General features: G+C 42.0%; 2 protein-coding genes across 2 annotated transcripts; both read left to right on the plus strand.

Moving 5' to 3' along the window:
- Positions 1 to 6,773: 6,773 nt before the first annotated feature.
- On the plus strand, positions 6,774 to 22,949 carry LOC149454683 (serine protease 27-like). The gene is made up of 5 exons (XM_089687237.1): positions 6,774 to 6,895; positions 13,344 to 13,545; positions 19,648 to 19,919; positions 21,259 to 21,416; positions 22,496 to 22,949. The coding sequence occupies exons 1-5, from the start codon at positions 6,859 to 6,861 to the stop codon at positions 22,790 to 22,792; spliced, it is 966 nt and encodes a 321-aa protein (XP_089543363.1). The 5' UTR covers positions 6,774 to 6,858; the 3' UTR covers positions 22,793 to 22,949.
- A 7,324-nt stretch (positions 22,950 to 30,273) lies between these two features.
- On the plus strand, positions 30,274 to 49,493 carry LOC149454684 (serine protease 27-like). The gene is made up of 5 exons (XM_089687234.1): positions 30,274 to 30,446; positions 36,296 to 36,500; positions 39,896 to 40,167; positions 42,863 to 43,020; positions 45,172 to 49,493. The coding sequence occupies exons 1-5, from the start codon at positions 30,386 to 30,388 to the stop codon at positions 45,499 to 45,501; spliced, it is 1,026 nt and encodes a 341-aa protein (XP_089543360.1). The 5' UTR covers positions 30,274 to 30,385; the 3' UTR covers positions 45,502 to 49,493.
- Positions 49,494 to 57,245: the final 7,752 nt, after the last annotated feature.

The following is a 57,245-nucleotide window of genomic DNA, read 5'->3' on the forward strand; positions in this document are numbered from 1 at the left end:
CCCAAATTTTTACATTTTCCATCTTACCATCGTGCCTAAACCCAACTTTTTGATTTTGCAGAAGCTGATATTTAGGTGGATTTCTGAATCAACATTGGTTTTCCTTCAATTGTTTGGCAGATTAGATCTGCTGAAGCTCTGATTGGTTCAGCTGACAGCGTCACTGGCTACATTCACAAGAAGAATTGCATTAGAGTCGTGCTGATTTCATCATTCAGGTCAGCCAATGGGATTTTAATTATGTTAACAACAAATTCATTTTGCTTATGATTGTTAATAACTGTCCTGTATCCCGGGTGTGTGTTTTTTTTTTTCATCACGTGTGTTTTAAAATCTTTAATTCCAAAGGAAATAGAATTGTGTGTTTTGTTCATAGAACCGTTACCTACTAGTGGGGTGGGGGGGTTATTGAGAGAGCCGCACAAGTCATGCAGACATTTTCTGAGTACAGATGGATAACATGATAACAATGGTAATAGGTTCTGGAAATGTTCTCAGGGGGACTACAGGAATATGTAAAGAATTCCAGCCTGCCTTTCCAGGAACAACCCTCAGCAGAGGATTTATTGTAAGTTGGAGAACAGGTTCACGTATCAGGTGTGCAAACAACCTTTTTATTTTGAAAATACAATGACAGCTGAGAACATTGCTATGTGCTTGAAAAGAGATTCATTTTACACCTGCAGAAAATATTTCATATTGTCCCCCGTATCTTATACTGTATGTTGTCCTGCAAATACTACATACTCATATATCCTCCGCACTCCTCCTGCATTTATTGCCCAAGTCATATCCTCCGCGCTCCTCCTGTATACATACTACCCAATGTCATATCCTCCGCGCTCCTCCTGTATACATACTACCCAATGTCATATCCTCCGCACTCCTCCTGTATACATACCACCCAATGTCATATCCTCCGCGCTCCTCCTGTATACATACCACCCAATGTCATATCCTACGCGCTCCTCCTGTATACATACCACCCAATGTCATATCCTCCGCACTCCTCCTGTATACATACCACCCAATGTCATTTCCTCCGCACTCCTCCTGTATACATACCACCCAATGTCATATCCTCCGCGCTCCTCCTGTATACATACCACCCAATGTCATATCCTCCGCACTCCTCCTGTATACATACCACCCAATGTCATATCCTCCGCACTCCTCCTGTATACATATGACCCAATGTCATATCCTCCGCACTCCTCTTGTATACATACTACCCAATGTCATATCCTCCGCACTCCTCTTGTATACATACTACCCAATGTCATATCCTCCGCACTCCTCTCCTGCATTTATTTATTGCCCAAGTCATATCCTCCGTGCTCCTCCTGTATACATACTACCCAATGTCATATCCTCCGCACTCCTCCTGTAGACATACCACCCAATGTTATATCCTCCGCACTCCTCCTGTATACATACTACCCAATGTCATATCCTCCGCACTCCTCCTGTATACATACCACCCAATGTCATCCTCCGCACTCCTCCTGTATACATACCACCCAATGTCATATCCTCCGCACTCCTCTTGTATACATACTACCCAATGTCATATCCTCCGCACTCCTCCTGTATACATACTACCCAATGTCATCCTCCGCACTCCTCCTGTATACATACTACCCAATGTCATCCTCCGCACTCCTCCTGTATACATACTACCCAATGTCATATCCTCCGCACTCCTCCTGTATACATACTACCCAATGTCATATCCTCCGCACTCCTCCTGTATACATACCACCCAATGTCATATCCTCCGCACTCCTCCTGTATACATACCACCCAATGTCATATCCTCCGCACTCCTCCTGTATACATACCACCCAATGTCATATCCTCCGCACTCCTCCTGTATACATACCACCCAATGTCATATCCTCCGCACTCCTCTTGTATACATACCACCCAATGTCATATCCTCCGCACTCCTCCTGTATACATACCACCCAATGTCATATCCTCCACACTCCTCTTGTATACATACTACCCAATGTCATATCCTCCGCACTCCTCCTGTATACATACCACCCAATGTCATATCCTCCGCACTCCTCCTGTATACATACTACCCAATGTCATATCCTCCGCACTCCTCCTGTATACATACCACCCAATGTCATCCTCCGCACTCCTCTTGTATACATACCACCCAATGTCATATCCTCCACACTCCTCTTGTATACATACTACCCAATGTCATATCCTCCACACTCCTCCTGTATACATACTACCCAATGTCATCCTCCGCACTCCTCCTGTATACATACTACCCAATGTCATATCCTCCGCGCTCCTCCTGTATACATACTACCCAATGTCATATCCTCCGCGCTCCTCCTGTATACATACTACCCAATGTCATATCCTCCGCACTCCTCCTGTATACATACTACCCAATGTCATATCCTCCGCACTCCTCTTGTATACATACCACCCAATGTCATATCCTCCACACTCCTCCTGTATACATACTACCCAATGTCATATCCTCCGCACTCCTCTTGTATACATACTGACCAATGTCATATCCTCCGCACTCCTCCTGTATACATACTACCCAATGTTATATCCTCCACACTCCTCCTGTATACATACTACCCAATGTCATATCCTCCGCACTCCTCCTGTATACATACCACCCAATGTCATCCTCCGCACTCCTCCTGTATACATACCACCCAATGTCATATCCTCCACACTCCTCCTGTATACATACTACCCAATGTCATATCCTCCGCACTCCTCCTGTATACATACCACCCAATGTCATCCTCCGCACTCCTCCTGTATACATACTACCCAATGTCATCCTCTGCACTCCTCTTGTATACATACCACCCAATGTCATATCCTCCGCACTCCTCCTGTATACATACTACCCAATGTCATATCCTCCGCACTCCTCTTGTATACATACCACCCAATGTCATATCCTCCGCACTCCTCCTGTATACATACTGCCCAATGTCATATCCTCCGCACTCCTCCTGTATACATACTACCCAATGTCATATCCTCCGCACTCCTCCTGTATACATACTACCCAATGTCATATCCTCCGCACTCCTCCTGTATACATACTACCCAATGTCATATCCTCCGCACTCCTCCTGTATACATACTACCCAATGTCATCCTCCGCACTCCTCTTGTAGACATACTACCCAATGTCATATCCTCCGCACTCCTCCTGTATACATACTACCCAATGTCATATCCTCCGCACTCCTCCTGTATACATACTACCCAATGTCATATCCTCCGCACTCCTCTTGTATACATACCACCCAATGTCATATCCTCCGCACTCCTCCTGTATACATACTACCCAATGTCATATCCTCCGCACTCCTCTTGTATACATACTACCCAATGTCATATCCTCCGCACTCCTCCTGTATACATACTACCCAATGTCATCCTCCGCACTCCTCCTGTATACATACCACCCAATGTCATATCCTCCGCACTCCTCCCCTGCATTTACTGATTGCTGTCTTATCCTCTAGACTCCTCTACTATATATACTATCCACTATCACCTCCTCTTATGCTCACTTCAGGACTTCTCTCAAGCTTCTCCCATCCTATGTTCCCAATGAAAGGTACCAGGGGCACATCATGGGGCCCCCTATTGACCCCGGGCCCTCAGGCAGCGCCCGAGTGCTCGAATGGTAAGTCCGCCCCTGCCCACGCCCCATTAGCAATAAAGGGTCCCCAAATAAAACAACTTTATTTTCTTTAGATACAAGATTTGACAACAGAATGATTTATAAAAACACTCTGAACAGTAATCAGTAATCTTGAAGGATAAGTTCACCTTTCATAACATGGTACTTGTTACACCCGTATTCAGAGTGTAACATGTAAGATGTTATAAATGGACCGGCCCCCGCTCCCCCACTCTGACAGCTAGCGGGGGATCTTCTCTCCCCTCTAGCTTTCAAATTTTTAAAAAAATGCAGCCGTGTGGGGCTCCGCCCACCTGACCACATTACCCATTACAACCCTCTGTGAATGAGAAAACCACATGTCCTGACAGCCTTAGCTGTTGGCTTGTAGTTCTCAATGAACTACCACGGTGCTGTGAAGCTCTATAGTAGTTCATTCATTCTTCTTTTCAGTATATTTGCTTGCCCGTAAACACCGTATATCGTACATCCCATACGGACAAGCAGATTCACTGACAGATCTGCAGGAGACCTGCATGGCACCAATGGTCTGCTAATGCTTTACAGGCTCCAAAACAAAAACTATCACATGCATTTTTTTTTTTGCAAAAAGATGTGCATTTACTATCTTTTGTCAAAAGGTGAACTTATCCTTTAAAATTCCATCATCATTAAAACAGTTAAATTCCAATTGGCTAACCTGAGCGGTGAAATAAGCGTAACTTGAAGACAGCTGAATCGCTTCTATGCTTCCCAGAAGCCCTGGAACATTTGTTCTACCTAAATGTAGGAAAAATAAGGGGAAAAATGACATTTGGGACTTTGGAGACACATCATCTTACATAAAATTCTTTAATAATAACATTTATAAAACAATATACATTTCATTATGATATCCATAAATATGTAAAGTATCACAATACAAGTTTTAAGATCCAAAGTTGATCAGACTAGTACATTCATAATATAAGATGTTGATTCCATGTAGCCCGACGCGTTTCATGGACATTATCCTCTTCTTCAGGAGTAGCGATATATAGTACTATTCACAAAAACATCTAAACAGAAACATAAAAACAAGAAGTATACAATATAATATAAAGAGCTTTAACTTCCTGAACATTTTGGCAAATGCCATCTTTTTTTTTCTTTCTTTCTTTATCAATATAATCAGCTGAACGTACCTAAAGTGAAGGATGAAGTTTGGTTTTCTCTTAGTATTGAGAGTGACCAGGAAATCAGGAAAAGGTCTGTATGAAGACACATATACATTATTCTACAATGTAAAAGCCAAAATAAATATTGTCCCTTGGGCTCAAGAGTGGTATAATAGGATGGAACTGTCACGTACCTGGTTGGGAGCCTGACATGGAGAGGAGGCGTCCTCTTACTACTCCCGCTCGGAGCCGCTGATAGTGGGAACAGAGGGCACAGAGCCAGGAGTGGCATGAGTGCCGGGAAGGTCTGGAGCTGGCGGCAGGTAGGTGAAGACCCAGGAGATCTGGATGCAGGCCAGGTGCGGATGCAGGAACGTAGTTGCAGCAGCAGGCAGGTATTGCGGCAATCAGGATGCAGACTGGGACTGGACACAGGAGCGTGGATGTGGCAGCAGCAGGTAAGTATGGCAGTGACCAGGATGCAGGCCAGGTGCAGGACCGTGGGTGCAGCAGCAGGTAAGTATGGCAGTGACCAGGATGCAGGCCAGGTGAAGGACCATGGGTGCAGCAGCAGGTAAGTATGGCAGTGACCAGGATGCAAGCCAGGTGCAGGACCGTGGGTGCAGCAGCAGGTAAGTATGGCAGCCGTCAGGATGCAAGCCAGGAGCAGATACAGGTAAGTAGGTGCAGCACAGTCAGACAAGCCGGGTTAGGATCAAATGAGCAAATCAAGTACAAGGGAGCAGGCAAGCTGATGGTCAGGGATAGCCGGGGTCCTTGTAGGAGGAGTTCTTTGTTAGTCAGGTCAGATAAGGATACAGGCAACAGAATCAGGTAATAGAGTGCAGGGATGTTATAGACCATCTATCCCCTCTATCGGATCCTAGGTAAGTGGTCCTTCTCCTCCTTGAGGAGGAGCTACACCATGCCGTGATGTCATGCCGCCGGAGCAACGTGGAGCTCCGGCGGCCATCTTTGTTTACCAGCTGCCCGCAGACCCACTTCAAGAACAGATCGCTACTCACCACCCAGGCCACCTGTAGTGACAGCACCCACTAGGACCACATAAGGGGACCTCTAGAGGAGAAGGACCACTTACCTAGGATCCGATAGAGGGGAGACCGCCCACCACCTGGCAGCAGGATAATTATACTCAATGCGTATTTAATATGCGCGTCCGGTGAGTGCGCATTTCATTACCACCTCTACACGGATATAAAAGTCACCTCAACTATTTATGTTTATCCACGGGACTACCCAATATATATTTTTCTGATTTACCAGGGACTTTTACATATAAATTGTTGCTTACTAGCGCTGCACTTTTCATATATATATATATTGTCTATTCCCTAGGTCATTGGTACCTATCTTGTGCATAGCAGCTTGTTGTTTTTTACTAAGGCTCTTTTTACCATTTCATGTACACCATCTTCATTATTGGCATCCAGTGATGTAAACCCTCACCAATCAAGACCCATTGCACCCCCTCATTAACTGACAGATCCCAGCACTAGGCCAGGGATCCTTGATGATGTCATGACCATATTTGGTCAAAGTCATCTACCAGGATCCCTAGCTGCTTGTTTACATGTCATCAGCTGAGAATACAGACATTTTGAAAAACGTTTTTAGAATCGGTAAACCATTTGTCAACAACCACCTATGATATTCAGGGCCAACTCACTTCACTCAAACAGGAGCTTGAGCAATGTGTCAGATAGCACAGAAATAGCTTGCAGGTGGAATGCCAGACCAAGGCAAGACTGCAAAGTCATTGTCACCGCAAGGCCAGAGGCACAGCCACTCCCACTGATGTGTGGAAATCTAAAATGGAACGTACAATGACGTTGAAGGCCTTATTGTCTTAAATAAAACCATCAATCTTTTGTCCAAGTATTATTATAAAGAATGAGGAAGCCGAAAAAAGTTTAAATTCACAAACACAAAATTGTACTCTTCATAGTTCAGTTGGAGAGAGATCTGCTGAATATCTTTCTCCTTGCCAGGATGAGAACATTGACGGTACTCATTCTAATAGCCACAGGTAAGTAGCTCAACTAAATGTCTGCACTGACCTAATGTCTCAAACAAAAAGTTAAACAAAGAAAATTGGGGCCACAGAGAGCCGCCCCTAGGAACTCTCTTTCTAAACTTTTTTGCTGACTTGAAGATTCCTGAAGATGAGATGCCGTGATTTTAGACAAATTAATTTTGCTGCAAAACTACTGATTCTGTTCTTTATGAGATTTTGCCAAAGTTGTCCTTTGTCTAATTGGTAGAAGATAATACATTGTACTCCTTTCTTTTATTGATTTAGAAGATTTGACGATTTCTGAGATCATTGTGAACAAAATGTTTTTGCTAAATTGAATTACTGTAGAATTACCAATTTCGCTTGTGATACTTTACCAAAATGGAAACTCCCAATTTCGTCTCTTGAGCTGCTTGATTGCTAGAAATTAAGATAATCTACTCTTTCTTTTTATTTAATTTAGACTCTTTTTTTGGAGGGGGGTGTTTTTAAAGTAGTTTAGATTTAGTTTTTCATTGTTGTTTTGTATTTGTTTTTTCCTCTTTTTTTTGTTTTGTTGTAGGAGTTATTTGTATCTGGATCAGGGGCGGACTGACCATTCGAGCACTCGGGCACTGGCTGAGGGCCCGGGGTCAGTAGGGGGCCCCATGAGATGCCCCTGATACCTTTTATTGGCTTTTTTATAGGTTTTTTTGGGTGTGGGCGAGGACACAGGGGCCACATGATCCCCTATTGCCTGGGGGCCCCATGAGTTGTCAGTCCGCCCCTGATCTGGACCCTCCACTTTTAAAATCTTTTTTTGGCACAAGCACAGGTGCTGGATAAATACATTTCACATTTTAAATTGACTCCAATGTGTTGTGCTAGAGTGAAAATTTCAGGGAAACAAATCATTCTCACTGGTCCCTAAATGTGACACAATCAAAGGCTGCGGGGGGGGGGGGGGGTGGGGTAATATAAAATAGGAGGAATGCATTATAAACTTGACTCTGCATAAGGCTTTATCATTTTTTTAGGATTTGTTGGAAATGTCTTTCTGAGTAAAGATTGGAGAGAGTGGTGTCAATGGCAAAGACCCGATCCAACTGCATGAAGGATCAGCTATCCTGCCTCTCAGTACGATCAGTGAGCTGGAAATTCCCTTCTCTGTCCTTGGGTTCAGTCTAATCCAGCCTAAAGCCTACTGGATCAGCACTCCATTCTCACACATGTCCTGCATCTCTCTCTCAGTCTTCTCCTCTTCCTCCAGGGTTCCCGGGCTTTTCCCTTTTATATGCTCCCACCCCTTTACTCACTCACTTGGGATCTGAAGGTCTATGTCAGCTAAACTGAATGAAGAAATCCTGCTTGCAGCATACAAGTCCCAGCATTCTCAGCATTGCCATCTTGTGGCCATTTAACAATCTGAAATCAGTAACAATACAGTGTGTTACAGCTGTTTGCTATGTGTTGGCATCACCTGTGTCTGCAGTCTGTTTCAGAGTCTCCCAGTGTATTTCTAGTCTGTTTCAGAGTCTCCCAGTGTATTTCTAGTCTGTTTCCTGCTCAGTATCTCCCAGTGTACTTCTAGTCTGTTTCTTGCTCAGTATCTCCCAGTGTATTTCTAGTCTGTTTCTTGCTCAGTATCTCTTACTGTGATTCAAGTCCTTGATTTCTGCACATCAGTGCTGCAAGGGATTCTTATTTGTTTATCAGTCCTTAGTTCCCTGTAGCTGCTCGGGTGAGTCAGAGAGCTGCAACCTGGGATCATCTGAAGCGCAACTAATTTTCATCTTCAGGAACTTTGGAGAAGACCAGATAGTTCCTTCAATGCTGCTTCTCGGACCCTTCAAAGGGTCATCAAATTTGTTGTATGTGTGAACATGCTGTTTTTAAGCCAGTACCAATAGGTGCCCTTCCTGTCCTAGACTCCTCATGTACCTCAACTGTATCCTGTGTACCTGCATTCCCTGGGACCCTAGTGCTCCTTAGTGCTCCTCATACGTATTGTTACGTCTCTGTTGCTGCAAGCTCAGCATCCCACTGCTGCTATGATACTCCTGTACTTCTGTACTTCTGCCTGCCTGTAAGACCAGCACCCCAGCAGTACATTGTGCTCCTGTCATTCTTGTAATCCATGCTTTCCACGATCCTCATCTCTGTGCTTCCTGGTATCACATCAGCTATAGCCTGCATAGATGTGTTTTCTGAGCCCAACGCTACCCAGTGTGCGAGCTGCATGGAGGGCCATTATCCCAACCATACAGGGCAGCTCCCCTTCATGCATCATAGTATAGAATGGGCCTAGAAGTCTTGTAGCAGGTTTAGTGGTTTAGAGGACAGGTATAGAATACTATCTCCTCCAATTTGAATGAACTTCCACAGCAACTTGGTTCTTTTCCAGAGATTAGTGGTTAGTGGATCTCAGAACAGATGACCAAATCCAACAGAGTACTTGGAATATATACAATAATTAGAAGCCTTTAGAGTCCCATTCAAAATAGTCAATTTTTTTCTTTCGTAGCAAACATATGGATACTTCACCCATCCAGAACATATGCCCGATCTATAACATGCACTAACATGCATGCAATAAAGTATAATACTGTATATATCAGGGGCGGACTGACCATTTGGAAACTCGGCCACTGCCCGAGGGCCCAGGGTCAGTAGGGGGCCCCATGAGATGCTCCTGGTACCTTTTTCATAGGTTTTTTTGAGTTTGGGCAAGGACACAGGGGCCCCATGATCCCCTATTGCCCGGGGGCCCCATGAGTTGTCAGTTCGCCCCTAGTATATATAGATCATTCCTACTTAAAACTTCGCTCACAATCAAAATTTTGATATACAGTTTCTTTCCTCATTTACTAAGCTGTAAAGGCAGCTGATTGGTTGATGAAACACAATGAAAGGAACCTGCTTTCAGCTACTGAAAATGACAATTAAGGCCAGCTGTAGTGTTTACAACTTTTGTTTCTTAAGACAATAAACAAATAATTATTACCCTGTTCCCAACCACCGGCAAACACTGTCCCAAGCTTATGACTAGGACTGTCTTGTGCTGTAAAGCATGGTCGTGGCACAGTCCTGGTTTTGGTGTTCTGCAGGCCTTTGAAAGGCAGAGTCATTGCAAGCAACTATGTACAAATTTTGGCTGACCATGGGCACCCCATGGTGCAGACATTGTTCCCCTAACACAGCGCCATTTACCAAGATGATAGTGTTCTGATTCACACAGCTGATGTTGTGAAATTGTGGTTTGACGAGCATGCAGACAGAGTCTTGCTCCTTCCAAAGTCAGCTGACCTAAAAGTGGAGTTCCACTCGACTTATCAAAAAATAAAAGTCAGCAGCTTCAAAAACTGTAGCTGCTGACTTTTAAAAAACAGCCACTTACCTGCCCCTCGGTCCCGTGGTGTGCCCCCCACAGCTCATTTCACCGGCCGTCCTGTATTCCAGGAGGCCGGCATCTTCAGTGTGGGCACCCGGCTGTGACAGCTTGGGTGCCCACTGCGCATGCGTAAGAAGTACTGCGCTTTGTGAATGGTCCTGTAGTCTTCTGGGACCTGTCATGTGTTCCAAAAGACTACAGGGAGGGAAGGAGGACAGCTTCCGTTTCTGATCGCCACGACGATGTGGGAGCGAATACCTGTCAAATTCAGGTACCCGCTCCCCAAAGGTGCCAATCCTTAATGTTGAGCGGGGGAGCAGTCCTTCACATAGAACTTCCCCTTTTGGGTGGAGCTCTGCTTTAATATCCTAGAGCCACAATGGTCAGTTTTGGAGAACAAGGTTTGGGCTTGTTGTCCACCTCTGGCATCTCTATGAGAACTGGAGTGATTTTTGCATGAAGAGTGGTGTCAGATGTCATTATCCACCATCGTATTTGTGAAATGATGAGTAGGGAGAAGATGAAGACAAGGGAGAGAGTTGAAGGGGGATGGGTGGGGGATGGGGGGCAAGGAAAGAAGAGGGAAGACTGGAGAGTTCTTCCTAGGAGGGTAATGAGCACAAAGGAGATTACCCCATCTGTGAGAGGGTGTTAAGGCATCGGCATATACAAAGAATTGCAAGGGTCTCCAAGTCTCCTTGAAAACTTCCTCAATGTTATAAAAGGTGGCCGTGAGGTCCTCCATGTCTCATATTTTGTTAACCTTGGCAAACCATGAGGATTTTGGGGGGGGGGTGGGGCAAGTTTTTTTCCACAGAAGTGGTATACAGGCCTTCGCCACATTCAAGAGATGGATTGTTTAAGACAGTTTACACCCTAAGATGGGCTTCTCCGATATGTGCAATAGGCACACCACAGGGTTGTCACCTACTTCTACGGATGTGAGTTGCTTGATAGTATCCGCTACCTCCTACAAAAATGGATGGATTTTGGGGCATTGGCAGAACACAGGGTACATGGTACATTGATTGTAATTTATTAATGTAAATAGACTCAACTGAAAATAACTGTCACTTTTTATAATAAATAAGTATTCTTTTCCTGGTGTTTTAGCTTTGTGATCTGAGCCTTACACATAATGTTTTCAGAAACCTTAGCTAGCATTGATACAATTATTTCCATTGGTCAGATCATATCTATGTACAGTAGCTTCAAAAAGATGACAGATTCTCTTGAATATATATTTTACATGGTGGTTATTTCTGACACAATTTTGCATAAAAGGTTGAAGATAATCAACTGCAATGATGATAATTTTTAAGTCCAACTTCAAGCTCCAGGCTTCCTCTTTGAATAGACCTCCTTTGCCCTTGGAGTTCACTCCCCGCAGTATTTTATATTTTTCTTTTTTTTAAACTTAGCTTGTTTTAGGTGTATTCTGGCTGATCACATGATGCATAGGGGTTTATTTACTAAAGCTGGAGAGTCCAAAATCAGACTCACTTCTGCATAGAAACCAATCAGCTTCCAGGTTTCATTGCCAAAGCTTCATTGAACAAGCTGAGGTTAGAAGCTGATTGGTTTCTATGCAGAAGGGAGTCTGATTTTGGACTCTCCAGCTTTAGTAAATAAACCCCATAGTGTCTTCTTCCTCTTCAGATCTTCTCCAGCTAGTGGATTGTTCTCAATGATGCAGACATGGTGATGTCAGCAGTGCTCCATACATCGCTACATTGTGAATTAAGGGTGCTGTGGTGACATACTTCATTCACTAGATCATCTCTGTCTTCCACACAGAATGACCCATAAGACTAAGGAAATCTTGTGACAAAAAAATTTAAATTTCTGCGCTTGATGTTGAATATACACTCACCGGCCACTTTATTAGGTCCACCTTGCTAGTGCCAAAAAAATCTCCCCCACACCATGACACCACCAGCCTGAACCATTCATACAAGGCAGGATGGATCCCCCACACCATGACACCACCACCACTAGCCTGAACCGTTGATACAAGGCAGGATGAATCCTCCACACCATGACACCACCACCACCACCAGCCTGAACCATTGATACAAGCAGGATGGATCCCCCACACCATGACACCACCACCACTAGCCTGAACTGTTGATACAAGGCAGGATGGATCCCCCACACCATGACACCACCACCACCAGCCTGAACCATTGATACAAGGCAGGATGGATCCCCCACACCATGACACCACCACCACCAGCCTGAACCATTGATACAAGGCAGGATGGATCCCCCATGCCATGACACCATCACCACCAGCCTGAACCATTGATACAAGGCAAGATGGATCCCCCACACCATGACACCACCACCACCAGCCTGAACCATTGATACAAGGCAGGATGGATCCCCCACACCATGACACCACCACCACCAGCCTGAACCATTGATACAAGGCAGGATGGATCCCCCACACCATGACACCACCACCACCAGCCTGAACCATTGATACAAGGCAGGACGGATCCATGCTTTCATGTTGTTTACACCAAAGTCTGACCCTACCATCTGAATGTTGCAGCAATCAGTCTGTCCATTCTCCTCTGACCTCTGACATCAGCAAGGCATTTTCATCCACACATCTGTCACTCACTGGATATTTTCTCTGTAAACTCTAGAGATGGTTGTGTGTGAAAATCTCAGTAGATCAGCAGTTTCTGAAACACTCAGACCATCCGGTCTGGCACCAACAACCATGCCACATTCAAAGTCACCTAAATCCCCTTTCTTCCCCATTTTAATTCTCAGTGTGAACTTCATCTTCACCACGTCTGCATGCCTAACTGCATTGAGTTGCTGCCATGTGATTGGCTGATTAGCAATTTGTGTTACCGAGCAATTAAACAGGTGGACCTAATAAAGAGGCCAGTGAGTGGATGTGGCTGAAAATGTTATCATCACATTTGTGTCATCAGAATCAATCCTGAGGATTTTATAACCTTTATGGAAACATACCAAAAATAAGTTTTCATTTTTTGTGTGTATTGTTTATGTATATATTTTATTGTGGAAGCTGTATTCACTTAAACTAATTTTTTTTTTTGCTTGTGTCAGCCGGCAATGTTCTCGGTGCTGCAGATTCAGTGTGCGGTTCCCCCTTGGTGTCCAGTCGGATAGTTGGTGGTACAGATGCTTTGGAGGGGCAGTGGCCCTGGCAGGTCAAAATTACAGATACAGAAGCAGATGCAGAATATCTATGTGGAGGCTCCCTGATCTCACCAGAGTGGGTTCTGACTGCAGCGCATTGCATTAAGAAGTGAGTTTATTACCTTTATAAACCATCAGGCACCAATCATTCTGGGTTTTTTTTTAAATGTTTCCAATAATTGTTTATGGGCATGTATACTGATCCAGTGTTCATCTTTTATAAAGCATCCACTTTAAAACTGTTTGGTGTGAAACACTGATCGTCATTGATTGGTTTATGTCACCAAGAAGCCCCTGTATGAGTGCTAATATTGGACCCCTCATTCAGCTATTGAGTTCACAGGCGCATTCACTGGGGATAGATTAGATAGAAAGATAGATAGATAATAGATAGATAGATAGATAGATAGATAGATAAATAGATAGATAAATAGATAGATAGATAGATAGATAGATAGATAGATAGATAGATAGATAATAGATAGGTAGATAGATAGATAGATAGATAGATAATAGATAGGTAGATAGATAGATAGATAGATAATAGATAGATAGATAGATAGATAGATAGATAGATAGATAGATAGATTATAGATAGATCCTAGATTGTAAGCTCGAAAGAGCAGGGCCCTCGATCCCCTCATGTTTTGCATTGTATTGGTATTGTTCTGTCACATGTTCTGTCCCCCTTTGTAATGTACAGCGCTGAGCGAACTATTGGCGCTTTATAAATACTGTATAATAATAATAATTATAATAATAGATAGATAGATAGATAGATAGATAGATAGATAATAGATAGACAGATAGATAATAGATAGATAGAGAGATAGATAGATAGATAGATAGATAGATAGATAGATAGATAGATAATAGATAGATAGAGAGATAGATAGATAGATAGATAGATAGATAGATAGATAGATAGATAATAGATAGATAGATAGATAATAGATAGATAGAGAGATAGATAGATAGATAGATAGATAGATAGATAGATAATAGATAGATAGATAGATAGATAGATAGATAGATAGATAGATAGATAATAGATAGATAGATAGATAGATAGATAGATAGATAGATAGATAATAGATAGATAATAGATAGATAGATAGATAGATAGATAGATAATAGATAGATAGATAGAGAGATAGATAGATAGATAGATAGATAGATAATAGATAGATAGATAGATAGATAGATAGATAGATAGATAGATAATAGATAGATAATAGATAGATAGATAGATAGATAGATAGATAGATAGATAATAGATAGATAATAGATAGATAGATAGATAGATAGATAATAGATAGATAATAGATAGATAGATAGATAGATAGATAGATAGATAATAGATAGATAGATAGATAGAGAGATAGATACAGTCATGGCCGAAATTGTTGGCACCCTTGATATTTTTCCTGAAAATCAAGTATTTCACACAAAAAAGGTATTGCATTAACACATGTTTTGCTATACACATGTTTATTCCCTTTGTATGTATTGGAACAAATATAAAACAGAGGCAGAAAAGCAAATATGACATAATGTCACACAAAACCCCAAAAATGGGCTGGACAAAAGTATTGGCACCCTTAACTTAATATTTGGTTGCACACCCTTTGGAAAACATAACTGAAATCAGTCGCTTCCTATAACCATCAATAAGCTTCTGACACCTCTCACCCGGAATTTTGGACCACTCTTCCTTTGCAAACAGCTCCAGGTCTCTCTTATTGGAAGGACACCTTTTCCCAACAGCAATTTTAAGATCTCTCCACAGGTGTTCAATGGGATTTAGATCTGGGCTCATTGCTGGCCACTTCAGAACTCTCCAGCGCTTCTTTGCCATCCATTTCTGAGTGCTTTTTGACGTATGTTTGGGGTCATTGTCCTGCTGGAAGACCCAGGATCTTGGACGCAAACCCAGCTTTCTGACACTGGGCCCTACAGTGCGACCCAAAATCCTTTGGTAATCCTCAGATTTCATGATGCCTTGCACACAGTCAAGGCACCCAGTGCCAGAGGCAGCAAAACAACCCCAAAACATCATTGAACCTCCACCATATTTTACCGTAGGTACTGTGTTTTGTTCTTTGTAGGCCTCATTCCGTTTTCGGTAAACAGTAGAATGATGTGCTTTACCGAAAAGCTCTATCTTGGTCTCATCTGTCCACAAGACGTTTTCCCAGAAGGCTTTTGGCTTACTCAAGTACATTTTGGCAAACTGTAGTCTTGCTTTTTTATGTCTCTGTGTCAGCAGTGGGGTCCTCCTGGGTCTCCTGCCATAGCGTTTCATTTCATTTAAATGTCGACGGATAGTTCGCGCTGACACTGATGCTCCCTGAGCCTGCAGGACAGCTTGAATGTCTTTGGAACATGTTTGGGGCTGCTTATCCACCATCCGGACTATTCTGCGTTGCAATCTTTCATCAATTTTCCTCATCCGTCCACGACCAGGGAGATTAGCTACAGTGCCATGGGTTGCAAACTTCTTGATAATGTTGCGCACTGTGGACAAAGGCAAATCTAGTTCTCTGGAGATGGACTTGTAACCTTGAGATTGTTGATATTTTGCCACAATTTTGGTTCTCAGGTCCTCAGACAGTTCTCGTCTCCTCTTTCTGTTGTCCATGCTTAGTGTGGCACAGACAGACACACAATGCAAAGGTTAAGTGAACGTCTCTCCTTTTTATCTGCTTTCAGGTGTGATTTCTATATTGCCCACACCTGTTACTTGCCCCAGGTGAGTTTACAGGAGCATCACATGCTTGTAACATTCTTATTTATCCGCAGTTGTGAAAGGGTGCCAATACTTTTGTCCAGCCCATTTTTGGAGGTTTGTGTGACATTATGTCGAATTTGCTTTCTTTCCTCCCTTTTTTTGTTTTGTCCCAATACACACAAAGGGAATAAACATGTGTATAGCAAAACATGTGTTAATGCAATACGTTTCGTGAGAAATACATGATTTCCTGGAGAAATATCAAGGGTGCCAACAATTTCGGCCATGACTGTAGATAGATAGATAGATAGATAGATAGATAGATAGATAGATAATAGATAGATAGATAGATAATAGATAGATAGATAGATAGATAGATAATAGATAGATAGATAGATAATAGATAGATAGATAATAGATAGATGATAGATAGATAGATAGATAGATAGATAGATAGATAGATAGATAGATAGATAATAGATAGATAATAGATAGATAGATAGATAGATAGATAGATAGATAGATAATAGATAGATAGATAGATAGATAGATAGATAGATAGATAATAGATAATAGATAGATAGATAATAGATAGATAATAGATAGATAGATAATAGATAGATAATAGATAGATAATAGATAGATAGATAGATAGATAGATAGATAGATAGATAGATAGATAGATAGATAGGAGAGAGAGAGAGAGAGACTCTGAGCTCATAGTTCCCCGTATGGAAGAAAAATATATTTGAAATCTATTTTAAAATATTCTTCCCATATATATTTTCATATATGTGAAATGCTACAATTTTGGTCATATTCAATATATTTCAAAATATATTTCAATAAATATATATATATATACTGCATGTTGAAATGTGTTTTTATTACAAAATATATGAAAAATATTTTTAAAAATACATTACAAATATACTGTATGTCTTTAAAAATACAAATCTACTTTTGTGGAATGCATTTACAAATATATGTTAAAATTACTTTTTTATATGTGTAAAATAAATCTGAAGTATACATTTTAAAAATATACACTTTTAAAAATATGTATATATATTAATATGCTCTTATGATTTTATTTTAACAAAAATGCGTTTCAACATGCAATATATATATATATATATTTTTTTTTTAATATATTGAATATGACAAAAATTGTAGCATTTCAAATATATGGCAGTATATTTGGGAAGAATATTTTTAAAATATATTTCAAATATATTTTTCTTCCATGTGGGTCAGCACTTGTATATTACAAACCAGGAGAAATTTTGAGGCATCATGAAGGGTGCTTTTAACCTCTCTTTGCCTTGAGTTTGAGTTTTTGTGATGGTGAACCATTAAGCTGGGGTCACACTAGCACGCAGCAGGGGCGGACTGACCATTTGGAAACTTGGGCACTGCCCGAGGGCCCTGGGTCAGTAGAGGGTCTCATGAGATGCCTTTTTCATAGGCTTTTTTTAGTTTGGGCAAGGACACAGGGCCCCATGATCCCCTATTGCCCGGAGGCCCCATGAGCTGTCAGTCCGCCCCTGGCCCGCAGGATGCATGCTGGTTGTGGGTGCAGGAATCGCCGAATCACGCTGCTCTTACAAGATAAGAGGGGCTGCCATTCATTCTGAATGGCACCCCACATATATCTTAGTCCACAGTGTGACTGTAGGTTTGGAAATTACAGGGAAATCACATGGTCAAAAAGACAATGTGGTATCCCTGCAGTCACATTTTTAAAAAGGTGTGGTACATGCGGCACAACAAGCCATTCAAATGAATAGGCTGCCATGTCTGAGCAAACACAGGCTGTATGGTCCGCACTAATGTTAACCAGGCATGAGTCTGAGCCACAGACTCCTTTTTTTCACAGTGTGACTCTGCAAGCCTCTGCAAAAAAGGACCGATGTAGGAACCATATAACTAATATATTCCTATGCCTGCCCCTCATCAAGAGAGAATGCAAGACTGGAGCCTAGTACACAGGATCAGAAAATCGGATGAAAATGACCGCTTTTGAAATGATTGTATGAGAATCTGATCTTTAGTACATGGCATTCATCTGAAGTTATTCGAAGGGACAAACAAGTACATTTTTTTTTTTGCACGATACCAGATTGTACGAGTTTCATTTAGTATTAGTCTGAAAAAAAACCAGAAGAGCAAGTCCATGCATGCTGAGAAACAAGAGAACAGATTACAATACTTAGCACCAGGGAGGGACTGATAATTCGAGCACTCGGGCACTGCCTGAGGGCCCAGGGTCAGTAGGGGGCCCCATGAAATGCCCCTGGTACCTTTTATAGGCTTTTTTGGGTGTGCTTTGAGTGTGGGCAAGGACAGAGGGGCCCCATGATCCCCTATTGCCCAGGGACCCATGAGTTGTCAGTCCGCCCCTGCTTAGCACCACAGCAAACTCTGATGATCCTACCTAAGTTCATACCATTGGGCTTGTGTAGACACAGACCATTCATAGAGAACACATTCTGAACAACTTGTATTTCATTTATTACATTCTGAAGGTCATTGATAATAATGATATTGCAAATGGCGTCTGCAGTAGATGGGTCCTCAGTTATACAAGTCAGGGCCTGGACTGAGTGAAGCTAAATGGGAGGGCCAGCATGACTGGGGCTTGCAGACGAGGCGGAGAATGGATTGGGGTGGGAGTATATTCAGGAGGTAGGGGTGGTTACTCACCTGATTGGAGTAAGCGAGCTTGAGGGTGGTCTTGCCGGGATGAGGAGAGGGGTTGGGACTTATCGGAGGTCAGTTGGAGATTGTGTCTGCATGGGTGTGGTTTCTCCTGCCCTCCCTTCCTGGAGCTGTTGTGTTTTGTGTTTGCTTTGGTTATTGGTTTTGTCATTTTGTGTTTGTCCTGTTGTTTGTTTTGTGTGGGTTCCTTGATTTTCTTTTCTTTTCTTGATCAACATGTGGTGTCCTGTGGTGTATGTCTGGTTTTCTGTTTTGTCATGGCAGCCAGCAGGGGTCCCTGGGTATTTGATGGCGGTGCTGGAGCTACAATTTGGTGGATTATGGGTTGGGCCCATCCTAGGTATGGGTGTTCCTTCCCAATTATAAGGTAACGTTGGTAACGTGAGAGTTCATTGGCTGTATCTGGGACTACGTAACTGTAGAATTGTCCCTGAGGCGGTGTAGTAGCGTCTGGGGGCCTTTTTCATTGGGTGTCAGATACAGCCGAGTTATTGATGTGAGTAACAGTGCCTTCAAAGACCTTGGACCCGGTTGGGATCATTACTGGCAGTTATTATTGGATTGTACTGTAAGAAGTGTTATGTTAGAGTTATGTTAAATAAATGGCTGCTATGGCCGGTTTTATACCAATGGAGAGTCGCGTGTTTATTTAGGTGGGGGAGGTTGAAGGGGTGGTTGTTTTATGGATTAGGTGGTAAGTATTTGCCTCGATATTCTGCATGTCCATCAGTCATGTTCTGTACTGTTTTCTTTCTGCAGTCCTATCCAGCTATCGAATTATAAAGTATATTTGGGCATGTTCAAGTATGATTTGATTAGCCCTCATACAGTTATTGCCAATGTAACAAAAATCATCGTCAATAGTAATTATACGGGAATGTCGAGCCCTGGGGACATTGCCCTGCTGCAGTTGGACACGTCTGTCAACTATACTAAGTACATCATGCCGATCTGTCTGCCATCTTCCAACACCACCTTCCCCTGTGGTATGGAGTGCTGGGTGACCGGATGGGGTACAAGATCTTCTGGAGGTGAGTCCATGAAATGATTTCACTAATTTTCCATACAAAGAGGTCAGGCCTGTCACTTGCCCCCAATGGGGGAGATTTACAAAAACTGGAGCACTCAGAATCTGGTGCAGCTGTGCATGGGGAGCCAATCAGCTTCTACAGTTGTGCTCAAAAGTTTGCATCCCTTGTCAGAAATGGTGAAATTTTGGCATTGATAGTGAATATATAATTGCTCATGCCAAAAAACTGTCTTTTATTTAAGGATGATGATCATATGAAGCCATTTATTATCACATAGTTGTTTTGCTCCTTTTTACATCATAATGATAACGGAAATCACCCAAATGGTCCAGATCAAATGTTTCTCTCCCCTGGAATGTTTGGCCTTGGTACAGACACACAAGGTGACACATACAGGTTACAATGGCCATTAAAGGTTAATTTCAAACATCTGTGACATTATAAATTGCAATTACTGTCTGTGTATAAGTAGTCGATGAGTTTGTTAGTTCTCACGAGAATGCACTGAGCAGGCTAAATACTGAGCCATGGGGAGCAGAAAAGGACTGTCAGAAGATCTGCATAACAAGGTAATGGAACTTTGTAAAGATGGAAAAGGATATAAAAAGATATCCAAAGCCTTGAATATGCCCATCAGTACTGTTCAATCACTTATTAAGAAGTGGAAAATTCAGGGATCTCTTGATACCAAGCCAAGGTCAGGTAGACAAAGAAACACTGCATCCACAACTGCTGGAAACATTTTTTCTAATACAAAGAAAACCCCCACAGGTAACCTCAGGAGAAATACAGGCTGCTCTGGAAAAAGACAATGTGGTTTTCTTTAAGGAGAATAATACAATGATACTTTAACAAAAATGAGCTGCATGATTGAGTTGCCAGAAAGAACATTTTACTGCACCAATGTCGCAGAAAAGTTACAACATGCCTGACAACACTTTTGCATGCCTCACCTGGCTTTTTTTGTGGCATTAGAGCAGTAAAGGCTTCTTTCTGGCAACTTGACCATACAGCTCATTTTTGTTTTAAGTATCATCGTATTGTGATCCTTGAAACAACCACACCATCTTTTTCCAGAGCAGCCTGAATTTCTCCTCAGGTTACCTGTGGGATTTTCTTTGTACCTTGAACAATTCTTCTGGCAGTTGTGGCTGCAATCTTTCTTGGTCTACCTGACTTTTTGAGTTCAGCTTTAAAGGTGATCTATGTACAACGTATGTATAACTTTTCTAAGAATGACCTTGTTGTGAAGGACCATCTCCTTGTCTATGTTTCATCACCAGGGAGCATAATTGAAAATGGGACCTTGTAATCATCTTCTTGTCTGTTTCATCAACAGGGAGTTTAGTTTCATTAGGGGCCCTCCAGGAGGTCATGGTTCCCCTGATAGACCGTAATACATGTCAAGTAATGTATCACAATGGGGGAAGTACTAGCAACATCCAGTATGATCAGATTTGTGCCGGCTACAAGGATGGGTATAAGGACTCCTGCCAGGTGGGTAACACCAAAAGTATTCCAGCATGGTTCACTGTTAGGCTTGGATTGTCTTCACAGAAAGCAGAAGCAATGCATGGCATCAGCTATTTCCTAGATCTGATCAAAATATTATTTTTTACTTAGCATAGATTGGATCGTTTAGATGTTCTGTCATATTTTTAATTGCTGTCTTTGCCCTCAATGGAGAAATTTCTCCTTGCTTTCTGCCCTTATATTGAATTTCATCTTAAGTGTATTGTCTCCCTTTTTTTAAAGTGCTGAACAAATCATCACAGGAGGAAATAGGAAATCATTAAAATAATTTACTAGAAGTACGGGGGAAGGTGAAAACTTCTCAGTGTCATCATTGTTGTCAGTTACCTTACCCCCTTTTACGGATTCCTAGTCCTGATGTCATTTGGACCACTGGAAACTAAAGCTAATCTTTTTCCCAGAGGAGACACATACAGTGAGGAATAGAAGTATTTGAACCCCCTGCGATTTTGCAAGTTCTCCCACTTAGAAATCATGGAGGGGTCTGACATTCACATTGTAGGTGCATTCCCACTCTGAGAGACAGAATTTTAAAAAAGAAAATTCAGGAAATCCCATTGTATGATTTGTAAAGAATGTATTTGTCTCGCACTGCTGAATAGAAGTATTTGAACACCTGAGAAGATCCGTGTTAATATTTGGTACAGAAGCCTTTATTTGCAATTACAGAGGTCAGACGTTTCCTGTAGTTCCTGACCAGGTTTGCACTGCAACAGGGATTTTGGCCCCCTCCTCCACACAGATCTCCTCTAGATCTGTCAGGTTTTGGGGCTGTCAAATATTTCTGTTCCTCACTGTAGAAGTCTCCAAATTGCCACATTTCCACCATCGCAAGCCTGTGCATGCTCCTGATCCTTCTTCCATTTAGTAGAGTGAGATTCCTTTTTTGTCCTTTGCCTTTGATTCAAGCAAGTGCCTGAGGAGGAAACAGATGAACCCACAGATGAATCAGATGATTTTCCTTTTTCCTCCATATTGTGTTTTTCAATATCAGATCTCATAGCTGATGATGATGGTAACTGATGGTTGTTGCTGTCTTCCAGGGTGACTCAGGAGGACCTCTGGTGTGTAAGGTATGGGGAGTCTGGTACCAGGCCGGAGTCGTAAGCTGGGGATATGGCTGCGCAAAACGATATTACCCTGGGGTGTACACCCTGCTGACTACATACGAAAGCTGGATCAGCAGCCATCTGGATTTAACCATCAGTAATGTCCTAAACATCACCCCACCAATACTGGAATGTGGAGGAGACTTCAATATCTATGGAGGAAGCATCCATCTCTTACCTTTTCACTGGACCATCTTAGTTATAGCTGCTCTTCTGTCCTTTTTTCTATAACCAGTTACTGTGAACCTATAGGGTTTAATGGACCACAGAGTTCATATCCAAACTTCCCACAAGACTAAGAGGAATAAACACAGCTTGATATTAGTAGGGGGTGTTCTTTTTTAGCAATTTTTGATGTGTATAAATAAAATGGACTGTTCTATGGAAACTGGCTGAGGGATGGATAATACCTTTAATAAGGGATTTTTTTTCTGAGAATAGGTGCAGGAACTCTCCCTTTCCATATCACTCATTGTTCTGCCCCTTACCCCCCTCCGAGCACTGTTCCTTGGTTAAACCACCTGCCCACCTTCCAGTACCGCCATTTTAGAGAGTACAGAACCAATTATTATTTTTTGGTGATCAGTCATTTGTATATAATTTGTTAATGATAACAAGAAATACAGTAAAATAGATCCCCTGTAGGCAGTAACAATAGATCCCCAGCAGCAGCAGCCCCCCCCCCCCCCCCAGCAACAATAAATCTCCCCTTCCAAAATAAATCCCCCAGCAATAATAACCCCCCCCCCAGAAACAATAGATTACCCCCAGCAAAAATAGACTCCACAACAACAATAGACCACTAGCAACAATAGACCCTCCAGCAACATAAGACCCAAACCAGCAACAATAGATCCTCCACCAGCAACAACAGACCTTCTCAGTACAATAGACACCCCACAAAAATAGGTCCCCTCCAGCAAAAATAGATCCCCAGCAGTCAGTATCAACAGACTCCCCAGCACAACCCTGCATCCTTTGCCATTACATACATTCAGTGCTGGAGGTGCTAGAACTGCATTCCCCCATGTCCCTGCTTTTAATAATAATACATCGCAGCAATTTTGCAATAAAAGTAGCAACAGCCAAAAAGTTAAACTGTGTTTGTTTGACTTTAACCGTTTCAATACCGTGTGATTTTACACCTTCCTGCCCAGGCCATTTTTCAGGTTTCAGCGCTCTCACACTTTGAATGACAATTGCGCGGTCATACAACATTGTACCCAAACTAAAATTTTATCATTTTCTTCACACAACTAGAGCTTTCTTTTGGTGGTATTTAATCACCGCTGGGGTTTTTATTTTTTGCTAAATTAACAAAAAAAGACCAAAAATTTTGAAAAAAAACCACATTTTTCTTTGTTTCTGTTATAAAAGTTTACAAATAAATAATTGTTCTTCATAAATTTAGGCCGAGATGTATTCTGCTACATGTCTTTGGTGAAAATAACCCAAATTAGGATGTATTTTTTAGTTTGTAGGAAAGTTATAGAGTTCACAAACTATGGTATAGATCTGAATATTGATCAATCCTGAAGTACGGACAGCCAATCTAATTTCTTGAGGTCCAAGAATGTCAGAATAGTACAGATATCCCACAAATGACCCCTTTTTGCAGAGTAGACAGTCCGACGTACTTCATAAGAGGAATGGCGAGTTTTTTGAAGTTGTATTTTTTTGTCATAATTTTTCGGAAAATGAAAAAATTAAAAAAATTATTTTCACTATTTTTTTTTTTTACATACTGTCACCAGTGCAGTACAGCGTCATCATATAACTGGCATGGCGGTGAACAGGGACACTGACTGGTGACAGTATGAAAAAAAAATATATATATATATATATATTTTTTTTTTTATTATATTTAATTTTTTATTACTTTTTTTAAAGATTTTTTTTCATATTTTACTATGACCAAAGTAGTACAATGTTATCATAGTAACATTGTACTACTTTGGGGGAGTGATCAGTATTTTTTTTTTTTTTTATACACAGTTTGCTTATAGCAAAGAATTACTTTGCTATAAGCAAGCATTTAGCTGAATGAAATCGATTCATTCAGCTTTTTTTTTTTTTTTTTTTTTTTGTGCTTAGCTGTGATTTGGTCACAGCTAATCACATGACATGTGCATGTGACCTGCTGTGACCATTCACAGCTAGGCACTAGTATACAATGGATGGCATCATGAATGAAGCCATCCATTGTATACAACTATCATGTGACCTGCTGTGATTGGTCACAGCAGGTCACATGGTACCAGCTACGGGAGCCGGTACTCGGATCTGTCATCGGCCGTGTCCGAGGTGCACGGCCCGTGACAGATCCCGCTGCTGCGCCGCTCTGCTGTGCCGCAAACTGCGCATGTGCGGGAGCACGCCAAATGGCGTGCACCCGGAATACAGGAGCGCATTTCAAGCCGCCAAACGGCCATTGGCCGGGCGGCTAATGGTTAATAGTGGATATCATTTATGTACCTTTGTGTTTTATACTTGTTTTCTTTTTTTGTTTTCTGATAAACCTTTTAATCACTTTCTCTCCAGGGCATTATATTCTAGAAACTTACCTACAAACATTATATTTTCCAAAAGCACAGGGCAAGAAGGATAAAATGGTGACCATTGCAAATTTTTATGCCATGCAATTTTTGTGCAGCCATTTATCAAACATATTTTCAGGAAGAATACATTAAAATACTTTTTAGTGCACACAATCACCATATATTAACATTTTTTGTAAAATATAAAAGACGGGGTTGCATTGAGTAAATAGACACAAACATTTTTGGTGGCATTTTACGGGTTATCAGTTTAGAGTTAACTGTGAATTATGGCTCTAGAATTATTGCTCTCACTCTGACTTTCACATTGATACCTCACATGCAACTGCTGTTTACACATGTGTGGGGTCTATGCCACTCTTGCATTTGCATGTGTATGCTAGGGGGATGTGGTTGAGATGGTGGTGGGGGGGGGGGCAGATGTGCTTTTACATTTTTACTATTATTTTTATTTTATTAAAATTGTTATTTTTTTAACATTATTTATTTTTTTCATTTGATTTATTGTTCCTGCAAGGGGTCTAACAAGCCTGTGATAACATGAGCAGGTGACGGGTACTCTTTGTGGAGACATCAGGGGGTTTATTTACTAAAGCTGGAGAGTCCAAAATCAGACTCACTTCTGCATAGAAACCAATCAACTTCCAGGTTTCATTGCCAAAGCTTCATTGAACAAGCTGAGGTTAGAAGCTGATTGGTTTCTATGCAGAAGGGAGTCTGATTTTGGACTCTCCAGCTTTAGTAAATAAACCCCCAGGTGTCTATTAGACCCCCAATGTCTCCCCTGTACTACAATGCAGCTAATAAAGCACAGATCATGCTTGATTAGCTAAATTCTTGGCTAGAGATGCTGAAGAATGACAACTCTGAAACCGGAAGTGACAATATCATTGTGGCTTACAGGCTCATTAGTCATAAAGGAGATTGAGGAACTGATGTTCTCAGTCTCCTCTGTATCTAACTTTTCTGGCTCTTTATCATGGTCCCAGGCCCCTGGAGAAACAGGATAGCCCAGGAACAACTGTAGGCAGTGGCAGGTTGTGGGGCATGGCCCTGATCACTTTTATTGAACAGCTGATCCCCGGTGAAAAATGTTGCCAAGCGTTGAACTACTTTATCTCCAGGACATTTTAAAACTTCCTAAGAATGTGACGTGGTTAATGTTTCTGGTGTGGGGATTTAAATGTCTTCCAGGTTAACTTGGGAGGACATTTGGTGTGTAAGGTCTAGTGGTACCCGTTTGGAATTGCAAATTGGGCCTACCTCTGCACCGAACCGTATTACCCCAGGGTTTACACCCTGGTGATGGCCTACCAAAATTCAGTCAGCGCCTACCAGCACTCAACATTCAATAACATGTTGGAAATCGGAAATGTGGAGAAGACTTCACCAGTTTTGATTACACAGACAACGGAGGAAGCATTCAGCACCTCGCAATCCTCTCAGCCTGTCTGGAAAAGAAAACCTGCCATTGCCAACACTTCTAAAAGAAACTTCTAAAAGATCTGTAGGCTTTGACACACACACACACACACACACACACACACACATACACACACACACACACACACACATATATATATCCTTTCCACCGATAGTGGTGACCATCCTAATAATTTTATCAGTGTGAGTTAAGGCTAAGCTCCTGGCAGACAGCTATATACACAATTTAAATTTGGATATGTGAACTGTCTTGCCTATGAAATGCTTTGTGATCTGTTCAACCAGCTCTGTGATCCAGATACACCTTCCAGGGAACACAGCCAGTTCACTGACCTTACTTTTCTCCACTGCAGTAAAGTAGAGCATCTTGGCCAAAGCCACCCCCCCATACACTAGAGTCTAATGGCTTCCATTGTCTTATCTCCAAATCTGAATGGTACAAGGGATTACAAGGGGGTAATAGCAAGACAAATTGTAGGTACTTCTAGTTGGGTGTATTTAAATAACCTGGCCTCTTGAACAAAAATTACAAGAACTATCATGAGGGAAATTCTCTGTTTCATAATTCTAAATCTCTTGACTATGGAACCAAAAACACTCCAGAAAGGAATGCACTGTGCGCTTAAAAGTACTCACCTAGATGACTACATCTATCCCCCATTGTCTCTACACAGAGAACTGAGTGATCAAAAACTGCTGAAATCTTCTTCGGAAATCCATTATGAAACTGAAACTTACAAAGGTATCTATCCCCTGGGGCACCAGAAGTCCTCACTGTTCCCTTCCTCTGACCTCCACCCACTACAAGACACAGTAAGGAACACAGTAATGATGTGAAGGTAAATCATGCAAAGCATGTCTTAAACATTGCAAGTATAGGCAGCTATGAAAAACATTTTTTTGTTGCAATAACAATTCCTTATTACAGCTGTTGGTGTCCCTTGGATGACTGAGATGGCATTAAAAGGCTGGCAAGGTAACTCAAGATAACCTAAGTTGGTGAGAATTTTTGGAATGCAGCCTGAGCAGTAGGGTTGAGGTTGATGTTCCTGGCCATGTAGAATTCGATCAGAACTTTACATTTTCAGAGTTTGCGGAGTGGGTAAACTAAATAGTAAGGCCAAACCTTCAGGTAATGCAGCCAGAAGTGATTCATGTAATGTTGGTATCACTACTAATTGACAATTCCAGCCTATTGTTGGGGATGGTGGTGGCCATGTGTCCTAGCAACCAATGACACTGTTCAGGCTGCAAATCCATGTCCTAGCAACCACTGATGCTGTGAAAAGAAAGACAATGTTGGGTCCCCCAAAATCCATATCAGAGCTTAATCCTAACTAGAGGTCTGGTATTGACTTTAAGGGGGAACCTTACGTAAAACAAAAATGTGTTTTTTCTCTAAAAATCTATACCAGGCCCTTGGTTTAAATTTTAAAGAAAGCCCCATACAAATGAAAAAAAAGTAAAGAAAACGGCGTAAGGTTCCCCAAAATCCATACCAGATGCTTGGTAAGGCTGGCCTGGGAAGAGGGAGCGAGTGCCTCTTCCCCACATCATTGGCCTAGTGGATGTGGGATTCTGCAGAGGGGAAAAGGGGGGGGGGGAATCTTGAAGCTGCCTTTAAATGTAAAGGAAACAACTATTTTTCCATGGAGTAAATCTAATATCAATCACCTCGTTCAGCCATGTAGATCCAATATCAGACAAAATGAGCTATGCCCTGCCTGTGGACACATTGACCCGTGGCATGATGATCCTAGTCTGCTTATATCCCCACTGCAAATGACAGTTCTACAGTCAACGAACCAGCCTTTGAGGCAATAGATATTTTTGTGTCAGACAGAATGACTACAAAGTATATATATATACACATTTCCAGGCTGTCTTTCCAGGAAAAAACCCTCAGCAGAGGATTTATTGTAAGTTGGAGAACAGGTTTAAGAAAGTATCAGCTGTGCAAATGTTTTTACATTTTTATGTTTGAAAACACAATGGCAACTTGAAAACATTGGTTTGCCCTTGAAAAAAAGCTTTACTTTGATCTATACCTAGTGCAAGTCTTAAAGACTCACCCAGAAAATCTATCATTTCATCGCTCGTGTCTTCCATGTTATCCTCCACAGTCCACTGTCATACCCACTGCTCTCCTCTCATGCACATACTGCTCACTGTCATACCCGCTGCTCTCCTCTCATGCACATACTGCTCACTGTCACAACCTCTGCACTCCTCTCCTGCATAGAATGTCCCTTGCTAAACCCTCCACATTCCTCTCCTGCACATACTACAGACTATCATATCCTCTGCAGTTCTCTTCTGCATACACTGTACTCCCCTATGTCATGTCCTCTGCACTCCTCTCCTACACATATCACCCCGTCATGTCCTCTGCACTCCTCTCCTACACATATCACCCGTCATGTCCTCTGCACTCCTCTCCTACACATATCACCCCGTCATGTCCTCTGCACTCCTCTCCTGCACATACCACCCTATCATATCCTCTGCACTCCTCTCCTACACATACCACCCCGTCATGCCTTCTGCACTCCTCTCCTACACATATCACCCGTCATGCCCTCTGCACTCCTCTCCTACACATACCACCCGGTCATGTCCTCTGCACTCCTCTCCTACACATACTGCCCTGTCATATCCTCTGCACTCCTCTCCTACAGATACCACCCCGTCATGCCCTCTGCACTCCTCTCCTACACATACCACCCCGTCATATCCTCTGCACTCCTCTCCTACACATATCACCCCGTCATGCCCTCTGCACTCCTCTCCTACACATACCACCCCGTCATATCCTCTGCACTCCTCTCCTACACATACCGCCCCGTCATGCCCTCTGCACTCCTCTCCTGCACATATCACCCCGTCATGCCCTCTGCACTCCTCTCCTACACATACCACCACGTCATGCCCTCTGCACTCCTCTCCTACACATATCACCCCGTCATATCCTCTGCACTCCTCTCCTACACATACCACCCCGTCATGTCCTCTGCACTCCTCTCCTACACATACCACCCCGTCATGCCCTCTGCACTCCTCTCCTACACATACCACCCCATCATGTCCTCTGCATTCCTCTCCTACACATATCACCCCGTCATATCCTCTGTATTCCTCTCCTACACATATCACCCCGTCATACCCTCTGCACTCCTCTCCTGCACATACTGCCCTGTCATGCCCTCTGCACTCCTCTCCTGCACATACTGCCCTGTCATACCCTCTGCACTCCTCTCCTGCACATACTGCCCTGTCATACCCTCTGCACTCCTCTCCTGCACATACTGCCCTGTCATGCCCTCTGCACTCCTCTCCTACACATACTGCCCTGTCATGCCCTCTGCACTCCTCTCTTACACATACCGCCCCGTCATGCCCTCTGCACTCCTCTCCTACACATACCGCCCCGTCATATCCTCTGCACTCCTCTCCTACACATTCTGCCCCGTCATGCCCTCTGCACTCCTCTCCTGCACATATCACCCCGTCATGCCCTCTGCACTCCTCTCCTACACATATCACCCCGTCATGCCCTCTGCACTCCTCTCCTACACATACCGCCCCGTCATGCCCTCTGCACTTCTAACTGATAGGGTTGATTAAATACATCAGTCCATCCAGTTCAACCTGTGTGGGTGTGTGCAGTCATTCATATCTCTACCAATTCCCATAATCAGGTGGAATGCCAGACCAAACCAACACTACCTAAACTACATTGTTATGAAGAACGAGGAAGCTGAAAAAGGTTTAAATTCATGAACAAAAAATAACGTTCTGAACAGAACAGTGAGAGAGAGATCTGATGAATATCCTCTGCTCTGCCGGGATGGGAACGCTGACTGTACTCATTCTAATAGCCACAGGTAAGTAACTCACCTAAAAAAATCTGCACTGACCCAAAGCCTCATGAAGGGCTGTCAAGCAAAAAAGCTGAAAAAAAAAAAAAGTGGGGCCACAATGTTCTGCCCATCATCATATCTGTTCTTTTCATTGTAGCAAGCTAGGGGTGGAATGATTTCAGATACAATTATTTTTCTGCAAAATGACTGATTCTGCTCTTGGTGAAATTGTGACGAAATGGGAATTTCACCTTTTAGGCTGCTTAGGCAGAAATTGCTAGAAAATAACACAATCTACTTTTTATTTATTTATTTGTTTTATTTTATTTAGAAGATTTGAGTTTCCTGAGATTATTGTAACTGGGGATGAACAAAGTGATTTTAGTTACAATGAATTATTGCTGAATTACCTATTTAGCCCTATATTTTTCCAAAGTGGGAACTGTCAATTTTGTCCCCTGAACTGCTTAGGTAAAACTTGCCGATATAAAAAAACAATCTACTCTTCCATTTTATTTATTTAGAACCTGACTTTTTTTCTTTTTGGGATGGATGGTATTTAAATTAGTTTAGTTTGTTATTGCTTTTTATATTAGTTTTTTTTTTCTCTTTTTTTGAGTGTGTTTGTTTTTGTTCCTCTTTTTGTGAGTGTATTTTATCAATATTTGTATACTGTCCCTTCTTGTTTTTCAATCTTTTTTTATTTTGGCTCAAGCACAGATGCAGGAAAATTGAGATTGGACCTTTCCTATTGATTTTTAATGCATTTGGCTGGAATAGAAATTTCAGGGAAACAGATCAGTTTTGCTCATCCCTATATGCAGCATCTTCAGGGGCTACATGGGAAGATGTTAATACAATAGGAGAAAATCTGTTGATCTTGTAAAGCATTAAATTATTTTTTTAAGAATTTCATGGACAACACCTTTACAGTGAAGCGATTCGGCATTTGCATCCTGCTCCAGAATATGGCATACAATTTTCAGAACCAGAGGGCAGGGAGGGTTTAGAAGTTTTGGAGAGGGTTTAGTGACAAGCAACTAAATTTAAGGGATAACTATATACAACCCAATCTAGTTAAAAACGGTGCCACATCTCAAAAATTAAGTCAATAAAGGAGTAGCAAAATTGGGGATTTTAAAGGCATCACGAAAAATCAGACAAAATCCAAAAAGGAACAAACATATGAGCACACATACATGTTTGTTCCTTTTTTGATGGGGGCATGTTATGCCTATTCATTTGTGTATTTTGGTAGCCACCCAACATTTAGTTCCTTTTATATGTGGGGGGGGAGTCTTCTCCCAGGAAATATGATGACTTTGCAACCGTTGGTCCTACCGTTACCCACTGTGATACATTTGCCTGATGAGGATTTGTATCAAGAATTGAAATGTGTCACAGTTTGTTACATACTTTAATGTGTGTCATTGTGGTTTGTTCATATGATTATGGACCAGTCTTTAATATCCTTTTTTTATATGCACAGTGTTTTTGTGTTTTTTAAAATAACAATAATATATGTTTAAATTTTGTAAATTTTGCCTGATTTTTCTTAGTTCCCTTTAAAAAAAAGCTTAATTGAACAAGCTGAAGTTAGATGCTGTTTGGCTCCCATGCACAGCTGCACCAGATTTTGCACTCTTCAGTTTTGGTAAATCTTCCCCATTGTGTGTGTACCCCCCCATCCACACTGCTGCCATAAATACATGTCAATGGCAGCAAAAGGGTTAATGATCATTTCACCCTTAATATCCACAATCCAGCCTTATTTTGCCTTCTTCATCAATGCCAAATCTCACGATTTTCAAAAACATTAAATAAAAACTCAGTTTTGCAGTACTATGGTGTCCGTTTATGAACCAGCGGTAATAGATCGCTGCTCAGTTCTCCGGCATTCTCGGAGAACACAGTTCTGTGAATGCAGTTTATGAAGCAGTTCTCCGAACGAAGGGAGAACGGTCTACAAACTCTGGAAAATGGCTCATTTTACTATAATCTCGCGAGATTACAGTAAACGATCAGTTTACTAAGCAGAGGTAAATTATCTCTGCTTAGTTTGCGGTCCCTCTGATTCTCCAGCTCTGGGCTGGAGAATCTGGAGGGAGAACACAGATCTCCAGAGAAGGGCTGACATGATCTCCTGAGTGTCATAAACTGTGAATGACCAGAGAATAGCTGAGTTCCGTTGAATCGCAGCTATTCTCTGTGTCATAAACGGACACCTAAATAGGAAGAAAAAAAATGTAATTTGCAGATATAGCTGTCCATTAATAAAACCTACAAATGTGTAGATGGTTCCTAGCAGGTGTTGTAAATGATTGTTGGCTTTGTACATACAGTATCTCCAAGGATCGGGTATACGTGTAAAGATGAAAACAGAAATGGAGCTCATATAGGTGTCCTTTTATGAAACAGAGATCAGCGGCGATCCTGAGGATCGTTGCTGATCTCCGATCATTAGTGGTTTAGAGATGATCGGTGGAGAACATATTCTCCGCTGATCATCTCAGCACACAGATGGACAGTATATGAAGGAGCGATGTCAGCCCTTCACTGGAGATCTGTGTTCTCCCTCCAGATTCTCCAGCCCAAGTTGGAGAATTGGGGGAACCGCAAACGAAGCAGCGATAATTTACCTCTGCTTAGTAAACGGTGTTTGACTGATCTCTTACTGTAATCTCGCAAGATTATAGTAAAAGCAGCCAGTTTCCAGCGTTTGCAGATCGTTCTCCCTTCACTTGGAGAACTGATCTACACCGCTTCATAAAAAGGCATCACAGGAGAACTGAGCAGCGGTCATTTACCACGGCTTGATAAAAGGACACCACAGGCTGGCTGAGATTTCAAGCTTTTCTTGGAGTCAGATTTAACTATTGATCTGTCAAATTGTCAACAGCTCCATGATAGCTAACAGCTGATAATGGTGAGCAAACAAAGAGTGATGTGATGGAGCCAGATAACGTTTCTTCAGCTACCTAGAAGCTGGTGACACTTATAAGTGAAAGCTGAGTGCTGTGTAAGGACAACAAAGGGAAGCGGGGAAATCTTCACTCCCAATACCGGTTGCTATAAAACAACATTTCTGTGATATCTGTTGACCATTTGACAGTTCAATGTCCACTCCTGGCTTGGTGACAAGCTTGACAGCTTAGAAAGCTAACTCAGTCCTTCTGCCTCATTCTGCGGACTCCCTCAGCCCAGTTCTTTGTTTCTGCCCAACACATTTGGGTGCCATTTTTCTATTCCATTTTAACTCAAATAAAAACTCACGGTACCTCTCCTTTCCACCCTGATGAAGGGCCATAGACCCTGAAACATGTTAGTTTAGTGGTTGCGCTACACACAGAGTCAATTCCCACTTCATGTTCCAGATTGGGACATTTCTGCAGTCTCTATCCTCATGGTCTCCCCAATGTCCACCATGGACTTTCAAATGTGATTGCTGTCTCTCCCACTGCCAGCTTCTTCATGAGAATACAACTGAATCTGTTGATGGAATATGGCATTCCTCCGGGTGAGCTGTTTTTTGGTGGTGCTCATTGGTCACATCAATTTGAATTTATCGCTAATAAAGTGATCTTATTTGCACTACCCAATGTGCTCTGTATCTGCTTTCATCAATGTATCCGCCCATATATGTACTCAGGGCTGCTGTTAGAAACCATGGGGCCCCTTACAGCCAACCTGGCAGCCCCCCCCAAAAAAAAAAAAAACCACAGGGCCACATACAGCCAACCTAAACTTCCCCATCCCCACAAAAAAACTGTTTACTATGCTTCAGTTATAAATGAATACAGTGAGTAATCGGTACCGATCATGCAATGTGTTCGTTCAGGAAAGGAAGGGTCTGGTAATTTACTGGAACTAGTCCCCTGTATGTCTCATCTGCAGCTGAAAGCCAGCGGGGGGGGGGAAGAAGAAGTCAGCTGCTGCAGAGACAGCCACACAGGGGATTTATTCCAGTAACTGCCCTGCTTACCCTTCCTGCCCCCCTGCTGGCCTGGGCCCTGTACAGGAGGAGTGGTGGTACCCCTTATCCATGGCCCTGTACAGGAGGAGTGGTGGTACCCCTTATCCGTGGCCCTGTAGCATTACATAGTATAGCCTTGATTCACACAGCTTTAGCACAAGGATAAGTAATTTTATGTGACTGCAAATTTCAAAGCTCAATAGACTCTGAAATGAAAATAACAGACACTTTTTTGGAAAATAAGTATCCTTCCTTTTCCTGGTGAGTCAGTTTTGTGAACTGGGCCTCACACATAATGATACATTAGCTTACATTGGTATGAGTATTCCCATTAATCAGATCACGTCCATGTAGCTTCAAAACAATGATAGATTCTTTTCCTTTTCTATATATTTTAGTTGAGGTCTATTTAGATGCAATTTTGCATAGAAGGTTGAGGATAATCAACTTTAATGATTCTAACCTTGAAATCCAACTCCAAGCTTGCTGTCATGGTCAGGGGTCAGGCTTGGAGCAATAGCTATAGCATTAGAGAGGCTCCCACCGACCAGAAGGATTGGTATACAAGCAGATCACCCTGGTGGTTGTCATGGGCTCACCTGCGGTGAGGGGTCTAAGCACTAACTGGTGTTCACCAGAGCTCCTGATGGTGGAGATGGGTTTTTCTGCTTATTATTACTGGGTTGCAGTCCTCAGGATCACCCCACCAGGAGGTAAGAAAGCTGGGGTACCGTAGCAAACATAGCAGGTATGGATTAAACAGAAGCATGGTCAGCAAACAAGCCAAAGGTTGGTAACAAGTGATTGCAGGTTGGGATCAAGCAGAGCATAGTCAAAGAGCAAGCCAAAGGTCGGTAACAAGTGATTGCAGGTAGGGATCAATCAGATGCATAGTTGAAGAACAAGCCAAAGATCAGTAACAATTGGTTGCAGGTAGGGATCAAGCAGAAGAGTAGTCGAGGAACAAGCCAAGGGTTGGTAACAATTGGTTGCAGGTAGGGATTAAGCAAAAGCGTAGTTAGTTGAGGAACAAGCGAAAGGTCGGTAACAATTGGTTGCAGGTAGGGATCAAGCAGAAGAGTAGTCAAGGAACAAGCCATAGGTCAGTAAGGAGTAGTGGAGACAAGGACAGCTGTTGGTACACAAAGCAGCAAGATATCAGCTGGAAAGAAAAAATAATCTGGCAAACAGTAGGTGCAAAGATATAACCTAAAGTGGAGTTCCACCTGGAAAAAAAAAGTCAGCAGCTACAAAAAACTGTAACTGCTGACTTTTAAAATACAGTCACTTACCTGTCCCTCATTCCAGGGGTGTCCTCACCACGGCTGGTTTCACTGGCCATCTTTTCTCCCAGGTGCTGGCATCTTCAGCGTGGGCACCTGCCTAGGACAGCTTGCGGCTTCACAGCCGGGTGTCCACTGCGCATGCGAGAGAAGCGCTGCGCTTTGTGAACCTGTCACATGTCCCAGAAGACTACGGGGAGGTAGGGGGGAGGACAACTTCCACTTTCGATCGCCTAGGTCTTTCTTGGATACACAGAATATAACTGGATATAACATTTATAGGGAAAGTTGATCCAGGGAATATCCAATTGCCTCTCCTGCAGGAGCAAATTGGATCGTGCTTTGCTGTTTTTTTTGCCTTCCTCTGGATCAACTGTGGGTATAGGATTATAATTTTCTTTTTTTAATGGTTGAACTGGATGGACTTTTGTCTTTGTCTTGTTTTTTTTCAGCCAGACTAACTATGTAACATGTCTTTCGTCAAAATTAATTATTAAGATTTTTATCCCCTGAAAGGTAGCATACCCATAAATATGGCTTTATTTTTGTGTGCATTATTTATGTATATATTTTATTACGGAAGCTAAGCCAATTCAATTTTTTTTTGCTTGTGTCAGCCGGCAATGTTCTCGGTGCTGCAGATTATTCAGTGTGCGGTTCCCCCTTGGTGTCTAGTCGGATAGTTGGCGGTACAGATTCATTGGACGGGCGGTGGCCCTGGCAGGTCGGTGTTGTAAGGGAAGAATTAGATAAAGTAAATTTATGTGGGGGCTCCCTGATCTCATCACAGTGGGTCATGACCGCAGCGCATTGCATCCACAAGTGAGTATAACGTGTTACCTTTATAAGTCAGTGCTAACTTCAGGCACCAATCATTCTGCTTTTGAAAAAAATGTTTCCACAAATCAGTCACGTACATACAGTATTTCTTGATACATTGTTCATCTTTTAAAAAGTGTCCACTTTAAAACTGTTATGAGTGCATCATTGATCATCATTGGTTGGTGTCACCAAAGAGGTCCTGTATGAGTGCTAATTGTGTAGAAATTCTATATGCTATATTTTTTTTTTCATTTGCTATTTTTTTTCCATGAAAGTGTAGTTACCCTTTAAAGGCTTTGTTCTGCATGCAGAAGTTTGCCAGCCGATATTGCTTTTATGTGTTTGGACTGTGTAGCTGTAACCCGAGTGCCAGTTACTGCACTCTGTCCATCTGCATTTGCTTGGCTCTTTGTTTCATTGTGACCATGACCCTCAGCATGGTTCTACCTGTTGGTCCTGTACTGCCACCTTCCTTAGTAACCCAGATGTAGGTCAAGCCTTAGTGTATTAATATCATCATCAAAACTTTCTTTTCTATTTGCTAACCTCGGCTCAATTTGGGTTTTATTTATTTATTTATTGCTATTGAATAAAAACCCACAAATATCAACCAATTGCACACACAGAAGCATGCAATGGACTAAAAAGGGTTTTTTTTAATAAAATTTTTTAAGACTTTTTATACACAAGATCACAAATATCAACTAATTACACACAAAATGTGAAAATATAATACCAAAAAGGACAACAGATATTTAGATTTTACTTATCTCTTTTAAAATACTCTGCTGAATAAACACTCTCAAATATTATCCATTTACTCATACTGTACGCAAAATATGCAATGAAGATAGGAAAAAACAACTAACTCCTTTTGGTTACTTAGAATTTTTTTAATACCTTATTAAAAAACACCTATCAACCAATTACGAACCATGCAAAGAAAATAAGAAAAGGGGAAAAAACTTTTTTGGGCTATTTAGATTGTATTTATGTATGTATGAATTTATTTATGCAAATATGTTTTAAATAAAAAAAAACCTCAACTGTCAACTAAATATACACATTCACATTCAAGGCAATCAAAGAAAATAAGAAAAAGGAGAAAGAACTTTTCTGGGGGGCTATTTAGATTGTATTTATTTATATATGTCTTTATTTATTTATTTAAATACATTTTAAATAAAAAAAAAAACATCAACTAATTATACTCACTCAAGGCAAGCAAAAAAAAAAAAAAAATACTCTTTTTGGCTATTTAGATTTTTTTGTTCATAATCACATCATGCGTAACCATGCATTTTTTTTTTTAATTCAATGTTTAAGACCTATAGATTGCAAAAATCTCAAATATCAACTAATTACACACAAAATGTGGAAAGGACAAAAGAAAAAAAACTTTTTGACTATTTAGATTTTACCTATCTATTTTAAAATACACTGTTGAATAAACACTCTCAAATATCCACCAATTACACATAATGTACACAAAATAGGTAAAGAAAATAAGAAAAAGGACAAAAAGCACTTCTTTTGGCTACTTAGAATTTTTTTTTGAATACCCTATTGAAAAAAACCGTTAACTATCAACCAATTACATAAAAATAAACCATGCAACGAAAATAAGAAAAAGGGCCAAAAAAATACTTTTTTTGGCTAGTTAGATTGTATTTATTTATTTAGATCTCTTTAAAACAGAAACCCTCAACTAATTATACACACTCAAGGCACACAAAAAAAGCACTCTTTTTGGCTATTTAGACTTTTTTGTTGTTAATCACATCATGTGTAACCATAATCAGGTACTCTGCAACTAAAAACAATTCTCAATAAATGAGTAAACAATTTACAACATTGTGAACTTTGGTGTCCTTTTATGACACAGAGAATAGCTGCGATTCAACGGATCTCAGCTATTCTCTGGTCATTCACAGTTTATAACACTCAGGAGATCCTGTCAGCCCTTCTCTGGAGATCTGTGTTCTCCGTCCAGATTCTCCAGCCCAGAGCTGGAGAATCAGAGGGACCGAAAACTAAGCAGAGATAATTTACCTCTGTTTAGTAAACTGGTCTTTTACTGTAATCTCGAGAGATTATAGTAAAATGAGCCGTTTTTCAGAGTTTGTAGACCGTTATCCAGCGTTTGGAAACCGTTCTTCCTTCGTTCGGAGAACTGCTTCATAAACTGCATTCACAGGAGAACTGTGTTCTCCGAGAATGCCAGAGAACTGAGCAGCGATCTATTACCTCTGGTTCACAAACGGACACCTATGTTTGGGAACACATTGGAGAAGGTTTATCAAATACTTGGATAATGTACGGATGGATGGTGGTATGGCACCTCTTATTTTACATACTTATAAACAGTATATATATATATATATATATATATATATATATATATACTGAAGGAAATAAGTATTTGCTCCCCTTACAGACAAGTTGTGCATCATTTATCAGATTCTGTATTTGTTGATGATGATGATATTGCAGTGTGTCTGTAGTAGATGGGTCCTTATTTATATATGATGTCATTCTGGACTCCAACCTATCCTTCCAGCCCCAAGTCCAATCTTTAACAAACTCGTGCAGACTCCACCTCCGCAACATCGCCAAAATCCGCACGTTCCTAACCCCAGAAACCACTAAACAGCTCATCCACTCCCTCATCATATCACGACTCGACTACTGCAACTCCCTCCTCACCGGCCTGCCTCACCGCTGGCTATCCCCGCTTCAGTCCATCCTGAATACGGCTGCCAGACTCATTCACCTTTCCAACCGCTCCGTCTCCACCACCCCCCTCTGCCAATCCCTCCACTGGCTTCCGATTGCGCAACGGATCAAATTCGAAATCCTAACACTGACGTACAAAGCCGTCCACCATACTGCCCCGAACTACAACACCGACCTAATATCCAAGTACCACCCAACACGCACACTCCGCTCCTCACAAGACCTCCTTCTCTCTAGTTCCCTGGCCTCCTCCTCCCATGCCCGCCTCCAGGACTTCTCCAGGGTGTCACCCATCCTCTGGAACTCCCTGCCCCAACCCATCAGATTATCACCTACTCTCCTCTCCTTTAGGCGCACCCTGAAAACCCATCTCTTCAGGGAAGCCTACCCTACCCCCTGCTAACTTGCCAACCTCCTCCACTCTTCCTACCACTCCATCCCCCACAGCTATCTCCTCCTGTGCCACCATCTCCTCCCTCCTAGATTGTAAGCTCGAAAGAGCAGGACCCTCAATCCCCTCATGTTTTGCATTGTATTGGTATTGTTCTGTCCCCCTTTGTAATGTACAGCGCTGAGCGAACCATTGGCGCTTTATAAATACTGTATAATAATAATAATAATAATAATAATATATGTTATGTTCTCTTTCCTTTCTGCAGTCCTATCCAGGTATCAAATTACAGAGTGTATCTGGGCATGTACCAGCTGGGTATAATCAGCTCTCATACAGTCTATGTCAATGTAAGGACCATCATCGTCAATAAAAATTATAATGGCACTGGGAGCCCTGGGGACATCGCCCTGCTGCAGTTGGACACGCCTGTCAACTATACTCAGTACATCATGCCGATCTGTCTGCCATCTTCCACCACCACCTTCCCCTGTGGTATGGAGTGCTGGGTGACCGGCTGGGGTACAAGATCTTCTGGAGGTGAGTCCATGAAATAATTAGCAAAAGTGATTTCACTCATTTTCCATACTGGGAAACCATGTCCATTATTTACACCCAATACATCATGTTAATTAGAGATGGGCGACTCTGCCTGGGTTAGGGGAATTGTCGAATCCTGTTGGAAATCCATGATGACACCTAAACTTAGCTGTGAATCCTATTGAGGTCTATGGATGAGGAGGGGGTACAAATCTTGATGCTACGTTCTGGCCATTATCAAGCCTAATAGGGACCTATTAGTCTTGCATTGTTAACCCCTTCATGCCGGCGCCTCCCGGACCTTTAACCACTTGCCTACCGGGCACTTTTACTCCCTTCCTGCCCAGGCCAATTTTCACATTTCAGCGCTGTCTCACTTTGAATGACAATCACGCGGTCTTGCAACACTGTACCCAAACTAGATTTTTATCATTTTTTTTAGACTGATAGAGCTTTCTTTTGGTGGCGTTTAATCATCACTGTGGCTTCTTTTTGCTAAACAAACTAAAAAAGACTGAACATTTTTAGATAAAAATTTTTTTGCAGTTTCTGTTATACAATTTTGTAACTAAGTAATTTTTCTCCTTCACTGATGTGCACTAATGAGCCTGCACTGATGGGCACTGGGTAGGTGGCACTGATGGGTATTGACAGGCATCACTGATGGGCACTGAAAGTCAGCACTCATATATGGCATTGATAGGCATCACTGATGGGCACTGATAGGCAGCAATGACTGGCACTGATAGGCGGCACTGACTGGCACTGATAGGCAGCACTGATTGGAATTGTTAGGCGGCACTGACTGGAACTGTTAGGCAGCACTGACGGGCACAGATAGGTGGCACTGATAGGCAGCACTGATGAGCACAGAAAGGAGGCACTGATGGACACTGATAGGTGGCACTGACTGGGACTGATAGGTGGCATTGATTGGCAGCACTGATAAGTAACACTGATTGGCACTGATAGGCAGCACTGACTGGCACTGATAGGTGGCACTGAAAGGCAGCGCTGATGGGCACTGATATGTGGCATTGATGTGCTCTGGTAGGCACTGATACGTGGCATTGATTTGCACTGATGAGTACTGGTGTGTGGCATTGATGTAGCACTTACAGGTGGCATTGATGGGTGCTGACAGGTGGCACTGATGGGGCTACACTGATCATCAGGGCACTGATCATCGGTGCCCTGATGATCAGTGTAAATGTACCCTCTGAGGAATGCCAATTGCCGGCTCTCCTCTCCTCACGAGCTGTCAGCGGGAGGAGAGGACTGCCGATAACCGGCATTTCCTAATTACATGTGATCAGCTGTGATTGGACACAGCTGATCACATGACAGAGCCAAAGTCATTGGCTCTTTACAGTGATTGGTGATCTGCTGTATCCCAGGGACACAGCGCACCACCGATTACTGCCTGCCCCCGAGGGCGTGCATGCGCAGTTAGAGTGGGAGGACGTCATATGACATCTTTCCTGAACGAGAGAACCGCCGACCACCTGTCATTACCTTATATGGTGGGCGGGAGGTGGTTAAGGGGTTTATGATGCCGGGAAGTGGGGCGGAGTTTAGGGTTATGTGACCGCCATGATTGACACATGTTTGTTTATAAATGGCAAGCAAATTAGCGACTACTCAGCTTTAAGTCCAGCTGCCGTTAGGCCGCATATTTGCATACGGTTGGCGTGAAGAGGATAAAGAGTATGTTCAATTACCACATCCTTTGGATCTCATGAAGAAGGATTTCCCTTTGAAAAACAGACATATTGGACCTGGATGACTTCTTCCCATGCTGTTGAATAAGTGCTGCAGATATGATATTTGTGGCTTTGAACATACTGACACACCTGTTAACTAATTGTGTTTGTGAGTATAATATTTGATTTGAATCAATAATTGGTATAGGAAGGTCATGCGTTAGGCTGGTGTGTCCTCTTTTTGTTGTTTTTTTAGTGTTCATTATCAAAAAAGGACATGGGAAGCTTAGCACTGACATGGGGGACATTTGTGGTCTACTAAAACTATTTACATAGAATTCATCGAATCTGTCTAATATATTTGACTCTTGTCTCTAAAAAAACACTAATCTGTTTATTTCACAATAAAACCTGCTTTGTTTCTCCCTCTCAAATTGAGGACTAATAAATTTGGATGCATATTGTGCATTGATTGTAAATTTTTCTGGCTGTTGTCTTTTTTTTTTACACGTTACTGTTTGTTGCTGTGGGCTGCTTACTGCACCTAAATGGCACCAAAGAAGTTCACGACCCATTTTTTTAAAAATCAGGTCACATCAAATGCATGGTACTTTGTTACCGTGTGCTTTGTTGCACGATTTATCACACACTATAGAAAGGTGCATTGGGCTGCCCTTAATAATTAAGGGGACCACAGAGAGTCTGCACATTTTTTAGTACATTCCTGCAATGCATAAGCGTGAAAGGAGCATGAAGGTGATCAGTCTAAGTCAGGGGTGTCCAAACTATGGCCCTCCAGGTGTTGAGGAACTGCAAGTCCTATGAGGCCTTGCAAGACTCTGATATCCACAGGTAAGACACCAAGAGGCAGAGGCATGATGGGACTTGTAGTACTTCAACAGCTGGAGGGCCATAGTTTGGACACCCCTGGTCTAAGTATAGCCTTCCTAAGACTGACCTTGTAATCATCTTCTTGTCTGTTTCATCAACAGGGAGTTTGGTTTCATCTGGGACCCTCCAGGAGGTCATGGTTCCCCTAATAGACCGTAATACATGTCAAGTAATGCAACAGAGTGCAGGAAGTAAAGCAAACATCCCGTATGATAACATTTGTGCTGGCTACAAGGATGGGTATAAGGACTCCTGCCAGGTGGGTAACACCAAAAGTATCCCAGCATGCCTTACCTAGAGTTGGATCTCTTCACAGGCAGCAGAAGAAATGCATGACATCAGTTATTGCCTACATCTGAGCAAAATGTTATTTTTTACTTGGAATAAATTGGAACATGTTAGTGTTCTTTCAGGGTTTTAACTGACATCTTTTTCATCACTGGGGACATTTCCCCTCATTTCCTGTATTAACAGGCTATCACAGATAAAGTGATTGGAAATAACTACAATAATTTATTATTGAAAGGTGTGGTGAAAGGTAACAAGTCTCTCGCAGTGTCATCATTGTTGTCAGTTACCTTACCCCTTGTATTTATTTCTAGTCCTGGTGTCACTTGGGTAGGAAGTGAGGGGCATTCAGTCTTATGAGGCATAGCAAGGGCTTCCACTAGGAAAACTAGGCAGCTTCCTAGGGCACACTGCCACCTAGGGGCACCTGAGTGCAGCGCAGGCTGGTTCTCTCACTGTGTGGGACGAATGATGCTTCAGCTTCGAGGAGGGGCAGCTTTGAGGAGGAAGAAAGGACAGAGGAAGATGCCAGGTGTCTGAGGCCAGTGTAGTAGTTGAACTGCAGCTCCTTCCAGTGTTCCTCTCAGACTCAGTCCCGTACTGTCTATGGTGTAGTCAATCATTGTTCCCGCAATTGCTGGACAGTCATCTAAACATGGCCTATGTAACTTTCTATGGACTGGGTGCAGGAAGGGGCTTTCTTTCCTTCTCTATCATGGCCCATAGAGTGGCTGTCCACAGACTGGATCCATTCAAATTAAGCTGTGCTGACGTAATGAAGTGGACTACAAATGGCTATCACATGACTGATGACCTTGTCCTAGGGGAGAAAACAGTGATGACTAGTCAGACCAGAGCAAGCTTTCCTGGAAAATGAAAGGCTGGATTTACATATGCTGAAACAAGGAAAAGGTCCAAATGCCACACACCAACATAAGACCGGGTATAGACAGGTAAAAAGCAGCTTCGGCCTGACTGCATCCAAGTCACATCCTTGATGGGTTTTGCCCTACCCACAGGGTTTAGTCATGGAGGGGAGGATTCAATGCAAACATTGGAACTTATGGATCATGAGCCGCTATTGTGATGAATGGATAAATGAGTAAATCAACACCAGCTGGATATTCCTAAGGGGCTCAGAGCGGTACAAAAAAAGAGTTTATTTTCTGCGCAAAAGAAAGGACACGTGTACAGATAATGCTCAAGCTAAAATAGCCCCAGGTACCAGGAGAGAAAATAAATGCAAAGTAAGTAATAATAAATAATGAAAAATAAAATAATGATACAAAAATAGAACAAATAGAAAAATAGAAAAAAATTCCCAAAAGAACCGAAAAAGCCCCGCCCCAATCCAATTAAAACATTAATAGCAATAATAAAAACAAAAACTGCCAACCTCCGCTAAAAAAAACAAGTATCATCTCGAAAAACACAACTAAAGCATATACGTGTGGATGGGTAGAGCAGAGAGGTAATTATAGACGGTATGATGCACCCTGTATATTCAGTTCCGCATTTGCATGCCACACCCAATTTCTCCCCTCTCTACCCCATTTCTTTGATATTATCACTAAGTACAAAAATGTCCTCACCATCCATTTCTCTGGGCTAGGACCTTCTGAGTCTAATCACAGTAGGAGTCAGCTGGCGGGGTGCACGCCATGTACCCGGAAGAGGCCAGCAACATATGGGGACACCGCTGTGCCTGTAGGAGCCGCCCATCTGCAGTACAATGCGGGTGCACAATTCAGAAGTGGTTAATAAGTAACAATCTACGAGATAGTTTGAAAATATTTAATAACAATTATGTTCTAGGCTGTAGTGGGTCAGTTGCATGGGCCGGTGAGACAATTCCCATTATAATTTTAAGGTCCTGGTTTGTGACATTTTTTTTTTTTTATAACATAATTGCTTTAAGCAAATTTACAAAATAAAAATTGACTTGGTTGCTTCATTTTAAAGTTCTTGTACAGTACCAATTCCATACCCATTTACTGAGTTCTCAACTAGTTTGTGTAATTACACATTCGTGGAAAAGGTACATGCTAAGTTTGAAACATTTTATTAAATTATCCTGAACAGATAGAATTTGGTGCAGCTAATGATTATCAATGTCTTCCAGGGTGACTCAGGAGGACCTCTGGTGTGTAAGGTCCAAGGCGTTTGGTACCAGGTTGGAATTGTGAGTTCGGGAATAGGATGTGCGTACGCCAACTTCCCCGGAGCGTACACACTGGTGACGGCCTACCAAACCTGGATCAGCACCTACCTGAACGCTACATTCTATGATGTGGCAAATATCACTACACCAATGAGGACATGTGGAGGACGCCTCTTCAATGATGTTCCTGTAACAACAAGGAAATCTGAAGGAAACTCCATCACATCCAGTCTATCACACCATCGCTGGATGATCCTGGTCTCAGCTACTCTTCTTCTCTCATTTATATAACCAAAACCAGCCAGGTGACCTAGACAATGGGTTTAGTTTACTAAAGGAACAGAGAATGTTTACTCTGCAAAGAATACCCAATCATATGGAATTAGAGATAAATAAGTAGCTGAAGATAGCACAGTCAGCACAGCTTCACATCATTCACTGGTCTAAATGAAACATTCACTTTACAAAGTGAGCATGCTCTACTCCTTTAGTAACTCAACCATAGTGCTTTCAATAAAAGGTACAGTTGTATTATTATTATCATTATTATTAATAATAATTTAAATTTTTATAGCGATGTATGACCAAACCTATTTCAGTCATACGTATCTTATGGTTCACAGAGTATAATTACTTTTGTTCTCCTGCTACTCAAAGTCATCTGATGGAGGGCTATTGCCAAACTTCACCTTTAGATTACATGTATAGACAGCCAGGGGTGGCCACTTGCAAGAATCAATAGACTCTTGCCAGTGGCTCTAATTGCTTATGCCGGGTGCAACCAGAAATAGCTGTTGGTGCCAAACTTGTACTTTGTATAAATCCGTAGCCTTCAGTGATGCTGTCCGCATGTAACTGTTCATTTGATCGATTTTATGTGAATAGAGCCTCCAGCCAACCTTGGGCACAGACATTTTGCATGCAGGATTGATGTTTCTGCAGAGTATCTGTCCACACAAACTGGCCAAGGCTAGTTTATATTCAGCCATAACACAGAGTGGCAAAATTTGTCTTTTGGAACATCATTGTGGATGTAGCCATAATACTCTTACACAAAATCACTCTACAACCCGAATACCAGCATTTTAAGGTGTTTTTTACACTTGCATTTGGGAAAGGAGGTGGTCAAAATAAATGGTTGAGGTACAGCTTTACCAACCTCTCGACTGCCCACCTTAACCTTTTATCCCAGTTGGATAGTGTGGTACACATGCTGTGGCTATGGGAAACATTATAATCCACTTCACATTCGGCAGGTAGTTCCACCACCAAACACTATAATACAAGCCATTCACGTGAGTGGCCTTCAACCAGTCTGAGTGCCACTGAGCAAAGGAACATAGGAGGCTGACAGGTTTACTGTCGGTACTTTTGCTACTTCTATGTAAAAATACATCAACACATCCAATTATTTTTTTCTACAGAAATACATAACTATGGCAAATTATATTTTTATGCTTAAATTTTAGTGTTAGCAAGCATTCCAGAACCTGACACCTTCACATTTTTGTTGTCGGCATCCACCTCACCCATCGTGTTGTGTCCAGTTATAGATGAAATAACAACTAAAAATGCTGATCAGTTGTAAATTGGAGTTCACCAAAATTTGGACCAAATCTTATTAGTGTCCATATTTTAAAATCAACTCCAATGAAAACTTGTCAAGAGAGAAACATGGAAGCTTTAGCATTTTCTGAGTTATGTATGTTGTCATCTCAAAAAGTATTAGGGATGGAGGTTCAACATGACAGACAGTCAAATGGCATTTTCAGACCTAGAGATCAGCATTGGTAGCCTTCATGATTCTGTAGTAACAAGTTTCCTTTGCGGTTCCCATAAATGTTGAATTTTAGTCATTTGACAAGCCCCTCAAGATTTGATGTTGAGGACAGATGCCACTAGAAGAGACATTGACCTTATTTACCACACTGATTGTACCAAAACACCTTCTCTGCTTCTTTCCTTGGATGCAGAGAAGGCTTTTTATAGAGTGCATTGGGGACTCCTCCAGAATGTTCTGTTAAAGTTTGGCATAACTGGTTGGTTTCAGTTTACAGTCCTGTTTCTGTATTCTAATCCCTCAGCCAGAGTACATGCTAGAGGGACATTATCTACTCCCTTTGCTATAACCAATGGCACCAGGCAGGGTTGTCCCTCTCTACACTAAATTTTGCCCTACTCTTGGAACTCTTTGCCACTAAAATTAGACAAGACCTCCACATCTCTGGCATTACATGCTCTGGCAAAGAACATAAAATGAATCTCTTTGCGGATGATGTAATCCTTCTGATTACCAACCCTACCCAATCTTTGGAGGTGATCAATGACGTCTTACAAGCGTTTAGGCTAGTGTCTTTCTACAAACTTAATACCACCAAGTCCCTGATTCTGCCTATCCAACTCTCCCAACCCTTACTTGCCCAACTGAAAAACGACTTCCCATTTGTGTTCCGTCCCGTTTTCAATCTATTCCCTATTTTAAGATTAATTTAGCCTCTTCTCCCAGTAAATTATTTGACATCAATTATAAGCCCTTGCTGCAGCAATTTCCCCATCTTTTAAGATCATTCTGCCTTGCCGGCCTCTTTAAATTAGGGAAAGTAGCATCTCTGAAGATGTTATTACTACCAAAACTATCTACTTCTTCCGTACTCTCATCATCTCTGTCCCTCGGTCATACTTTACAAAATTACAAAAACGAATCTCCAAATTTATCTGGGACTCAAAGCCACCCCGCTGTGCTAATTCAATCTTAACCAGACCTCACTATCTGGGAGGGGTTGATGTACCAAACCTACGAACCTACTATCATGCCACAGTTCTTGACCAAATATACTACTGGTGGCATCCTACCCCACAAAAAATTTGGTCCCTCACAGAGACCTCAATCTATCCACATTCCGGACTAATTGATTCCCTTCTCCTCACTTCAGCAGGCCTGACCTGGAACCAACTCTCCTCTACACATCTAACTTTGCTACCTGCTCACAAGCTCCCTATTCCGCTGAAGGCACTAAATAAACATTTACGTTACTTACCCACACCTCTCTGGCAATTATTTGGCATTTTGACAATATCAAATGTATGAAAACTAAAACATTTGACACCCTCCCCAAACAATTCAACCTTCCACACAGGGAAATCTTCACATACATGAGGATTAAACATTTCATCAGCTCCTCAAAAATCCATACAACCTCCCTGATTCCCGAAATCATAGTCACCTTTCTCACACACCCATTATATTCTAAGGGAGGTATTGCCTCACTCTATAAATTTCTAAGCAACCATTTACCATACACACAAATTACTTCCTTATCAAAATGGATGACTGAACTAAATGAGTCTTGCATTCCTGATATGTGGCAACGCGGCTTTAGAGCAACTCACAGAGCTTCACGCTGCTCTAATCACTGGGAAACCTACCAAAAAACCCTTCATAGGTGGTACCTAACCCCCTACCGACTTTCAAAGATGTATCCTGGCAGCTCCCCCAAACATTGCAGACAATGTGGTAGTACTGGTACCTTAGCCCATACTCTCTGGTACTGTAAATCCCTTAGTTCCTTTTGGAAGCAGGTATTTACTGTGCTTTTCTCGGTCACAGGGCTAACTGTTGTTCCCAATCCAGCATTAGAACTACTTCACATTGGCATAGAGAACCTCCCTTCAAACACTAGGTCTAGCAATACACCGCATTCTTGCTGCTAAACTGAATATAAGTAGGCTATGGAAAACCACAAACACTCCCTCTCTGTTCATTACCTTAATTTTCAATGTGGGATGGAAAAGATAGTGGCCAGAAAAAATATGCAAAGAAAATGATTCTCTCAACTGTTCTTCTTGGTTCACCCATCCAAATTGCACGTACAATTGTGAATTATACTTAATTTTTCTGTTTGTTACACCAATGACTATTAAGCTGGTGATTTATTTACCATCTTGTTCTTTTTATGTCTTTCACCACCTTCCCTTCTCCTCCTCCCTCTTTCTCCTGTCCCTCCAGATCCCTACCAATATAATATTACCTCCCTCCCCCTCCTCCCTTTCTGCCCCTCCCTCAGTCTAGAATACATTCCGGGGCAACTTAGTAATTTTTGATTATCATTTATTTAACTGCATATATATGTACCTATATATAGGACACTACTGTTATACAATCTGTATTGACCGCCCAAGACTGACCAACGGCCTCTTGGCTAACACTCTTTCAATGCATTGTCTTTGTATTTGTTAAAATTCCAATAAAGACTCATTGAAATAAAAGTCCCATAGGAAAAACATAGGATGTTTTCTTATTATTTATTATATAGTTGTGTTCCCTGTATTGTTAGCTTGACATAGCCGGGTGTGAAACTCGCACCCATTGCCGTGCCTGATTTGTGGATAATATTGTTTTATCGAATATGAAATCATTTTGCTCCAAACAGAACTTGGCACTATTTGAAATATATTGGGCCTGTTTCAGCCCAGTAGCTGGGGATTGTCAGCTCTGAAACTAGAAGTGGCAAAATCATCATTGATTCCTGGATTGATAGTCACGGAGGAGATCAGACAATGGATGTTCCTCACTCTCCTCTACATCTACATTTTCTTGTTGCTTATCACAGTCCTTCCTGGAGGAACAGGAGAGCCTGGGAACCACTATGAGAAGCAGTAATCACTTTTACTGAACAGCCACCACTGAATGAGAATTTGAATCCGCACATGGCCACCGTTGAGTTTCAGCATGTTGGGGTGTCACATATCAGGTGTTAGTCAGTCAGCTTGTGTTACTGCTGAATTTATGAAAGATGAACACATGTAAGATATGACTGCTGAAAGTGACCCCACGCTCTTCTGGCCTTACACAGCACAGCCATGGAACTTAACCAAGCAGTGCCTCCACTATAAGGACATGAGCTAGGCAGCAAAATTTCAAACCATGGACAGGCTTTGTTCTCTTCAAACCTATGTTAGTTTCAAAACTAAGTCTCATTAAATCTAATTATTAGTAATTACTGCATACATCCTCATATTCTATACATTGCACATCTGTGCTTTATAAAGCCATCTTGAGCCTAGACTCAACTGTTTTTTTTGGGAGAAAAAAATGGGAAAAAGAACTCCTTGGATCTTCCTCTGACCAGCATAAAGGCAACAGCATTTCTTATTACTGTTATACACCTCATCTTCGAACTCCATAGTAAAAGATAAAACACATTTAGGCATATAGGTGAACATCTTAGGACTACAGGTGGATAGTAGATGGTGAAAGGTGCTGGTAATAATCTCAGAATGACTACAAAGTATATATATATATATATATATTTCCAGGCTGTCTTTCCAGGAAAAAACCCTCAGCAGAGGATTTATTGTAAGTTGGAGAACAGGTTTGAGAAAGTATCAGGTGTGCAAATGTTTTTCCATTTTTATGTTTGAAAATACAATGCCAAGTTGAAAACATTGGTTTGCCCTTGAAAAAAAAGCTTTATTTTGATCTATACCTAGTGCAAGTCTTAAAGACGCACCCAGAAAATCTATCATTTCATCGCTCATTTCTTCCACATTATCCTCCACAGTCCACTGTCATACCCACTGCTCTCCTCTCATGCACATACTGCTCACTGTCATACCCACTGCTCTCCTCTCATGCACATACTGCTCACTGTCATACACACTGCTCTCCTCTCATGCACATGCTGCTCACTGTCACAACCTCTGCACTCCTCTCCTGCCTAGAATGTCCCTTGCTAAACCCTCCACATTCCTCTCCAGTACATACTACAGTCTATCATATCCTCTGCAGTTCTCTTCTGCATACACTGTACTCCCCTATGTCATGTCCTCTGCACTCCTCTCCTACACATACCACCCCGTCATGTCCTCTGCACTCCTCTCCTACACATACCACCCCGTCATGCCCTCTTCAACTGTCTCCTGCACATACTGCCCTGTCATATCCTCTGCACTCCTCTCCTGCACATATCACACCCACCATACCCTCTGCACTCCTCTCCTGCACATACCACCCCATCATATACTCTGCTCTCCTCTCTTACACATAGCACCCTGTCATATCCTCTGCACTCCTATTCTATACATATTACCCCGTCATATCCTCTGCACTCCTCTCCTACACATATCACCCCATCATATCCTCTGCACCCCTCTCCTGCACATAACACCCTGCCATATCCTCTGCACTCCTCTCCTGATAATGGCCCCATGGGGGGTGGTCCCATCATACACTCTGCACTTCTCTTCTGCACATTCACCCACATCACCCCCCCAGTGGGAATTGTGCACCCCTTTCTGTACTATACCAGGCAGCATGCCTTTCAACATTGGGAGTACCCTGCTAAGGGAGGGCACACTAATATTGATTCCACCAAATATTAAACTATAAATAGAAACACAGAAACCTTAGAAAAAAGGCTATTTAATAAGCATACAAAATCAATACAGTAAAAAATTGTTACTGTGCTCTGATGTAAATCCAAAGTCAATCACGTTGTCCAGAGACGTAAATCCATCATCAATGATGTCATTCAATAATGTGAACCCCAAACAATCTCCACCCGTTGCACTTCCCTCACTAAATGACAGATCCTGGAACTAAGCCAAGGATCCTTAATGAAACCATTGGCATGTTTAGTCAATGTTATCTCCTGGGATATGTGGCTGCTTGTTTACATTTCATTGGCTGGGGATTTGGATTTCCTAAAACCATATCTACAATAAAGAAACCATTTGCCAACAACCAGTTATTACATCCAGGGCTCTGGATTTCTATCATAAATTCTATAAGGTTGGCTCCCATGTTCTAGACAACCATTTGGACAAGCAGAATAAAATAGCCAAAGATGAAATTCCAACAAGTCAGCATGCCTTCTACCAATGGGATATTTCCCTTGTCTTCTATTGTTTTGAAAGGTATGAATCATCTTTCATATTGGTTGAATTGGATGAAACACTGACCCCTACATAACCAGCGTACATAGGTACCTAGAGTTATATAATTGGTAGGGTTGATTATATACATCAGTCCCTACAGTTCAACCTGTGTGGGTGTGTACGGTCATTCATATCTCTACCAATTCCCATATGACCCCTACATAGCCAGCATACATAGTTATCTAGAGTTATATAATTAGTAGGGTTGATTATATACATCAGTCCCTACAGTTCAACCTGTGTGGGTGTGTGCGGTCATTCATATCTCTACCAATTCCCATATGACCCCTACATAGTCAGCATACATAGTTATCTGAGTTATATAATTGGTAGGGTTGATTATATACATCAGTCCCTACAGTTCAACCTGTGTGAGTGTGTGCGGTCATTCATATTTCTACCAATTCCCATATGACTCCTACATAGTCAGTAGAGATGAGCGAATCGAAGTATCCGAAGTGGAATTCGAGTCGAATATCGGAAAAATTTCGATTCGTGCCGAATCCGAAAAACAGCCTAATTCGGACGCGCGAATCGAAATTTTTCCGAAAATGGCGGCTGACATGTGCGGCGACGGAGCGGGGATGTCGGGGAAGGCGCGCAGACAAGGCGCGCTGCCCCATAATGCATTCCTCAACGACATGTGATCGCATCAGCCAATCAGCAGCCAGCCAGCCAGCACTGTGTAATGGTCGAGGTATATATAGCGGCCATTTTGGAAATCTTCATTTGCCTGCAGTCATTGAACAGAGGCAGACCGCTCTGTACTAGGGACAGGGACAGAGTTAGGGCCACAGAAACGAGAATTGGGGACAGAGAGAAGTTACTTAGGGACAGAGAACCATTACTCAGGGACACAGACTTGTTAATGAGGGCCACAGAATCGTTATTTAGGGACAAAGAAACGCTAGTTAGGGCCACAGAATTCATACTCAGGGACAGACAGAATTGTTACTCAGTGCCAGAGAATTGTTACTTAGGGCCACAGAAACGTTATTAGGGCCACAGAATTTTTACTCAGGGACAGACAGAATTGTTACTGAGTGCCAGAGAATTGTTACTCAGGGACAGACAGAATTGTTACTGAGTGCCAGAGAATTCTTACTCAGGGCCACAGAATTCATTCTCAGGGACAGACAGAATTGTTACTCAGGGACAGACAGAATTGTTACTGAGTGCCAGAGAATTGTTACTCAGGGACAGACAGAATTGTTACTGAGTGCCAGAGAATTGTTACTCAGGGACAGACAGAATTGTTACTGAGTGCCAGAGAATTGTTACTCAGGGACAGACAGAATTGTTACTGAGTGCCAGAGAATTGTTACTCTCACAGACACAAAATTGTTACTTGCACAGACACAGAATTGTTACTTGCACAGACACACAATTGTTACTCAGGGCCACTGAATTCATACTCAGGGACAGACAGAATTGTTACTGAGTGCCAGAGAATTCTTACTCAGGGCCACAGAATTCATACTCAGGGACAGACAGAATTGTTACTCAGGGACAGACAGAATTGTTACTGAGTGCCAGAGAATTGTTACTCAGGGACAGACAGAATTGTTACTGAGTGCCAGAGAATTCTTACTCAGGGACAGACAGAATTGTTACTGAGTGCCAGAGAATTGTTACTCTCACAGACACAAAATTGTTACTTGCACAGACACAGAATTGTTACTCGCACAGAGACAGAATTGTTACTCAGGGCCACAGAATTCATACTCAGGGACAGACAGAATTGTTACTGAGTGCCAGAGAATTGTTACTCAGGGACAGACAGAATTGTTACTGAGTGCCAGAGAATTGTTACTCTCACAGACACAAAATTGTTACTTGCACAGACACAGAATTGTTACTTGCACAGACACACAATTGTTACTCAGGGCCACAGAATTCATACTCAGGGACAGACAGAATTGTTACTGAGTGCCAGAGAATTCTTACTCAGGGCCACAGAATTCATACTCAGGGACAGACAGAATTGTTACTCAGGGACAGACAGAATTGTTACTGAGTGCCAGAGAATTGTTACTCAGGGACAGACAGAATTGTTACTGAGTGCCAGAGAATTGTTACTCTCACAGACACAAAATTGTTACTTGCACAGACACAGAATTGTTACTTGCACAGACACACAATTGTTACTCAGGGCCACAGAATTCATACTCAGGGACAGACAGAATTGTTACTGAGTGCCAGAGAATTGTTACTCAGGGACAGACAGAATTGTTACTGAGTGCCAGAGAATTCTTACTCAGGGCCACAGAATTCATTCTCAGGGACAGACAGAATTGTTACTCAGGGACAGACAGAATTGTTACTGAGTGCCAGAGAATTGTTACTCAGGGACAGACAGAATTGTTACTGAGTGCCAGAGAATTGTTACTCAGGGACAGACAGAATTGTTACTGAGTGCCAGAGAATTGTTACTCAGGGACAGACAGAATTGTTACTGAGTGCCAGAGAATTGTTACTCTCACAGACACAAAATTGTTACTTGCACAGACACAGAATTGTTACTTGCACAGACACACAATTGTTACTCAGGGCCACAGAATTCATACTCAGGGACAGACAGAATTGTTACTGAGTGCCAGAGAATTCTTACTCAGGGCCACAGAATTCATACTCAGGGACAGACAGAATTGTTACTCAGGGACAGACAGAATTGTTACTGAGTGCCAGAGAATTGTTACTCAGGGACAGACAGAATTGTTACTGAGTGCCAGAGAATTCTTACTCAGGGACAGACAGAATTGTTACTGAGTGCCAGAGAATTGTTACTCTCACAGACACAAAATTGTTACTTGCACAGACACAGAATTGTTACTCGCACAGAGACAGAATTGTTACTCAGGGCCACAGAATTCATACTCAGGGACAGACAGAATTGTTACTGAGTGCCAGAGAATTGTTACTCAGGGACAGACAGAATTGTTACTGAGTGCCAGAGAATTGTTACTCTCACAGACACAAAATTGTTACTTGCACAGACACAGAATTGTTACTTGCACAGACACACAATTGTTACTCAGGGCCACAGAATTCATACTCAGGGACAGACAGAATTGTTACTGAGTGCCAGAGAATTCTTACTCAGGGCCACAGAATTCATACTCAGGGACAGACAGAATTGTTACTCAGGGACAGACAGAATTGTTACTGAGTGCCAGAGAATTGTTACTCAGGGACAGACAGAATTGTTACTGAGTGCCAGAGAATTGTTACTCTCACAGACACAAAATTGTTACTTGCACAGACACAGAATTGTTACTTGCACAGACACACAATTGTTACTCAGGGCCACAGAATTCATACTCAGGGACAGACAGAATTGTTACTGAGTGCCAGAGAATTGTTACTCAGGGACAGACAGAATTGTTACTGAGTGCCAGAGAATTGTTACTCTCACAGACACAAAATTGTTACTTGCACAGACACAGAATTGTTACTCGCACAGAGACAGAATTGTTACTCAGGGCCACAGAATTCATACTCAGGGACAGACAGAATTGTTACTGAGTGCCAGAGAATTGTTACTCAGGGAAGACAGAATTGTTACTGAGTGCCAGAGAATTGTTACTCAGGGACAGACAGAATTGTTACTGAGTGCCAGAGAATTGTTACTCTCACAGACACAAAATTGTTACTTGCACAGACACAGAATTGTTACTCGCACAGAGACAGAATTGTTACTCAGGGCCACAGAATTCATACTCAGGGACAGACAGAATTGTTACTGAGTGCCAGAGAATTGTTACTCAGGGACAGACAGAATTGTTACTGAGTGCCAGAGAATTGTTACTCTCACAGACACAAAATTGTTACTTGCACAGACACAGAATTGTTACTTGCACAGACACACAATTGTTACTCAGGGCCACAGAATTCATACTCAGGGACAGACAGAATTGTTACTGAGTGCCAGAGAATTGTTACTCAGGGACAGACAGAATTGTTACTGAGTGCCAGAGAATTGTTACTCTCACAGACACAAAATTGTTACTTGCACAGACACAGAATTGTTACTTGCACAGACACACAATTGTTACTCAGGGCCACAGAATTCATACTCAGGGACAGACAGAATTGTTACTGAGTGCCAGAGAATTCTTACTCAGGGCCACAGAATTCATACTCAGGGACAGACAGAATTGTTACTCAGGGACAGACAGAATTGTTACTGAGTGCCAGAGAATTGTTACTCAGGGACAGACAGAATTGTTACTGAGTGCCAGAGAATTGTTACTCTCACAGACACAAAATTGTTACTTGCACAGACACAGAATTGTTACTTGCACAGACACACAATTGTTACTCAGGGCCACAGAATTCATACTCAGGGACAGACAGAATTGTTACTGAGTGCCAGAGAATTGTTACTCAGGGACAGACAGAATTGTTACTGAGTGCCAGAGAATTGTTACTCTCACAGACACAAAATTGTTACTTGCACAGACACAGAATTGTTACTCGCACAGAGACAGAATTGTTACTCAGGGCCACAGAATTCATACTCAGGGACAGACAGAATTGTTACTGAGTGCCAGAGAATTGTTACTCAGGGAAGACAGAATTGTTACTGAGTGCCAGAGAATTGTTACTCAGGGACAGACAGAATTGTTACTGAGTGCCAGAGAATTGTTACTCTCACAGACACAAAATTGTTACTTGCACAGACACAGAATTGTTACTCGCACAGAGACAGAATTGTTACTCAGGGCCACAGAATTCATACTCAGGGACAGACAGAATTGTTACTGAGTGCCAGAGAATTGTTACTCAGGGACAGACAGAATTGTTACTGAGTGCCAGAGAATTGTTACTCTCACAGACACAAAATTGTTACTTGCACAGACACAGAATTGTTACTTGCACAGACACACAATTGTTACTGAGTGCCAGAGAATTGTTACTCAGGGACAGACAGAATTGTTACTGAGTGCCAGAGAATTGTTACTCAGGGACAGACAGAATTGTTACTGAGTGCCAGAGAATTGTTACTCAGGGACAGACAGAATTGTTACTGAGTGCCAGAGAATTGTTACTCGCACAGACACAAAATTGTTACTTGCACAGACACAAAATTGTTACTT

This window comes from Staurois parvus, unplaced genomic scaffold (genome assembly GCF_062004578.1).
Source record: "Staurois parvus isolate SC_StPar_1 unplaced genomic scaffold, SC_StPar_1.0 ptg000421l, whole genome shotgun sequence".
NCBI classification, from domain to species: Eukaryota; Metazoa; Chordata; class Amphibia; order Anura; family Ranidae; genus Staurois; species Staurois parvus.

Excerpts from the sequence above, each read along its gene's own strand:
- LOC149454683 (XM_089687237.1), top strand. The coding sequence starts at position 6,859 with ATGAGAACATTGACGGTACTCATTCTAATAGCCACAG. Across the intron at positions 13,546-19,647 it reads GCAGCGCATTGCATTAAGAA|TCCTATCCAGCTATCGAATT; the intron begins GTGAGTTTATTA and ends TTCTTTCTGCAG. Across the intron at positions 21,417-22,495 it reads GGTATAAGGACTCCTGCCAG|GGTGACTCAGGAGGACCTCT; the intron begins GTGGGTAACACC and ends GCTGTCTTCCAG.
- LOC149454684 (XM_089687234.1), top strand. The coding sequence starts at position 30,386 with ATGAATATCCTCTGCTCTGCCGGGATGGGAACGCTGACTGTACTCATT. Across the intron at positions 36,501-39,895 it reads GCAGCGCATTGCATCCACAA|TCCTATCCAGGTATCAAATT; the intron begins GTGAGTATAACG and ends TCCTTTCTGCAG. Across the intron at positions 43,021-45,171 it reads GGTATAAGGACTCCTGCCAG|GGTGACTCAGGAGGACCTCT; the intron begins GTGGGTAACACC and ends AATGTCTTCCAG.